Source organism: Chelonoidis abingdonii, chromosome 7, assembly GCF_003597395.2.
Source record: "Chelonoidis abingdonii isolate Lonesome George chromosome 7, CheloAbing_2.0, whole genome shotgun sequence".
NCBI classification, from domain to species: Eukaryota; Metazoa; Chordata; order Testudines; family Testudinidae; genus Chelonoidis; species Chelonoidis abingdonii.
The window spans coordinates 85,707,475-85,778,618 of NC_133775.1; the positions used below are offsets into that span (position 1 = coordinate 85,707,475).

At 41.3% G+C, this 71,144-nt stretch overlaps 3 protein-coding genes across 6 annotated transcripts; 1 reads left to right on the plus strand and 2 right to left on the minus strand.

The window, feature by feature from the left end:
• Nucleotides 1–8,641: 8,641 nt before the first annotated feature.
• On the minus strand, nt 8,642–34,798 carry HMMR (hyaluronan mediated motility receptor). Its single transcript, XM_032776039.2, has 18 exons — nt 34,698–34,798; nt 30,163–30,261; nt 29,247–29,335; nt 28,359–28,409; nt 27,287–27,475; nt 25,919–26,005; nt 22,949–23,049; nt 20,788–20,862; nt 19,383–19,561; nt 18,480–18,628; nt 18,000–18,214; nt 16,398–16,514; nt 14,356–14,514; nt 12,736–12,888; nt 12,550–12,649; nt 9,995–10,171; nt 9,254–9,416; nt 8,642–8,725 (listed from the first exon to the last, which is right to left on the minus strand). Exons 1-18 carry the CDS (start codon nt 34,741–34,743, stop codon nt 8,706–8,708), a joined length of 2,169 nt encoding a protein of 722 aa, XP_032631930.1. The 5' UTR covers nt 34,744–34,798; the 3' UTR covers nt 8,642–8,705.
• A 207-nt stretch (nt 34,799–35,005) lies between these two features.
• Nucleotides 35,006–44,185, plus strand: NUDCD2 (NudC domain containing 2). The gene is made up of 4 exons (XM_032776044.2): nt 35,006–35,242; nt 37,733–37,781; nt 41,925–42,076; nt 43,200–44,185. Exons 1-4 carry the CDS (start codon nt 35,054–35,056, stop codon nt 43,281–43,283), a joined length of 474 nt encoding a protein of 157 aa, XP_032631935.1. The 5' UTR covers nt 35,006–35,053; the 3' UTR covers nt 43,284–44,185.
• CCNG1 (cyclin G1) lies at nt 38,626–55,436 on the minus strand. Of its 4 annotated transcripts, none has more exons than XM_075068084.1 (7): nt 55,225–55,369; nt 53,857–54,120; nt 52,294–52,547; nt 51,156–51,234; nt 50,966–51,064; nt 49,773–49,964; nt 38,626–40,269 (listed from the first exon to the last, which is right to left on the minus strand). In XM_075068084.1, exons 2-6 carry the CDS (start codon nt 54,118–54,120, stop codon nt 49,776–49,778), a joined length of 885 nt encoding a protein of 294 aa, XP_074924185.1. In that variant the 5' UTR covers nt 55,225–55,369; the 3' UTR covers nt 38,626–40,269; nt 49,773–49,775. The 4 variants fall into 4 exon arrangements, with proteins under 4 accessions (XP_074924185.1, XP_074924182.1, XP_074924181.1 ...); XM_075068081.1 differs by lacking the exon at nt 38,626–40,269 and adding an exon at nt 46,474–48,241 and having other exon boundaries at nt 55,225–55,436; XM_075068080.1 differs by lacking the exon at nt 38,626–40,269 and adding an exon at nt 46,474–48,241 and having other exon boundaries at nt 49,773–49,985; nt 55,225–55,388.
• Between the last annotated feature and the right edge of the window lie 15,708 nt (nt 55,437–71,144).

Below are 71,144 nucleotides of genomic sequence, written 5' to 3' on the forward strand. Positions count from 1 at the left end.
CCCCCCACTTCAGCCAGACAGGGTGGGAGTTGAAGGAGGAAGGTTTGATTAGAGTAGAAGTTAGAGAAGAGTTTGATAAGAGAGAAATAGAAAGTTTGGAGGAATGCTACAGTGGATTGTGAAGTCCAGAAGAAACCCTAGGTAAGGGGCACCAGGCTTGTGTAGAAGGGAGGCAAGCCCTTCACAAGCTGAAGGGTAGGAGAGGGAAGTAACCCAGGGGAAGGAACCGCTAAGTCAAGTGGTTCACCACAACCCTCAGGGCTCCTGGGTTGGGACCTGGAGTAGAGGGTGGGCCCAGGTCCCTCCCTCTCCACTCCCCTCCTCCAAGGACACTAGTGGAGTAATTAAGAACTGGTTCAGAGGCAAGTAATAGCGCCCTGAACCTACCCCAGAGAAGAGAGAGCGCGAGACCCAGCAGAACAGTACTGGCAATTTGCCACACCAGACAGACATTTAAATTGTTTTATTTAACTAAAACAACAACAACAGTATATATTCTGGATTTTTTTCCTTCAACAAACACAATATTTTAATAAAACAAGCATATGAATGTTTGAATTTAGTTAAACATTCAAATTTTTTAAAATCAAGTTTGTTTTTGTTTGTTAATTCATTTTAATGAAAATGGTTAAATGAAGTATTTAAAAAACAAAAATTAAATCAACTGTCAGCCAGGTCAACATAAGAAACTTAAAATATTGGCTTCTGCAGCAAACTCAGTCATCTTCACCTTCATTTTCCTGTTTGTTCATAATCTGGAAAAGAAAAACCTGCTTTTTCAGGTCCCAAATGGTTTCTCAATTTGGAATGAAGTAGTCTAAAGGAAGAAAATATTCTTTCTACATTGGCAGAAGAAGCTACTGCTGTTAAGTGAGATTATTGCTTCAACAGTTTCTGAATCCAAGTGTTTAAGTAACTTCCACCAGTTCGCTGATGTGACTTTCTTTAAAATATCATCAGCAAACATATATTTCTTGAATGGTTCATGAAACACTGTCATTGGCAGATAACTCTGAAACTATAGAAAATGATGCTGATCTTGAAAGTGGATAGTCTTCAGAATCCTGTATGTTGAGGATGGATTCTCCTAAACAACATAAGTCAATGCAGTTATTTAATTATTATTACCATACTGCTCATTGCATTCACTGACACTCAGTACTAATTTAAAGGTGAAATTGTAAAAGGAAGATCTGCCTATTTCAGGTATTTTTTATCACAATGGCATCTAAAATGATAGTACCATAGAACAACTATATTTTTTGTTCAAACATGAGAATTCAAGGATAGTCCAGAAGGAAGACAGGCAGTCCTTAAGAAAGAAGTATGAAATCAAATTTTTTTACCAACCTGAAGATCCTGCATGTTCAGACTTGTTCCTTTCATCATCTTCAACACAGCTTCTTCCTGAGAAAGAACACTTCTCATGATGTTGCTTCATTCGGGCAACCAGGCCTTGTGTTTCTTTGTTGCACTGTTTGCATTTTGCACACATGCCTGTCTTACCCACAGGTAATATTCCAGACTGGGTCTCTCTTACAGCCTGCTGCCATTGTAGGTTTTCCCTTCTAGTGAGAGAATGGTATGGTAGATCTCAAATCAATGAAGGCTACACTCAAAAAGAACTCAAGACTTCTGGAATATGCTGCTCAAAGTTTCACTTTTGTTTCTACTGCCTGTCCCTCCCTTCTCACATTTATCTCCAGACTTCTTCTTGTCCAGATCTATTCTGCCTCTAACTATCTTCTGTTCATTGAACTTTTAGAAACTTTTAGAGAGAGGTAAGGGATTGATTCTGTGTACACAAATTTCAGAGAGACAATAGGGTTGTCTTTTTTTCTCACCTCTTATGTATTATTATTTATTTATAAACATTTTTGCTGTTAACAAGCATGTTTTCTCTGGAGACACAAGTCCACAGTTTGAGAACTGAAAAACTAAGCATCTCTGATGGTGTATTCTAGACTGAGCACTGAGTCTCAGTGGGTAAATAAAAAGATTAACCTAAATAATTTATACAGAAGCCCCTGAAACTGCATAAAATTGGGTCCCTGATCCATGAACTATTGGAACTCATTTACAAAATTTTTATTAAACATTACATGACTATATTGTCTTATGTTATAGAATTAGAATTTATAATCCCTATTCCATGATGAGATATTTTAGAGATGATGTTTCTTAATTAAAACCATCTTTAGATTGGATTTTTTAATAAAATTCTTTTTGAGGAAAAACCTATTTAAATAAAAAAATATTTTTTTTAAATCATTGATTTTAATCCACCCTGATTTAGTCACATTTTAGAGCTTTCATCAGCAACCAGAACGTCTAGAAACTAACTTTAAAAAATGTAAATGATTCACAGAAAAACAACTCTAGGAGTAGTGTTTTTCTTAAAACACAAAATATAATGAGACTCATATTAAAATTAAGAGATTTGGCACCATTTTAGAGACCCCATCTCTGTTGACTTTACAAGCAATAAATAAAAGTGACATTCCTAGTGACTGAGACTGAAAAGAAAATATCGGCTGAGGTTTAGCCACTCTGCTTTAGATGCAGTTCTGAAGTCTGACTCCAAAGGAATAGATGGGACGTGTAATGTTTGGAATTTGTTATTCTTGAATTACACTAAATAATCTTTCACTGCAAGCTAGACTCTAGCAAAGACAGGGCTTGAGTCTCTCCCAGGACAATGAATTTTAGTTAATTTTAAATGCGTGTTCCTGTTTGTTTTCCCAAAGGTTCCTGTTTATGACTTTCTAATGTAGTCAGAATTCTTTCTAGAATTCACTGGATGTCGTATTGTTGCCTTCACTTCACTTCTAGTTTATATCAGAAGCTGTTTGTATCCACAGTGGCTCCAACTGAAGAAATTAACTCTCCACAGGAAACAGCTGGCCAGTCTCTTCTTAGTACAAATGGGGGAGGGACACTCTCTATTCAGATAATACAAATAATCAGCCTCCAGACTCCGAACTAGATAAGGAACAGATTAGTTCTTTCCTGCTCATAAACAAAAGTAGATTTGATTGTAAAACAGCGTGATCACTCTTCTCAAGCAAATACAGCCTCATCAAACAAGGCTCCTGGTCTCTACTGAAACATAAGGACTAGGAGTAGAAAGTCAGATTCTACAGATGCTGAGCTCCTTCAATTCTCATTTCCAGTGCGAGTTGAGGGCGTCTGTAACCAACATCTTGAATATGGGCTCAACATACAGTGTTTCACAAATTCAGTTAAATAATGTGATCTTTGCACATATGCTACCATTCTGAAAATCAGCATCAGGATTAGTGTAACATTCCTACCAAACATGAGGGAAGGAGGGGGAGAATTACCTTTTTGGATTTATTTTACAAAAAACACACACATAATTAGGTTCCTTTTCTGTTCACTAGAGCTAGATAGGAAACTTTTCCCATCCCATGAGAAATTTAAAGATTGAAATTTTACCCAATCCAAATCAGGATGAAAAATTTGCAATTTCAAGGATATGCACAAACTATTAAGCAAAAAAGCATTAGGTCAACAGACATTTTGTTTGGATTATTTTGGAAAGTTTCATTTTGATTTTAACCTTTAAAAATTACATTTTTAGCGTAAAACATTTTAAAACAAGTCATTTTGAACCAGAAAATTAAACTTTTTATTTTGAAAATGTCAAAATGGAATTTTTTTTTGCAATTTCTAAACTTTTTTTTCCAAATATTTTTTCTACTTGGGAGGTTAATTGAAGCAGATACTTTCCCATAAACAATTTCAGTTTTGACGAAGTGACTTTTCCTGACAAAAAAATGTTTTGTTAGAAAATTCTTGACCAATTTTACTATTTACAGGCATGTACTCAGTTTTATGAATTTCTAGGTTTGGTTGTGTCATTTGCTTTTGCATAGTTAAGCAAAAACAAACTGATATTCACAGGGCCTTAGTATTTCTGAAAGCAAGGATTCAGTTGTATTGCCTCAACATTAACCAGCAAATACCAGGAATAATGGTTAATTATAACAAATGGACAATAAAAATGCTTTTTTGGCATATGGAAGTTTAAAACCTTATAGAATGGATGAAGATCAGTTGCTTTCTACTCCAAAATTTACAACCAAGAAAAACTTTTAATGAATTCTGTGATAAATAGTAAATAATGTTTATAGAAGTTGTGAAACTTGGATACTGATAATTTGGGGAAAAAATTATTGGTTATTTTTAATTATTTTTCTCATGTTATTTGTTACTGAGTAACTTTGATAAGAATGGTTAACCCAGTTTAGATCATAATTACCATATATACTTGTTCATTAGCCCATTTGTTTATAAGCCAGCCCCCAAGATGGTTAGGTAAAAATAGCAAAAACTGTATGACCCTTTTATAAGCTGACCCTGTATTTCAGGGTTTGGCAAACTTTGGCTCCCAGTCCATCAGGGTAAGCCACTGGCGGGTTGGGACATATTGTTTACTTGAAGTGCTTGCAGGCACGGAGCCCCTCAGCTCCCAGTGTCTGTGGTTTGCCATTCTGAGCCAATGGGAGCTGTAGGAAGTGGCACGTTAAGCGGGATGATGTTTTGTTGCCGATCAATTGGAGAACATGCCCGTTTAAAGTTGCGCAAAGCTCCCTTATAATATTGTTTAGCAGCCGCCTGCTTTGTCCACTGGTTGCAGAAAGAGCTGCCTTTGGACCTAGCTGGTGGGGGCTTGGGACCAGGGTGGACTGGCAGCCCCCCCTGCCCAAATCAGCTCCCTTAAGTTCCCTGTATGGCAGCTGCCCAGCAGGGTATCCATTGCAAGCAGTTCAGCTGTGTGCTGCTCCCGCCCTCTGCCTTGGAGCTGCTCCCAGGATCCTCCTGCCTGGGGAGGAAGAGGGGTGCTAATGTCAGGGTGTCCCCCTCCCCCCTGCTCCTTTACCCCATCTCCACAGAGCAGGGGAGGACATGACAGGGCTTAGGACAGAGGGAATTTGCTGGCAGCTGCTGCCTCCTGCTGCCTCAACTTGATCTACTTAAAAAGGCAGTGTACTGAGAGTGGGGTCAGCATACTTAAAGGGGCAATATGCAGCCTCTCACAAAACACAGTGTATTTCTGTGTCTTCCCACTCCCCTCCCTACCCCACCCATGTGGTGTGTGTCTCTCTCTACCATGTTGTCTCCTCTCCCTCCATTTGTGATGCCTTGTAGAGTGTGAGGCTACCTTAACAATGTATTAACCCTTGAGGGCTCAGTTAAGTGCTAGTTCATCATTTAACAGTAAGGTATTCCCTGGGAAATATCCCACTCTCTGACTCCACCACCTCAACCAAGCTTCAATCATCATTGCTGTGTACAGTATTAAGTTGTTTAAAACTTATACTTCATATACATAGAGAATGTCTTTCTCCTGTCAAAAAAAGTTTCCCTGGACCCTAACCCCTGTATTTACATTAGTTCTTATGGGAAATTGGATTTGCTTGAAGTAGCATTTTTCAAGAACATACCTACAACATTAAGCAAGGAATTACTGTATTGGAACACCTTTACCAGGCCTTGAAGTAGCTGAGAAGACAGGTACTGTACTTGTGTTTCTCCAGCCATGAGGTTACTGTTTTATTAAGAGTCAGCACAAGACAAGCTATATTTTCCATTGTTTCTGTTCCTTTGCTCCCCTTAGAATGTGAATACACACACACACACACACACACACACACCCCCCTTCTTCCCAGAAAGTAGTTAATGTCAAACAGCTCTCCTAAAAACAACTTCTAGTTACAGGGAATAAGAAATACTATTAAATCAAAGCCTTTATTTCAAAATGCTTTAACTATATGATTTTATGGTGATTGTTACAGTGGGAGTTGCCAACCATAACTTAACACAGAACTCCAGACCACATTGAACTGCTTATTATAGTTAAAAAGGGTTTATTAAATTTCTATTTCACTGTGGGTCTCAGAACACCTGAGGTGTGAGAGGAGGTAACACCCCCCACTAAGGTCTTAGATCTCTAGTCACCTCTCTCAGAGCAGGAGCTTGCCTCCTCTCCCTTCACACCAAGCATTTAGGCTGCAGTTCCCTCTCCAAGTGTAATCACTTTAGGAAGTCTGACGGTACTGACACATGGTCCTGTTATTGCCCAAGGGCTAATACGGTTTACCAGTAACCAGCCAGACTTCAGACTGAAATATACCTAAGACAAATGCATTACAAAGAATGAAAACTGTCTGCATGCACAGCTTATCAGATGTCACATCTTCTACATGAAGACCCTGGTAGGTCTGTCCAAAGTTTGTCAGTTCTTTGTTCTGAAAGAGCTTAAGCCCTGAATCTGTATTAGTCAATCTTCCTTCCTTTGGTCTCCTGAAAGTAGTAAACAAATCAGTTCCCCTTTTAGGGGTGTGGAAAGGATAGCTACAAAGCTTCAGGGGGCTGGGTATCTACTTACAGCAAGCCAGGAACATAAAAGATGTATACACATCTCTTATTAATTCAAGGGTCTATGAATATTCCTATATCCACAATGACATGCTTCAAAGATCTCACCTCTGTCACAAGCCACCCTTTTCAACATACCTTCAGTGTGATTGCTATTCCCACCCTTTCATCTACCACTAAGCTCAGAGTCAACATAACGAGTATACTAAAAAACAAATCCTTAGTTTCATTCATCTGCACAGTACAGTTATCTGAAATCCTATCTGCTGTTATAATTGACAGGTTCTGTCTCAGGGTACTTAAGAGCCAAGTTTCAGTTTTAAGTTTCCTCAACTGGGACAGCAAGTACTATGTGTCTTTAATGACGCTATTTGCCCAGATAGCACTGTAGACAGAATGAATCATACACAAGCCCGATAAAGGTAGGCTGTTTCAGACTTTTCCCCCTCCCCTCAGTCATGTACATGACTATCCATAAACTTTGTAATAACCACCAATGGACACTGTCCTTGAGGAGATAATACATGTAGAACACGTGATCTCTTATCAAAGCGCATGAGTGGCTATGTAATTTGCATCCTGACAGCTAGGATACCCTAGCCCAGTGGTCCCCAATCTTTTTGTGGCTAGTAGCACATTCATGTTTTCAGAAGAGTGTGGTGGGCACCAACAATTTTTCAAGGCTTATTTTGTATTTGTACATTAAATATATGAAAATCATATTTAATATACATTATGAATCCATAAGATGGTAATTTTATATGTAAAAAGTATTAATTTGGCAATTACTCTCACCATACCATGTGAATTTGCTCTTTTTTAATCTACCTGTAAGAAAAGTTAAGGAGTTTACAAAAAAAAAAAAAAAATAAATATCAAAACAGTTTTCATCTTTATTTAAAGAAAAGTTAATCGTTGAACTGCTAGTCCAAATATATTTGTTATTCTTACTTTAACATAGAATGAAGCCTGCAGGCCTGAAGTTCTGTCTCCGGCAGGTGCGGGGCCACAGTTTCTCTCCAGCTTAAGCCATGGCCCCACACCTGCCAGGGACCAAGAACACCAGCGCCCATAGCCTGCAGCTCCAGAGTTCTGTCCCCAGCAGGGGTGGGGCTGCGGCTTCTCTCTGGCTTCAAAGACACACCCCTCCCCCCTCAAGTCATGTCAGAAGAAGTGTTGCAGATTTTGCTTATGGTATTTAATTAGAGAAGAAGTGGGCAACTTAACAAGACTAAGATTTAGGACTTCAGACCGATTCATTAAAACCATTTTTATTCAACAAAAAAAACCAACCTTACACATTTAACAGTATAACATTTTAACAAAGCACATGGATTGTCTTCCCATACTGCCAGTGTCTAAGACTTATAGAACATCTTCCATCCAATGAAGACTGGCTTCCTTGTGTTTCCATGTGTTGACTTTGTGCAAAGAGCTAGATAAAGTGAAGTGTTAACTGTATAAGAGCCCAGTGAGTTTAGCATTCATTAAAGGTCACTGACATACCTGGAAATGGAAGCCCATCAGGATGTAGGAACACAGGCAGGTCACAAATTCTCAGTCTGTCTGTGCCAATCCTTACCTGAGACTTCTACAGCAAGATGTTTTAAGTCACTGACCTCCAAGACTGTCAGTTAGAATGTCAAGTGTGGTTTAGGTGGCATGGACTCTCCCAGGAACTGGCAAGAGATCAACTTTGCAACCAGGATTTCACATCTATTCTGTGGTTTAGGGAGCAACAAGTGAAGCCAGCCAACATAGATGACTGGTCTCACAAGATGCTGCTTTCATCAGTAAGTACATGTGAACAAACCAGTGAAAGAGTTTAGCCTAATGTACAAGAATCATGTGCAGTCAACCCAAGTAAACACACTATTTCTTGAATTAAAATTAAATACTTGTTACTTTATTGAACTTGTTACCCATTATACTAAATGGCCATAGAGATGGACAGATTTTAAATCTGTTTTTGGTATTCTGTTCTCTTCAATTGAGACAGTTTAGACACACTAGGAAGCGACATGCCAAATATTTCCCTGGATCCCAGTGTGAAGCAGGCTTTGACCAGAGAACCTTTCCCGTGCACAGTCATCCATTGCCTGCTGGGTAATAAGTTATAAAGCTAGCATTGTTCTTTAAATATTTAAGAAAGCCTTTCCCTTAAGGGCTCTTACTAGACACCCATCATTGTGCAACCTTAATCCTTGATTTTATAATGTACATATGGTCCCTTGAATCTTCAATGCAGCATTTAGCTTTTCCCAGCAAGTTAACAGGATCATCTTGAAACCAACAGCAGGTCAGCACTTGTTCCTGTTGCCTGCAATAGAAAAGCTGCTGTGAGCTTCTTGTAAATGTTTTTACTACTGTAGATAAAATAATAACTCAAAGTTCACATATTACCCAAGACATTAATTACTGCTACTAAGTTATGGTTCTGCATTTCCCCATATGGAATGGGGAGTTTATATAATGTGAAGTCTTGTTTTGACCATATTTGAGGGATAATTGCAGGCAAGTGTGGACGCTTACACATGATCTGAACCATTGATACTGAGACCTCAGTGATTCAGGAACCCAATTAGTGATCAGTGTTACCCAAACAAGCCACAGTAGTGTGAATTCATTGTTTCATTTACTTTTTTTATTTTTATATACACACACAACAGAATAAATAAAATTCTTACAGCAAAATGACATTTTATCAACTACAATAGGTTAACATAGTAAAAGCATCCTGATTGGTTAATAATTAAATCAGGGTTTTAATATGTGCTGAAAGAGCCACAGGAGATCCATGCAAGCCTCATTTTGAGAATCACTCATCTGATTTAACACCCATACTTACCTTCTTTTAAAGGAGTTTTGGGAGCACCATTTTCCTTGCTATCATATTGAAAAGCTTTAGAAGAATCAAAGCGCCTGATGCCCTGAATTTCATTCAGTTGCTCCTGAAGCTCTTTCTGTGCTTGTTTTTCCTTAGCCACCTGAGCACGCAGTTTTGAAACCTCCTGAAGCAGGAAACAAAAACTTTAGTATAATTCTGAGGTCATCACATTATGAAGGAAGCAGTCATGAGTCAGTTAAGTTAAACTATGTTAACGAACACTAGTCAAGAGAAGTCTGTAAAAACTTAAAAAAGACAAAAGATTTTTGGATGGCTGGAAACTTTATTACTTACACCTGACTCAAGAGCATGGCGTTCTAGAAGTACTAAAAAGGTCTATGGGTGATGCTATGAGACACTAATATCCCCTGCTTTCTTTGCAAGGCTCTGGCCAGTGTGGCAATATGGAACTTGGGATCCATTTCCATTAGGTCTAGTAAGTGGTCAAGCTTAGAGATTTGTCCTCTCACAGCTATTACCTGGTTTGTCAAACATTAAACACTAGCCCAGATGTAGATGCCTGGAACTGAAGTGGCTCATTCCAACTCCAGGCTAGAGAGAATTGTCCCAGATTATTTTAGTGTTAAACTCGGAATAAGTTCAGATGTTTACTGTCAGCATCTAGGTAGTTTATCTTAAACTAGGGTGATGTTGCTTAGTGGTTGGACATGATATATGTGTTAGACATGTCAGTTGACAAACCTGTTTGAGCTGGGCATTCTCATCTTTCAGCTTCATAACATGTTTGATTTTCTGCCTCTGATTCTGATGGCCTAGTAGCTTAGCATATGCATCACTTAATTTGTTCAGCTCTTCCTGGGCTGCACCATGTTCATTCAGGAGAGCATTCTTCTCTGCCTCAAATGCATCTAGTTGTTGCTGTAAGAGAGGTTGAGTAGGAGATAAGGGAACATGAACTATCACTGCCTATTCCTTTATGAATAATACCTGTGCCTCCAACACTTCCATTAAGTTTAGGTCTAAGAGGAACAAGAAATTGCTGATAACCAGCTAATATCCCTTCCCCAAATTGGGACACTGGAAGTCATATGCAAGAGGGAGGGGGGCGGGGGGGGGGAGGGGATTAGTGGCATAGGGTATGTCTATACTACAGGATGATTCCGATTTTACATAAACTGGTTTTGTAAAACAGATTGTATAAAGTTGAGTGCACGCGGCCACACTAAGCACATTAATTTGGCAGTGTGCGTCCATGTACCGAGGCTAGCGTCGATTTCCAGAGCATTGCACTGTGGGTAGCTATCCATCCTGTAGCTATCCCACAGTTCTCACAGTCTCCTCCGCCCATTGGAATTCTGGGTTGAGATCCCAATGCAAAAAACAGTGTCGTGGGTGATTCTGGGTAAATGTCGTCACTCAATCCTTCTTCTGTGAAAGCAGCGGTAGACAATCATTTTGCGCCCTTTCCCTGGATTGCCCTGGCAGATGCCATAGCATGGCAACCATGGAGCCTGTTTTGCCTTGTCACTGTCACCGTCACCGTAAGTGTACTGGATGCTGCTGACAGACGCGATACTGCAGTGCTACACAGCAGCATTCATTTGCCTTTGCAAGGTAGCAGAATGGTTACCATTCCCTATGCCACCATACTGCCATTGTAAATTGGCGATGCAGAGAGGTTATGAATCATTTTACCATCTGTGCTGTCATGAGTGCTCTCTGGCTGGCCTCGTGAGGCAGTCAGGGTCCCTGACATGGCAACGAGGAATCGATCCCGGGCGTCATTCCCTTCTTTATGTTTGTCTAAATAAGAGACACTCTGCTAGAATTATGGGGCAAGAGTACTAGAAACCAGTGATCAGAGAGGAACCAGACAGCACAGCTGCCCTCCGTGTCTAGATCCTGCAGAATTATTAGCTGCCGGCCATTCAGGGGGTGCCCCGTCAACAACCACCCATTGCTCTCCTCCCCAAACCCTGTCCTGCGGGCTACCGTGGCGTGTCCTCTTTGTGGAAGCTTAATAAAGAAATGACCAGGAATTACAGAAAACAGTTTTAGTGAGATAAAATTGAGGGAGGTACGGCAGCCTCCAGCTGCTTTGATGTCCAGCAAGTACAAGAAACTTTTCTTTAGACATAGGGGTAGGAGGGCAGGAGTGCTGATGAGAGCTCAGCCTCCAGTTGCTACTGAGAGCTAGTACAGCTGTTTATACCATCTCTGGGAACGACCAGGCATCATTCCCATTTTTTACTCCAGGCACCCTCGGCCTGACCTCACCGAGGCCAACAGGCAGCTCATAGGCTGATGAAGATGATATCAGTCATATTGGCACCATCTGCACGGAAGGGATGCTGGTATTCACGCGTGCCAGCACCCCGTTTACCAGCAGCATGCAGTAAGACATAGGGTAGACTCTTGAAAAAAGGTGAGAAATGATTTCCCCCCCCCCCTCCTTGTCTTGGTTGTGGGGTGGTTGTACAATTAATGATCATATACCCTGAAACACCCGGAAATGATTTTGACTCTTCAGGGCATCAGGACTCAGCCAAGAAATGCAAATGCTTTTTTGGAGACTGCAGATAGTTGGAGTACATGCAGTACCCGTCCATCCACGAGCGTCCAGTTGATTCTTTGGCTTTCCATTACACGTTGTCACACAGCACTGTGCGAGGACTCTGTATCATTAGCTGGAGATTTTTTCAAAGCTTTGTCATTTCGTCTCTGTACGGAAGCTCTGATAGAAGCAGATTTGCTCCTCATACAGCGATCAGCTCCAGGTATCTCTGTACAGTCCATCGTTGGAGCTCTTTTTGGATTTGGGACTGCATTGCCACCTTGTGCTGATCAGAGCTCCACACGTGGGCCAAACAGGAAATGAAGAATCAAAGTTCATGAATGCTTTTCTGTCTACCTGGCCAGTTGCATCTGAGTTCAACTGCTTTCCAGAGCGGTCACAATGGTGCACTGTGGGATACTGCCCGGAGGCCAATACCGTCGAATTGCGGCCACACTAACCCTAATTCGACATGGCAATACCGATTTCAGCGCTAGTCCCCTCGTCGGGGAGGAGTACAGAAATCAGTTTAAAGATCTCTTTATATCGATATAAAGGGTTTCGTTGTGTGGACAGGTACAGGGTTAAATCGGTTTAATGCTGCTAAAATTTGGTTTAAATGCCTAGTGTAGACCAGGCCCTAGTAATATCTTCCAAGTTAACTATTAAGAGTTGGAGTTGAGTATTGACCCACTGGTAATGAATCTTAAGTCTGTAGATGCTGCTTAGCACAGAGACTAACCTGAAAAGGCTTAGTTTTGTTGTGCAAGTCTTCATAGAGAGCACGCCAGGTTTGTATCTCTTCTTCAAAGCCAGCTGCCACCTTTTCATCTATAGTTTTCCTGAACATAAAAACATACAAGTAGTTTTGGTTATAGTCTAGTCTTAGAAGTATTCCTATTACTAAACCAGTCAGATGTGGAGTCACCTTGATCTTTCAACTTCAAGCTGTTTCTTGAAGTCTTCAGTTTGCTCTTCCAGTTTTGTCTGAAGTTTAGTTATCTGTGCAATGCAGGATTCCTTCGTTCTCCTTATTTCTGCTTCTTTTAGCGCTAGCTTTGTCTGAGCATCTAGAAGCATCCTAGGGAAGAGAAAAGTTTAAAAAAAAAACATTGTTACTTCCTCATGAAATATTTGGAGAGAGTTTCAGATTTAATCAGCAGCAAGCAAGGCTTGCAGCATTCCAGCCACTATACTTATAGAAAGAATGGTTAGACTGAAATAGCAAGGTTTGCGCAGGCAGAGTTGCATAAGGAAGCCAACAGAGATAGAAAGGGGCTATCATCAGATTAAGCCTACAATATTTGTAATGTTTCAGTAGTTCAGGCAGTATCTCTTTCTGTGCAAGGAAAGCATCTGTAAAGCCTGTTGACCTGTCCAATGGAGGACTGTTTTCACACATTAAATTAATTCAAGGTATTGTGTCTTATTCCAGTAGTTGTCTGAGACAAAAGAGCTAAGGACAACTTGGTGTATCTATTAATGGATTACCCGCTCAAGCTACTTGCAGAAGGATACATCTCATGCCGACAGACCTGCAAAGCTAAACTAAATAGGTGTAATTGAACAGTTAATGTAAGTAGTAGAAGCTTTGACTCCTGAATGAGAAGAGCCACTTAATAAATCCAGCAGGAATTGCACACTTGTCTCCTTAAGCATTTCAAGGAGGTGTGAACTTGAAAAGTGTTTTAATTAAGCTATTTGTAAGATTCTAAACTGAAGAGTTAGTGACTCCTGTAAGTTATTTATCCAAGCTACAACTTCACTGTACACAGAGCTGGGGGAAAAAAAAATAAAAATAAAAAAAATATTCAGTTTGGATGTCAAGAGGCCAACTGCTCTTTTATAATCTTACCAAAGGCTTTTAAAATGCTATGTCATTCACTGGTAAGCCTTTGGTTTAATTACACATATCCTGTTGTAGTCAAATACTGGAGATAAAGGTTAAATAAAGTGAACTTGTGACAGCTTTCAAGACAGTTAAATAAACCACTGTAGTGTATCTTGAGGTCCTAGATTAAAGAGCAAGAAAAAGTTGGGTAGCCCAGATTAGTCACAAATATTTGACCTGGATGGACTTTAAGTCAGGCATCTTGAGGAATGAACCACAAAACTGCAGAATTAGAGCTGAGAGATTTAATCACACAAGGCATTTGGAGAAGCAGTAAGCAGGGGTAGAGAGAAGACTGAAGTTCCCTTTTCACTGTAGCCAACAGCAAGAAGCTTTTGGGTGACAAGCATTTACATACAATGAAATAGATTGATAGTCCATTACCCAAGTTATATGAGAGAGAGTCAGTCACTGGGAGACTAGGTATTGTAGCTAGCTATCCAACTGAATTGAGTCACCTCCTAACCTGCATTGCATATACTAGTGGATTTTGCACAACAACCTTTCAGTGCCCTGCAGCTGAAGGTCTATGCCTCCAACAATGAGAAACAGTTCATAACACTAGTTGTACTGGAGAAATATTCCATATGGTCTGGCCATAGGCATGTCAAAGGTGCCCCCCCAACCACTTTAAGGAATAATCAGATGGTCCATTACCTTGCATATTCCTCTTTTGCTTTGTCTTTGGCATGTTCCAGCTCCTGGAGTTGCTGTTGCATATCCTGGCCTACTTTTCTCAGCTCAGCTACTTTCTCCTGTAGAGAAGAATTGTCCAGTCGGAGACATGCCATTTCTTCAGTCATGGATCCCTTGTAACTAGAAGGGAAAATTTTTTAGCATCTGTTACTTAAATGCTAATCTTCATTTTGCAGTGTTCAGTCCTTTTGAAGACAGTAATAATCCACCATAAGTTTGATGCAAGTTTTATTTGAGATCCTGTCACAGAATCATAGTAATAGAGAGCCAGGTGCTTCAAGTGGTCTAGTTAATTCTGCCTCAGTATGAGGAAATATTTCAAGACCATCCATGAAAAGTATGTGTCTAATCTGTTATTAGAGACCTCCAATGACAGGGACTCCGCAGCCTTCTGTTTCCAGTGCTTAACTATCCTTATGTAGTTATAACTTTTTCCTGTTATCTAACCTAAATCTCCCTTGCTCTAGATTAAGCAGATTGGTTTCTTGTCCTAACATCAGTGGACTGGAGAACAATTAGTCGCTTTTTTCTTTATGACAGCCCTTAACATATGAGATTGTTTATCAGGTACTTTCTCAGCCTTCTCTTCTAGGCTAGAGATTTTAAAACAAAAAACCAAGACATGCACACACAAAAACCCCATATTTTTCCTAATAGGTCAGGTGTTTTAAATCTTTTATCATTTGTTGTGGTCCTCTCCTATTTGTCCACATATTTCCTAATGTGTAGTGCACAGAATTGGAAACAGACTCCAGCTAAGGTCTCATCAGCACCAAGTAGAGTGGGACAGTTCTCCCACATCTTACATACAAGACTGTGAATACATCCCAGAATGACATTACCCATTTTTGCAACAGCATCACATTGTTGCCTCTTAATTAGTTTGTGATTCACTATAGCCCCAAATCTTTTTCTGCAGTATTATTTCCTAGCTGGTTTCCCCCCCACCCCCCCCAATCTTTGTTGTGCATTGATTTTTCCTTTCCAAATGTAGTACTTTGCCCTTATCTTTATTGGATTGCATCTTGTTGAATTCAGAGCAATTCTCAATTTGTCAAGGTTGTTTTGAATTCTAATCTTGTCCTCCAAAGCGTCTGCAACCCCTCCCAGCGTGGTACCATCTGCAAGTTTTATAACCATACTCCAAGTCATTCATGGCACATCAAATATATTATACAAATACTTAGAGTGCTCAAATTATAAGCAGTGTCTACAATCCTGTTGAAATTGTACCAAAGCTTCAATTAGTACAGATGACCAAATAACACCTCTCTCCATTTCTGTCAGAAGTCACCAAGGGGTCAGACCTAACTCTCCGAATGCCCTTTTGCATAGCAAACAGTTACATAAAAATCAGATTTTAAAAAATGAGTAATTACAACAAAGAGGTTAGGAAAATACTGGCAGATAAGCAAAGTGGTTTTGCTATTTCTGTATCCTCTGCCAGTTTTGAGAGAGAGTTTAGAAGTACAAGATTACCAGTTCAGTTTTAAAATACTTTGCATCATCATGTGTAGTTTCCAGCAATTAAACCAACAGTATCCCTAAATCAGAGAACAGCCTGTGATCAGACATTTAACTCTCATAATATTCATCTGGATCTTGACAGAAAGTTAAGCTGCACTTGCCAATGCACACAGTCTTAATGTAGTTTTGGTTTCAGGAATGGAAGTATGATTTGGAAAGAGTGTTCCACTAACATTGATAGTGTTGGATTACAAGTGTATGGCACATATTACGTACACAAGAAGTTGAAAGATTTAAATGCTGACTCCACGGGTGCTCCAAGGCTAGAATATCCATGGGGGGGGCCGCGCAGGGGAAGAGAGAGAGGTAAAACCAGGTGCTCAGTACCCATCGGTCACCCACCAATCATTTGTTTGGCAGCAGGTAGGAGACACAGGGTGGGGGAGCATGTGGAGCACCTACCTGGAAAAAGGGAAAGTCTGAGCCTGTGAAATCCCACTCTATCTCCCTCTAGCAGCTAGAGTTAATTTGAATACCTTTCAAATTCAGCAACACTTTCTCCAAGTTTACGCAGTGTGTTGCTGTGCTCTTCTTGCAGCTGAACAATGGCTTTACTGTGTGTTTCATTGGTTCTCTCCAACTCAACATTCTTCCTGAAAATAGATTTTAATATTCCATTCTTTAGTCCAAATCTTGACATTGGTCTAGGACAAACAGCAGTGGTTGTACTGGCCATGACAGACTTGCTCTATCAGCTTCCTGTTACCTCTGATCCAATGAGTATATTTCTTTCCTCAATACCACTTTCAAGAGTCTGCCTAGCAGTTTTGATTTTACATTTTCTTTCCCCAGCGCTTTAAATTCAGTTGTGTCTGTAGGATGGATTTTTACCATGGAAGTAGAAGGAATTTAGTTCAATTAATCTCAACTCTGAGATTAAACTGTTTTTCTTCCCTGGTCCTCACAGCAGATCTCCTTGGGCTAGTTTAATTTCTCCAGAATCCCAAAGTCAATGTTATCCAGTTGGGCTAGAGATGTCTAGATTTTATCTTCATATGGAAGAGAAATAACTCTTCAGAGCTAGCAAGTCCAATAAGAGCTTAAATAGAGTACATTTGTGCACAGCATCTTGCTTTATGTACTTTTTCATTATCCTGAATCAGTAAACTGTCTAGCAGAGCAGTTCATAAATTACATCGATTAAATTCTGATATTAGACAGCCTAATGTTGGATACAAAAGTGAAAATAGAAAAGATGTTAAATCAATTCTACAAAGTTATTTTAAAAACACTGGTTGAACAACAGAAACACTTCAGTCCTTTAGTTGCTGAGCAACTTGGTGTCCTTATAACTAAGGCCTTACCAAATTTATGGTCCATTTTGGTCAATGTCAGAGTCATAGGATTTTACAAGTAGTAAATAGCTGAATCCATGAAATTTTAAATCTAAAATTTCAGTGTTGTAATTGTAGAGGTCCTGACCCAAAAAGGAGTTGTGGGAGGTGGTAGTGGGGCAGGGGAGGGGGGGGTACTGCTACCATCTACCCTTACTGCTGCAGGCAGCGGTGATGCCTTCAGAGCTGGCCAACAGGAGAGCAGTGGCTGTTGGTTGGGAAACTAGCTCTGAAGGGTGAGTTGCTGCCAGCAACAGCACAAACCTCTGCCTGCAGAGCTGGCCCCTCAGTCAGCAGCTACCACTCTCCAGCTGCCCAGCTCTGAAGGCAGCACAGAAGTAAGGGTGGCAATACCATGATTATCAACCCTTGTGACACCCTGCAACTCCCTTTTGGGTCAGGACACCAATTTGAGAAACGCTGGTATCCCCTGAATCTGTATAGTATAGGGTAAAAGCGTGCACATGCGCACACAAGATTTCACAGTCCATGACAGATTTTTCATGGCTGTGAATTTGGTAGGGCCCATATTTATAAACAGATAGGATTGAGTTGCTAAAATTAAGAGCTGCTTTTTGAAGATATTGGATTAGATCTAACTGCTATAGGAAAAAAAGAGCAGGTGGCCACAGGTCAGTTTAGTCCTGTGTATTCTAGCTGAGAATTTTTTTTAACTGAACCTGGGATTGCCATTTGTATTTCCAAATTCATTAAAAGCAACAGTTAGTTACTCTTTTCACAAACCCTTTCAGCTTTGCTTCCATCTGTGCTAGCTCTTCAGCTCTGGTCTTGTTCTCTTGTTCCAAGTGCTTTACCAACTTATCAGCCTTTTCTTCCTTAATATGCAGTTTATCTAACTCATCCATTGCTTCTTCTAGTTCTTCCTCCAAAAGGAGCCTCTCATTTGTCATCTCTTCTTGAAACTCTAGCAGTTTTTGATGTATGGAAGTGGAAAGTTCCTGCAGGTACAGACAGCAGAAATACATAACTATTAGTACAAAGGAGTTTTGAGTATACACAGTAAATCTTAATTTTCATGAAGAGTAAGGGCTTATCTACATTAGGTTGACTAGCTAATAGTCAGTCTACTATAGCTATGCCACTCAGTTTTCTCTGTGTAAACAAGCCCTTATTTATCATCAATACATCCACAATGGGTTTGATCTAAACCAGAGCAAGAATTCAACATTTGCTAAGAGTACATCAAATCCATATTTTGCTTACCTTCTCTTGTTGCAGCTGAGAATAGATCTCCTCCTGTTTCTGCTGAAGTTTTTGGTGTTCTTGCTCCTCTAGGAGGAGTCTCTTTTTCAAGCTTTCTATTTCAGCATTCATATTTTGCTCTTTTTCTCTGTTCTCAGTTAAGAGTTTCTCTATAGAAGAGAAAGATGCCAGTATAAGAACGCTTTGAGGACAGAATGATTAAGAGCTTTGCCCTACAGTATACTGTGGTGCTCTTGCTCTCTCTTTTTTAAAGCAGACTTTCCCACAACTTGGTGAGCTGCTGAGTTTATCATATGAACATTCTTGGATCCTAGGTGACAAGGGATCCTAGGTGACAAGAGCAATCATTAAGAGGCTCTCTCTCTCTCAGCATTAAAGAAAATGGGGGAGGAGGAAGCACGACTGTCTCCCAGAACAACTGCTGGGATTATAGAGGGGTGTGCAGAAATGAGTCACTTAGTGGAGTCTAGAGCCAGAAGATACTATGGTATGCAGCACTGAATTGTGACAATGCAATGCTGCACTGCTGCCTGGAGAACAGCTCACACCTCAGTCACTATATCAGAATAGTGAACTAGAACCAAGTGTGATTTTTCAAGTGGAATCATACTTACTCTGGAAATTCCAGAATGTAAACTAACTGGTTCAGACAGCTCCCCATTCCCACCTCTGCCACCCCTCCATCTGCTGCTGGGTGAAGTTTTTAGTACTGGTTAGTAGCCTTACTTCTGACTATAATCTGGGCTAATAATAGGTAAAGAAGCAGCTCAGTATAACGACATACCACAGTTTTGACTTGGGACACGCTAACCTACATTTCAACAGAATCATGTTACATAAGGTCTAAATGAAATCAGTTTGGACATGAGTCCAGAGACTCATCCCACAGGCTTTAACAATTACCTTTTTCTTGTTCAAGCAACTGACACCTTTCATTAAGCTCTTTGATTAGTTTAGATTGTTCTTCCTCTTTTGTTGTAAAAAAATCTTTCAAGGCCATGATGTCCTGGTCCTTTTGTGCCAGTATCTTCTCCATATGGAGAAGATCTAGTTTGTACTTCTCTATCTGTTCTGCAGCTCCACTAAGGGGGAAAAAAAATCCAGATACCTGTCAGCATTACATTTTGCTTAACTTTACATTTGTTGTCGTCACAATTTGTACCAACATAATCCTGTGTTATACTGAGGTCCCAAGTATCTAAACAGGACTTGGGAAAGATTCATATCTAGATGAAAGAGCTCAGGGCAAGATCTATATTAATGTGCAATGATGGAGATCAGGTCTTTATAGTTCACCTTCAACGCAGCTTCCACTTTGAGAGTTCACTAAGACACAGATCATTCCTCCTATGGAAAAAATATTCATGAAGAATCCTATGAAGTTCTCTCCATTGAGTGCCCCCTGCCGCCCCCCCCCCCCCAACTCCAGCCAATTGGACTGGTTGGGGGCTTACCCCTTCTCCAGAGACACGTGGAAACCAGTCTCAGATGTATGCAGGAACTGCACAGATCCAAAGTTACAATGTCTGATTCACTGCATGAAGATACAAGGCTCTGCTTAAGGGTCCCTCCATCTCTCTAACAGTACGTCTTTGCATCTCTCTCCACCGTTTTAAGGGGCAGGGTGGATCCCCAACAAAGAAAGTGCTACAGAATGTACTGCAGCCCAATTCCACACCAGTTGTGCACATGCCTTCTCTATATTGGGATCTGCAATACACGTAGTTGTCCTATTGATCTTGGAAGGCATCTGTATTGCACCATCTGTATACACAGCCAGTAAAGCACTGTCGTGGCAGCACTTTAAAATGGCTGTGCAGTTGCGCTATAATAAAAACTCCTGCAAGGGGAATAGCTCCCAATGCTGTAGCACTGTTTACACTGCCACTTTACAGCACTGAAATTTGCACTGCTTGCAGGAGGGGAGGGAAGTATTTTTCCACTCCCCTGAGCGAAGAAAGTTTCAGCACTGTAAGTGGCAGTGTAGACAAGGCCTAAGAAGGAAAAATCCAGCATAAAAACTGTGCATAAGTAGTGTTGACCAGACATTTTGTATATGGAAGTATCTTTCTATGCCACTATGGAGAGGTGAAGCCTTGCTCAATTACCAAGAGTCAAGCTAGTTTGAAGGTTTTAAATCTAAGAAATGGACTAGAGATTCCCTCTCTCCCATATAAAGGAAAGAAAGTTATAATACTGATGTTTGTACAATTCAAATTAGAAATACCACTAAAAGCTTGATCAATCCCCTACAACTGAAGCTTAAGTGACACTTGATTTGTCAAAATCTGAAATGGAAACTTGTTACCTGAGTTCTGTAATATATTCCAAGAGTTTCTCCGTGTCAGACTTTTCTTCAACCATGTCTCTCTCAGTAGCAGTTCTAAAAATAAGAAATTTAGATGCTGCACTTAAAATGACAGTTCTAAAACCAGATACTCAAGAAGAGCTGCACAGAGCCAGAGGTTAATAAGTAGCTGCCTGAAGACAGCTAACAGAAATTCTGCATTCATGTGCTAGTATTAAGGCATCTAATCATGAACCAGAATACACCTAGACGACAAGTAATTCAGTACCACACAATATGAAATTAAGACAAGTTTCTTCATGAATCTGTTAAGAGTTGCATTTCAGTATATTTTGCATTGTCAGTTTCAAATACTGAATGTTCAGCCATTCACATGCATGTGGGAAGCAACAAACTTTAAGGAGAGCTCATGCTAACTCACAGAATAAATTAAGTCACTCTTCCATACCTAGCCTAGGGGCTCTCTGTCCTACAGTCTGGGAAGGAGGTGGCATGAGATCCTGCCCAGTCAGTAACTGCTACTTCTGGTAGCAGTGAGAAGATGGTATTAGGGATCTGAAAAAAAAATCAAGTAGATTTTTCTGCCTACCTATGATCTTCATGATTAGGGACATCAGTTGGGAAATGCTACATCTAGCTGCCAGTTGTACAAACATGCTAATGTCTCCCATGACCAATTCCATTCCCCAGGAACTGTTAGCTCTAAGTTTACCAGCAGAATCATTACCACTAGTTTCATGAATTTTACTTTTATTATCAAACTCAAAGTGCAATGTCAGCTCAGGCATTTGACTCCTGAGACATTGAAAAGACTACAAAACATTTTCATGTAATGAGGATTCCATTCTACTTCACACATGTTTGAGCACAGGGTGGTATGGGCAGTGGCATAGCCAGGTGGAGGGAACGGGGAGCAGTAAAAGAAAGTGCTGCAATGGATGGCGCGTTTACTCACCCAGCGGCGTTCTGGGTCTTCAGTGGTGAACCCTTCACTCACTCCGGATTTCTTTGGCAGCACTGAAGGTCCCACTGCCAAAATGCCTCCGAAGACCAGGAGTGAGTGAAAGTCCCACCGCCAAAGACCCAGAGCGCCGCCGGGTAAGTAAAATAAAAACAGTGCTTTTTTTTTTTAAAAAAAATCGCTCCCCCTGGGTGAGTACAAAGACACCAGGAAATTGACAAGGCGCCACTTGTGCTCAGTGGGGGAAGCAGTCGCTTCCCCCCCCTCCCCCACCGCTCCCCTAGCTATGCTACTGGGTATGGGTCACACTTGAGATCCATTGTGAAATGTGCAGTGATGTAGAAAAGCAGTGGCCTGCACAGTGAAGTGAAGTACACTGGCTGTTGATTGGCTTCAGGGTAGAATTTGAGGAGATGGATGGGGCCTGCCTCTATAATATATAAAGGTTGCAAATCAAGTGCCTCAGCTTGAGGTGGTGTAAGAAAGAGTTGGCTTCTAGAAAGACATTCTCCACAATGGGTATTAGAGCAAGTTGGAGAGGAATAGCTAGACCTTCAGGTCAAAAATTCTCACAACACCCTTGTGAGGGAGACAATTGTTGTTCCCCATTTTGTAGAATGGAGGCATAACCTTCACTGAAGAGTCTACGTCTGAGCGAGGAACTGAATCCAGCTAGCTTGAGTCCTAGTCCAGTGCTTTAATCCTCTAAACTATCCTTATCATATTATACAAGCTAGTTCACCTGAACAATATTAATGTTGGTCAACTGGTTACCTACAGTACACCAATAGCTTGAGTTGATACAAAATAAAATTGAAACCTTGCAGGATAAAATACCTTCTTTCTGCTGTGGAATGGAAGTTACCCAAGGTTGACAGATTTCTATTCTAGTCACAACTGCAATATTAGAGGAGCTATTTTGTCTTGCTACAAAATAGACACTAAGGGGCAGTGTCCTATACAAGGCACCTCTTACAATCCTATACAACAGGGCCTAAACCTGATTTACAGATCACTTTCTATTAGTTTTCTGCTACACCAGATTCCAATCCACTGGCAAGCTCCTGTCAACTCCCCGTTTTCAGTACTTTTCTTCTCCTTAGCATCTGCTGACACTCATTTAATTTGCCATATGTTACAGTTAAGTATAAGCAACGAGAGTTGGAAATTTATACCAGAGGTAATTCCTCTGTTACTTACAGTTTTTCTTCCAGCTGTGCTACTTTTCCTTTGGAATGCACTAGATTCCTCTGGACTGCCTGCAGCTTCATTTCCATGTCTTCTTGTTTAGCAAGGACATTCTTTAAAGAGGAAAAAAAACAAACAAAAAAAAAACGAACAAAAGGTAGTTAATAGCTATAGACTTTTTACAAGCATAAAATATAGCCAACAAGTTATATTCCTATTAGACATTGTGACAGGCTTATTTATCCAGGAAAGTTTGCCACCATAAATCAGAGTTTACTATTGGCACAGCCCAGTGCAGTTGGAGTCAAATTATGACTTTGGAATTCAAGATGAATATGAAGTGAGAAAGTATATCAGGAAGCTATATTTATGGTAGTGATTTTTACAGAATTAAATGATGCTATTTTGTTTGCTTTCTAGAGGCAGTGGGGTCTAAACACATACTTGGATTATGATGCTGTATGATTGAAGATGACCATTTGTATTGCTGTTATACAATTGCAACATCTTATACAAAGTGTATCATGTAAAGTGTCAATGGAAAAAGTTTGAATTTGTCAGCTATGATTATCCTGGTTAAATCTATGCATCATTGTATCTGATGTTACAAACATTGGATATAGATCTGTATCTCAAACATGTATTGTATGCCTGGGTGACACCTCAGAGCTAGATTTATATCAGGGCTAGCCAACTCTGTGTTGGTGGCCCATTAAGGACACTCCACTCTCACAATGGGCCATTGAAGAGGCAGGCTTTTCTTGTGGATGCAGGGGTAGGCAAACTCTTTGGCCCGAGGGCCATATCTTGGAATAAAAATTGTATGACGGGCCATGAATGCTCACAAAATTGAGGTTGGCATGCAGGGGTGTGGGGTGGCCTGTGGTTGCGGCTGCAGCCAGAAGTGAGGAGTTCATGATGTGGGATGGGGCTCTGGGGATGAGGGGTTTGGGGTGCAGGAAGGTGCTCTGTGACCAAGGGGGGCGTTCAGAGGTTGGGAGGGGAAATGGCTCCAGTTGAGGCTGCAGGCTCTGGGGTAGAGCCAGGGATGAGAGGTGCTCTGGTTGGAGATTGAGGGGTTTGGAGGGCAGGAGGAGGGAGAGAGAAAAATCAGGGCTGGGGCAGGGGATTTGGGTATGGGGGAGGCTCAGGGGTGCAGGCTCCAGGCACTGCTTAACTCAAACAGCTCCCGGAAGCAGCGGCATGTCCCTTCTCCAGCTCCTACAAAGAGGCACAGCCAGGTAGCTCTGCACACTGCCCTGTCTGCAGGGAACACCCATGTAGCTCCCATTGGCCATGGTTCCTGACCAATGGGAGCTGTGGGGGTGGCACTCGGACCAGGGACAGCATGCAAAGCCAAGCCCCCTGGCTTGCCCTACGCACAGGAGCTAGAGGAGGGCCATGGTGCTGCTTCCGGGAGCTGCAAGGAGCAGCCCCTGACCCTGCTCCCCAGCTGGAGTAGGGCAAGACCCAGACCCCGCTCCCCAGAGGAAGCTTGAGAACTGGATTAAAAATGGCTGGCAGGAGGCATCTGGCCTGCAGTTTGCCGACCCCTGTGTGGATGCCTCAGACAGCCAGGAGCCAATGCCAATCCCTGTGATTTTGCAAACCATATAAGGACATGTGATGAAGAGGTGCTCCTCCCCCAACCCGAGAGCTGCTGCAGCAGGAAGAGGCTCCCCCCACTATCTCAGGTACTGCTATGGAAAGAGAGCTGGAGGGTGTGTGCGCGCGCGCATGCGCGCTCTTCCTGCCATAGCCCAGGGCAACCTGCACTCCCAACCCCTCATCCCCAGCCCTACTCCAGAGCCCACACCCTGAGCCGGAGCCCTCCCCGCCTGCACCCTAATCCTTTGTCCCAGTCCTGAGCCCCTCATCCCTAGCCCCACCCCAGAGCCTGCACTCCAACCCTCTGCCCCACCCTTGCCACATGAATTTTGTTATGTGCACCAATATGGAGGTGCTGTGTCACATCTCCTCCATATCGGTGCACATAACAAAATTCATTCTACACATGCATGGGAAAAATTAGAGGGAACACTGCCAGAGCCATCTCCATTTTGCCTCATTCCTGCTCCAGTTCCCTGGATTATGGGTTTACAACTAAAATGAGTATTCTTAGTTATGGACTGAGGCCCTTCCAATCTTTTGGAAGCCTACAGTCTATTCCATCACTGTTATGATCCTGATCTGTGAACGCTGAAAGTCACTTGTATGTATATGATTCTTTAGCCATTCAATAACTCTTCTTAATAAAAATCGTCAGCCAATCTTTAGTAAGCTGACAGTTTTATATGTGGGTAAGATCTGAGATACTTACACATTGACCTGGGGTCTGATCCTTTGGGATTAGCAGAACCTCGTATATAATGAATTGCGTTTTTCCAGTAACCTCTCACTATACTAGACTTGTTTGTCTGGCCATTTAGGGAACTGTGATAAAAATCTGTCTGTGGATTGGTCCTGCTTTGAGCAGGGAGTTGGACTAGATGACCTCCTGAGTGCCCTTCCAACCCTGATATTCTGATTCTATGGATAAGAACCAATGACTGGAATGCCTAAGAGGAACTGTGTTTGGCTTCTTGGTAGCCAGTGCAGTGCTACGGAAGTTCTTTTGATACTGATCTGGAGAATATCTGCCTTGTCTCTTGCAGTCTCTCTCAGTGTGGTCCATCCCAGGCACATGGATATTGTGACATCAAAGGATTTCTAGAAGCCTAATTATCTGGGTTCTGGCTCTTGTCTCTGCTGTAGACTTGCAGTGCAAACTTGAAATCATTTGAGCCCTTTGGCTCACTTCCCATTTAACAGTGGAAAAGCTACTTCTGACAGTGAAGTTGGAAGAACCCATTATTTGCAAGTTGATTTGTCATTAAAGGCATTTCAATTGCAAGCTACCATGTAGAAATGCTAGTACCCTGCTTCTAATTCTGGAACAGATCCAAGTTCTTGTCATTGAGCAATTTCAGTACAGTAACTTACCTTACTCTTTGTCTCCATCTTGTTCCTGAGTTTCATTAACTCCATGCATAGACTGCTCATTTTTTTCTGTGTGCCATCTTCAGAAAACTTGGAGACAAAAAACAAACTTTCTGGTTAACACAGGATTAGCCCTACACAGAAGAGCAGTTCACATTCACTTAAGGGCATTCCCTGACCCTTATTAATTCCCTCCCTCCCTTCCCCCACTTAATCCTGTCTCCAAAAGATATCTGCATTTCTTACTGATTTAGGGGGAAAGAGTACTTGTAAACTGACTTTGAATAAACTGCAGAGTGCACAAGCCAAGGCAAATGTACATTAAAAGGCATATTTGTGACTTTATATTCTTAAATTATAAAGTTCTACAGTATCTACCACTGAAGTGTTGCAGTGTAGCTTGAGAGAAGTGTTGTAAAAGTTTTACTTTATTTACCTGAATCAGTTTTACGTATTTAACACGGTATAATAGGTCCCATTGCTGGTGAGGGCAGGAACCTGAAGGGATGAAGCTAGAGCCCTAGAAACATACTATACTGAAAATGTTCCTACACAAGTCACTAATCTTCACTGAAAGTTTACTATTTGCCTATGCATAAATTCTAGTTGCGCCTTAGGATTAACAGCAGATTTCAACTTGCCACATGTCAAGTCTAACAAATTTGATCAGAAGAACTCAGCAACACAAGTACACACTTGATATGGGACTTTATTCTGAGGGTAGGATGCGCCTCAATTGTTTAGGTCAAGATAATCAAAGCTAGTAGGTAAAATCCTGGCCTCACTGAAGTCAGTGGCAAAGTTTCCATAGACTCCAATGGAGACATAATTTCACCCATTATCTTTAATCTTCTTCCACCTTTTTCACCTAAGAGCTCTTTGTCAGTGTCCTCCAAAGCAAAGCTTTCCTTGCACAGCATCTTGCTAGTTTAGCAGGAAATTTACCTCTCTTATGCACTATCTTGGTACAGCCCACATTAGGTATAAGATGAGGATGTTTTGCAGACAGTAACACCAAGCATCACTGTCTACCCCGTAGTATTACTTCAACTTTGTTATAACATAGTTTGATCCAAAATTACAGTGAGCAAGTGGGAAAGACAACAGTGCAATTAAAGTTTAAGTTGCCATATAATTTACAAGTACAGCCTAGTACTCTATTGACACAAGCCTGAGCATTAGCCCTACTGGTCAACCTACCAACCCCAATCTAAGGGATCAGGTCCAGTCTTTTCTTAACTGTAGAAGACTAAAAACCATTAACTTTGTTGCTTGTGAACAAGCTTGAGGATGTCACCTGCATAGAAAGTGACAAAAACCATAGCAAGTCACTGCTAACTTGATTACGTGGATCCAGGTCCAGATAAATACCTTTGATTTTAGAAATTCATTAGTTCTTGTTAATTCAAGAAGCTGTTTTTCCAGGGAAGCAACATTCGCTGAGAGTGATGTTTTCTCCCTGACTGCTGCAGTTAGTTTTGCTTCAGACTTCATGAAATCCTCCTCTAGAGCCCGGAGTCTTCTATCCTGCTCTCCACGTTCTCTCACTAATGCACGAATCTAGAGGAAACAAGTTGTTTGAATATTTATTACACTTCTCTAATTTCTAAAAAACCAAAAAACCAAGTTCAGTTTGAGTGATGTCCATTGTTCTCCTGTGAAGACAGATTATCCTTCGTTATAACAACTTTTAACTGTTAGAAAAAGGGAAAGGACATTGTGAGTGTTACTAGAGAAGATCTTTACCCATCATTAAGCTTAGTGGCTTTTGTATCCTTAGCATTTCATCTGGCTACTTTGCCCTATTCAGTTTATTTCAACCAGGGTGCAAGTCAAAATAATCTCCTGGTTTCTCTAATTTGCCATCTGGGCAAAACTAGCCTTCTGGATTGAGGGGTGGAAAGACACTTATGTCAACACCACACCCTTAACATCTGATAGATTTTTACATGAAGCCAAAATATACAGTTTTAGTGGTGAAAGAGAGAAGTTTAACATCCACACACTTGAAGTTTGTATCTTAATTCCAAAGCTACAGCTTCAGCAGGTGATTACATAGAACAATATCCCACCATTTGACGAGAAAAAGCAGTTTCTCTCATATTCATTTTGAGATTTTTGCCCCAGAATTTATTGCCAGCCTAGAAGATTCAGATGAATTCATTGATGGAATGAGCTAAGATATTATGAGCATGTTATAAGAACCTTTACAGAACAGGCAACACTTAAATCAAAGTGTCAAGATTTTGTACCACTGACAAACCCAGTAATTAGTACATAGTTATTTTGATAAAGTTTTGCTTTGGTCATTTTACAGACCTATTCATAAGCTTAATCAATGTGTCAGGTTACATATTTGTTAGCTAGCAATTTTAATTCCTTCCACGTGAAGCCAATAGTGGTCACTTTTTTTTAATAAAGCCAAAAAGAAATCTGTTCATACCTCTTTCTCAAGCATCTTTTGTTTTTTCAGCTCTTTCATGATGGTTGTATCCTTTAGATAGGAGAAAAAGCATGTAAGGGTTACATATTCTCATACCCGAGAGCACAAAAACTAAGTACTAACAGGTATTCAGTTAAGGTTGATTACTTCATTGCAGGGTTTCTTGAAAATTACTGACAAAATAAACTGCCACTATGAGAACCATGATATCGGGCTATTTGAACTAGTGTGCTAATCATAAGAATTTTATATTGATTTACATAATATAATACTGAAAACCTGACACTGAAGTTGTGTTAGCAAGACTTCCTACCACTTCACAAACACTTACAAAAAAACCTATAGGCTAGTAAGTTAATTTAAAAAACTAACAAACCCCACAACCCACCATTGAACCCCCTCTTCCCTCAAAACTACAAAATATTTAATTGACTTTCACACACTAAATGGTTCAACTTCTTCTCTTCTGCTTTTCACTTTATTCTATAGGAAAGGCAGCAGAGGCTCAATAGCTACTTAGCTCCCCTCTCTCTCTCCCCCCTCTCCCAGACTCTAAACAGAAAGAGCAGCACTTGAACTGTCTACTCCTTACCTCTCCCTTCTCAGGAAGAAGCCATCACCTCTCCAGCCACAGGCAGAGTTTCTATTGACCCTGAACAAGTGGATTATTCCAGGTCTGGCTAAGCTACATTCCATTTAAAAGAAAAGAAAGGACTTTTCTTAGTCCCTACAGGATGGGCTTTGAAAGAAACCCAATTATCCTATCAAACGATTCAAAATTTGGAGAATGCATTGTTTTAAACACCCAAATTCAGAGTAGACTAAAACTATAGGTTTGCCAAGAATTAACAGTATGAATATAGCTATACCAGAGACAAAAAGTCTTACTGTTGATCCCAGAGATTTAAGTCTTCTTGCAGTTTTGGGCAAGCAGTCATTCATTTCACTATTCAAATTCTGTTGATTTTCCATTTCCCCTGTGGAGACAAAGTTTCACCATATTAAAGGGTCAAGATTGAGTGACTGTTTTTGTGGAAAGACTACATTTGATAGAGTCTTGATCTTTGTTAGAATGCCCACCCAAATCTGAAGGTTTGATAAAAATATGACTGTTCTATACCTGGTACTGTACAAGAGTTAGATGGACACCATCTATTCAGTTTCCATTGAATTTACCATCCATCCTGAGATATACCCTCAGGAAATGAAATATTGCCACTTTACAGCTTACTGTAGCTCCTCAATTGCAGTGTGGAGGAGAAACTGACTATGTAGGTAGGTGGATGGAATGCACGAAGTGAAAAAAAGTCCCTAATGTTTCAATGAAAATAATGCAGTATTACTGGAGGAGGGAAATTCAGATAAGCATACTTTTCAAATTGCTGGAAGCCTTTTAAAATAGAAGCAGGTGGATAATGAACCAAACATGAAGCAAAAGCAAAGTACAGACCATAATCTCAAGCATTGAGAAAGCAAACCGAAGTAGCAGCGTATCAGCACCAAGGCCATGTTTACACTACAGCGGCACAAGAGATACAGCTGTGCTGATGGAAGAAGTTCTCTGTGTATGTAGTTAATCCACCTCTTCAAGAGGTGGAAGCTAGGTCAACAGAAAAATTATTCTGCATCTACACAGGATTAGATTGATCTTATTATGATGCTTAGGATGCAAAATTTTTCAGCAGCCCTGAACAATGCAGCTAGGTTGATCTAATTTTTAAGTATAGACCAGATGATAGTTTCAGCATCACAAGCCCTTTGAAACTTTGTAATTGCACGTTTGTCAAGCTGTAGGACTACTTACCTTTCTGCTTTCTAAAGCGTTGGGATTTGTCAAAAGACATAGGTCCCTTCAATGCCTCTGAAGATTTGACTTCATAGGACCCCGGTGATGGGGCATAAGCTAGAAATGGGGGAAATGAGATGTTCAGCACAGGAGAGAACACTAGTTATGAGAATCTGAAAGAGGAGAGAGTTATATTTATGGATTGATTGCCACCAGGCAGTTCAGACCTATACCACATTTCCCAGTTTTTAATCTGCACAAGAGATATCCAAATAAAAGCACAGAAGACAGACAGACATTGCTTGTCCAAGCATTCTGCAGATCATACCAGCAGTAAAGTTATGCCCATAGCAGAGCATTCTTACCTGTTTGTGTATGGAACACCACCATAAACTAGATTTGTGGTCTATACTCAATACCGCAGAAAGACTTAAAAATTAGTGCATTAAAGTCTATTCTAGTAGTTATTGGAAACCCATGAGCAATTAGAAGACAATCTTGTTCCTTTAAGACTGGATCAGCCCTATTTCAGCACTTTGAATGGCACAAACTTTTAAAAGGTAGTCTCTTCCACTTTAATAGGGAGGCTCATTTGAGCTCTGCCATTTTTCCAACTGCATAATTTTAAAATACTGCTTGCAAAAAACTGTCTTTGAAGGGAAACTGGAAAGATAGGAGAACACACTGGCATGGATTCATCATTGCTCTTACACTTACAGCTGGCAATACCCTGTCCTTGGTGGTCTCAGAATATGGCAAGCTACTTCAAGCGAGTCTGTCAACTTGTTTCAGTTTCCAAGGCTGATTTACTGACACTGAGGTCGGGGATTGACTAGATATGAACTGCCACCCTCTGACCTCTCCAAGTATATGTTGGTGGGACTGTATATAGATGCAGTCCATCACTAATACCTATTAGGAGAGACAGTTCTTAGATAGTCAGTTTCTTAAAGCTCTGTATTAAACTGTCACCAGTTAGGATTTTGTGGATATAATCTTTGGTTTTTTATATCTTGTATTAAAGCTTTAACAAACAATCTAACTAGGTGCCCCTTTATTAGTGAGGTGGTGGCCTGTATCTGTAGTTCCATTTCAAGAAGAAATGAGATTCTACACTAAGAAGAAGATTGGACAGTTAGTGACCTTTGGTTGAATGGAAAAATTGTAGTCAGTGTAACAACACATTACTGCTTCATGACATCAAGTACTAAAAAGCAGAGATGGAGGGAGTGCTGTCCTTGGATGGGGTATGATCTAAAAAACAAGTTCTTAAATTATTTCAATAGTTTGGACCACCTTCTCAACCATGTTATAACATTTCTGACAACTGTAACAGCTGCCTACAGGAGATGGTGGCTTTTTTTAAAGCTGCCAAAATGCTCTTCCACCATGTGACTTGGCAGCTGATTCAAGGAACATAGTTTGGGAACCACAGATATACATGAAGCACACATGGAGTATCTTGACACTGAAAAAGGATGCAGCTGAGTTGGTGGAAACATCAGAATAAAGTTTTCACAAGATGCTAGTGCCACTGTAGAACTCTATGAATCCTACACACAAGGCTAGTTGTATCAGCCAGTTAGAGGAATACTCAGGTTATGTCCTAAAATTTTGGTTTTATTAGTCTGTTTCATAGAGATTAAGGCCAGAAGGGACCATAGATCATCTGTCTAACCTCTTGTTTATCTCAAGACATAACATTTCAGATACCCTTATACTAAGTCTAATGACTTTAGTTAGACCAAAGCAAGTTAGTCCTCAGGAGACAAAACAGTTGTGTGCCACATGGAGAACAAGAGAGACAGATACACTAATGCCTGGAAATTGATTAGGAGAGGCATGCTCAGATGATCCCAGCTGCCAATCCATGCTCTGAAGTGCAGAGGAAGCCATCTAGACCAAAACATTCCTACCTACCTGACTTGGGAGAAGATTCTTTCTTGACTGATCTCCTGATCAGTTAGACCCTGAGCATATGAGCAAGACATACCAGCCAGGCATCTAAGAATTCTCTGTATTGTCTCAGAGTACCAGTTTACTCTGGCCACAGAACACTGGACAAATCGATGATGCCTCAGGGGAAAGGGAAAAAAAAAAAAAAAAAAGCGCACACCACACACAACAAGCACCACACACACACACACACCACTAAAACGCCCTGTTGCCAGTTATACAGTTGGGAAAAATTTTCTCCTGATCCCTGCAGACAACTGTCTGAAGCATGAGAGTTGATTAGTAGAGCTACAAGTGTTAGGAGCCTACTGAGGACAAGGGAAGAAATCCTGTTTTCGCCATGAGGTGGATGAAAAGGGATTCACAGATTTAGATTTCAAGGCCAAGAAAGGACCATTAAGGCCATTCAGCAATGCCGCCTCCGCCACCCCTCCCAACATACAAGCCATAGAACAGTGGTCCCCAACCTTTTTGTGGCCAGTAGCACATTCATGATTCAGAAGAGAGTGTGGCAGGCGCCAACAATTACTCACATACAGGGCCGGCTCCAGACACCAGTAGAGCAAGCACATGCCTGGGGCAGCACACTGTCAATTCTGCAGAGTCAGAACGTTTTGGGGGTTTTTTTGGTGCCAGTTTTGGGCAGTGCAGAGAGAAGCCAGGAGGCAGCACTCTGTCCCCTGCAGGCGCAAGGCTGTGGCTTCTCTCCAGCTTAAGCAGCAGACCCGTGCCTGCCAGGGACAGAGAACACCGGCGTCCTCATCCTGCAGCCCCAGAGTTCTCTGTCCCCAATAGGCATAGGGCCGTGGCTTCTCCCCTCTGCTGGGCACTAGGCAGGCACACAAATGCCCTAGTGGGCACCATGTTGGGGACCACTGCCATAGAATTTATCCCAGAAACAAGATTTAAAGCATATGTTTAGAAAGATCACAAGCAAAGCTCAATAGAAGAAGCATCTTTTCAGAGTTTCACAAATGTCTGGAAGCCACAGACAAGGAAGATGAAGCTTTTGGTGCATCAAGTGACAGTGACCCACAGAATATTTACAGTGCAACTACAGAAGTCCCTGTCAAGCATGGTTGTGACATACAAGGCTTTAGAGCTGTACTCCAGCTCCACGCAAAAACCTGCAGCTCCACTGCTCCGCGCTCCAGCTCCAGGCTCCACTCCAAAGCCCTGGTGACATACTCCTCTATCTGAGTACTCTGTACCAGGCATAAATAGGCCATTTATATTCTAGTGAAGACAACAGAGCAGCCCTAGAAAGTTGAGCAGTTAGGCCAGGTTCCAATGCATGCAATTTCATCGCTCACAGTCTACAGAGGATGTGGGTAAGGAGGTGCCCCTTAATCCATAAGCATGAGCTTGCTACCTTATTGAAATAAGTCTGATGGTATTTGTGGTGACAAAAATTCAAGTCTGTCCACATATTTACACCAGCAACACCATCACAGGACCTAACCAGATCAGCCTCAACATCTCTGATTCATTCACCTGCACGTCCACTAATGTAATACACACCATCATATGCCAGCAATGCCCCTCTGCTATATACATGGGCCAATCCCTGCATAAAAGGATAAGTGAACACAAGTCACATATTAGGAATAGCAATATACAAAAACCTGCAGAACACTTCAACCTCCCTGGACACACAACAGTAGATTTAAAGGTAGCCATCCTGCAGCAAAAAAACTTCAGGACCAGACTCCAAAGAGAAAAACTGCTGAACTTCGGTTCATTTGCAAGTTTGACACCATCAGCTCAGGATTAAACAAAGACTGTGACTGGCTAGCCAACTACAAAAGCAATTTCTCTTCCCTTGGTGTTCACACCTCAACTGCGAGAAGAGGGCCTCATCTTCCCTCGTTGAGCTAACCTTGTTATCTCTAGACTAATTCTTGCCTGCATATATTTATACCTGCCTCTGGAAATTTTCACCACACGCGTCTGACAAAGTGGGTCTTCACCCATGAAAGCTCATGCTCCAAAACATCTGTTAGTCTATAAGGTATCACAGAACTCTTTGTCACTTTTTACAGATCCAGACAAACACGGCTACCCCTCTGATACTTGAGAATAGCATTGTTGACCTGAGACCCCTTTGAACAGACGCTTGAGCATGCACACAGTCAGAACAACCTTTGATCAAGGGCTAGAGGCCATGGACAGCTGCCCGCCTGGATGCGTAGTACCCCATTTCTTCCAGCGCTGCACCAAGACCAGCCTTCAGGAGTTAGCAGTAGGCTAGTTAATCAAGGCACAAAGGGAGGCAAGCCTGGGAGCCTACGGGCGCCTCAAAGACGAGAGAAACCTTAACTCAGCATCACTCAGCCGGCTGCTATGACCGGTGAGCACCAGCCCAGCCAAGCAGCTGTACCAGGGCCTAAGGGGAGGCTTCAAGGACATCATCAAGGCCAGTCGCCCGGCCCCCCAATCGCCTCCCCTGCAAGGCCACAGAGCACTCTTAACCCTCCAGCTCTCACGAGGGCTGTACGGACGCTCCCCCGCAAGAGCCACTAAACGCCCAGGGCTAGCGACAGCACGGCCAGGTCCGCCCTCAAGCTACCCAGGGCGCGGGCCCCACGCACACTCACCAGTGGCCTCGTTAAAGCGCTTGAGGGGGGCCTTGGGGAAGGCCATGGCTGCACAGCGCTCAGCCCCAATAACCACTCACGCTTGCCAGGATCAGCTTCAGATTCAAGCTCCCAACCGCCTTCTTAACACCCCCCGACAGCCAATCACAGAACACTGCCTGCGAGCCCGTAGAGCTACCCAGCCAATCACCGCCTCTGCGTAGAGTATGCGCACCAGATCCCACGGGAAACAAGCGCTGCCAGCGCATGCACGGAAAAGAGAGGCTGCAGGGCGCGTGCGCAAAACTGCCGAGCCCGCGACTGAGCGGGAGGAAGACGTGTACTGTGAGCTGAGCGGTGTGGGGCTCGTGAGTCCAATGTCGGGCCCCTTTGAGGAGCGGAGCGGGGCGGTGCCCTGCGCGACTCCATGGGGCTGCTGGTACCAGACTCTGGAGGAGGTGTTCATCGAGGTGCAGGTCCCGCCGGGCACCCGGGCGAAGGACATCCAGTGCAACCTGCAGAGCCGGCACCTGGCGCTGGCCGTTCGCGGGCAGGAGGTGCTCAAGGTAGCGCTGGGAAGGGGGAGGCTGGCCGAGTAGGCTGCCAGTGGGGCAGGGCCCGGCCTAGGCCGCAGAGCTGAGGGGGAGGCCCCAGCAGTTGTTGCAGACAGTCAAGACCGGCGGGGTCCGTTTGCTCTGGCGCTGGCTCACTGCCACTTGGTCCTTACTGCATCAGGGAACATGTAATCTCTTGCTGCCCTTGCTCGCACTGCTGGGGAGCCTCGAGGGAGACGCTGCTTCTAGCGCCGTGGTATTAGACGGGGGTAGCGGTTGAGGGCCCATGTGTCCTTGACGTGGCCCTCTGAGTGGTGTCTCCTTTGGCTATAGAGTCTCTGGTGGTTGGGGTGTAGCTCCTGCAGATTTAAAAACTGTTTGTTGTAAAATTCAATACAGTAATTTCTCACTTAACGTTGTACTTATGTTCCTCAAAAATGCAACTTTAAGTGAAACAATGTTAAATAAATCAAATTTTCCCATAAGATGTAATGTAAATGCAGTAGGGTTGGGGGTTTCCAAGGAAAATTTTTGGAGGCAGACAGCAGGCATTGTATACTGTAGTGTGGTGGGGAGGTGCCCCTGGCTTAGCCCTGGGGCTTAGGACTGGGGGTGCAGGGTCTAGAAGGGAGTTAGGGTGGGGATGCAGGAGGAGGCTCAGGGCTGGGGCAGGCAGGAGGTGCAGAGCACTTACCTGTTTGGTGTAGGGGGTGTGCAGGTTGCGCCAAGCAGCGCAGCATTGCCCCCATGGCTGTGATTCTGGGAGCTGCCACCCCACCCCTGGCAGGCAAGGCCACTCAGAACGCAGAGGCTTTAGGGGCTGCAGGGCCCTGGCCTGCAGCTCTAAAACTGCTTTGGGAATGTGAGCACCAGCCAGAGGACTCAGGAGGAGCAGGGACAGCAGGAGCTGGAGAGAAGCAGCGCTTTCCTCGTCTAAGCCAGCTAGAGGGAAATGGCTCTTTGAAGAGGAAATCGCCTCTGCAGTTGCACCGCTCCTTCTGAGTCCTCCGCGGGGCCGTGCTCGCAGGACAGCATTCTGAAAGGGGCTTTAGAGCTGCAGGCCAGGGCCCGAGAGCTCTGTCCACAGCTCTTCTGGTCTAGGCCCGTGTAAGCTCGCAAGTTTGTCTTTTCACTAGCAGAAATTGTTCCCTTAAAAGATATTATCTCACCCTCCTTGTTTCTCTATGTTCTGGGACTGACACAGCCACAGCAACATTGTAAACAATTCAGAATATTGCCTCATTTCTCAATCCATGAGGTTGATTATTTTCCATTTAAGAGAGAAAGTAAGTACCTTTATGCCCAGGGTCTTAATTTTTTTTTCTTTTTTACAAAACCTGCTAGTGCAACAGGTTGGGTTTTTTTTGTCTTTTTTTTACGAAACCTGCTAGCATGTTTCTTGTTTGGTTTTGCTATTTTTGAATAAAACAAAAAAGTTAAAACAGTTTTGAGGGAATTATAATACTTCCTTGCAGTGCTTGAAATGAAAACTGTAATATTCTACTAGTACGAGAGAACGTAAGTAGAACTGAGTCTCTAAGGTGCCACAAGTACTCCTCCTCCTTTTGGAGTAGAAATAGAAGCACCTGGGTCCACTCCTTCACTCCTCAAATTAGCATAATTGACTTCATTTGATTTAAGCATTTAAAGATGGAGACCTGAGATTTCCCTTTCAGTACAAGACGCTGTACAAATAAATAATAAAAATCATGTATTGGTAACATAGGTAATGGCTTTTAAAATTTTTTGTCTTGGCACTGTCCCTTTAATATTTTTACTTACTGTGTCTAATTACAAACAGTGTATTACAAATTTTCTCTTGAATGTATTTCATTAGCAAACAGTAAAACACATTTAATGATGATGCATTATAGAGTATCCATATGAATGAAAGAATCAGCTTTCCAATTAAAAAATATTAGAAATTAGAAAGTTTTCAAAGTTGTTGCTGTGCAAATTCTATGGTATATGTCTAAAAGTTTTTGTTTCAGTAGTTAAAAGCAAGACAAATCCTACAGTGTATGTATCTTAGTACTTCAAAACTTTCTGACTTTATTTCCTTTCTCATTGGAAAGCCCATTTGCTTTCCCATTGGTGCTGGTAATTAGCAATTCTTTGCATCATTATAATTTATTTATATTGTGCCATAGGTGTGCATGGCACTTTACAGACATACTGGAACCTTGATGGGAAGTCACATTAAAATGGGAATCCCCCTATCCCCCCACTGAGAAAGACAGTCCCTTTCATTGAATGGAGATACTGAAACAGTGACAGGTATTTTTATTGTATTAAGCAATTATTTTTAATAACTATTTTTACTTACTTTCTTAGGTATAATAATCATTGGAGCTTTTCAGTACCAGGTTGCCCATAATTACTTTTTAAACCACAGGAAGTTTTCAAACTTCTGTATAAACTGGGAGTAATGTTTTGAGATTCAATATCAATCAGATTTTGAGAAACTTCCATTTTACATAACCTTGTAAATGTCTTTTTCAGGGTAAACTCTTTGACTGTACAATAGCTGATGAAGGGACATGGACGTTAGGTAACTATCTGTTTCTTTTAAATGAAATTTTGAAAGACAGTTAAATGTCTGTGTGTGTTCAAATATCTCTCCACATTAGATTTCATTTCTTTTTAAGAACCAGAGTGTACTATAATTGTGTCATGATCTGCTTTTTTCAAACATACAGTTCTTAGATCACATTACAAAAACAGCCTAATGATGTCTTTGGTTTTTTTAGAGAGAATTATAGAAATTAGAGATGAAAGGAAAATACTGTGTTAAGTCATCTAGTACATTCCCTGTGAGTGCAGGATTGTTCCATTAGTATACTTCGGAGTGCTGGTTCCATTCAGCTAGTTGTAAAAGTCGTGCGCAATCAGGTCTCACTGAGAGACTGTTGTCCAGTTTTTTTTTCCCCCTTGACATTCAGCCTAAATTTTCCTTTTCTTAATTTCATCCCATTACTTTTATATCTCAGTATGCTGTCCAAAGTAATTCCTTGTCCTTGTTAGTGTTGAGCATTTTGAAAGTTGTTACCATGACCTCAGCGTCATTGTTTTCCCTTAGCCAAGATGCACATACAGTAACTCCTCACTTAATATTCTAGTTATGTTCCTGAAAAATGCGACTTTAAGCAAATCCAATTTCCTCATAAGAATTAATGTAAATAGGGCGGCATTAGGTTCCAGGGAAATTTTTTTTGCCAGACAAAAGACATCTATACACATACAGTATAAATTTTAAACTATTTTAAACAAGCAATTTAATACTATACTTAGCAATAATGATTGTGAAGCTTGGTTGAGGTGGTCGAGTAAGAGGGTGGATCATCTGGCTGCTGTTCTTGCTGAACTTTCCCAACTCGTAAAAACACATTTAGAGATTGTTGTTTTGCTCTTTTTTTTTTTTTTGGTAATTTTCTTTATAGCAAGTCATTACTAATCACTTTGGAGCTGCGTTCCCTGTCAGGATCATCATCACTAAGGATTTGCGAGCCAGCTTCAATCATTTGGAAAGCTTCAGAAGGGTATTTGGCAGTCAAATTTCTTGGCCCTCTTCTTCCATTGCTCTCATCACATCTAGTTGCATTAGATCTTCATTGTTTAGCTCCTCTCTATGTGAGCAGAAGTTGGCTTCTTCCACCTCATCAAAACCTGCTTTCTTGGCCAAGCTGAGGATAGTGGGGACAACATCTTTAAATCCTTTTAAGTCATTGAAACATTCAGGCCGCAACTTCCCCCACACACCATTTGTGCATGCCTGAATAACTTAGACCCAGGACTCACCAATGTTGTTGAAGCACTTGAGGACGTTGTAGTCACGCCAAAATTCCTGACTTGTAGGTTTGCCTTCCCCATCAGTGCCTCTGATGAGCTGGTTGAAACTACGGCCTAAGTCATACGCCTTAAATGCAGTGATGGCTCCTTGGTCTATGAGTTTGGATGCGTGATGTGGTGTTAGGTGGCAGAAAGACAACTTTGATGTTTTCGCACAGGTCATCCAGATTGATTGGATGAGTTGGTGCATTATCAATAAGCAATAAAATCTTGAAATCAAGATTTTCCTTGGCACAATATTCCTTCTATGCAGGGACAGCATAGAGAATCAGCCATTCTGAAAAAATAGCTTCAGTTATCCATGCCGCCTTATTGGATTTCCAAATGACTGAAAGGTGTTCCTTTGCGAGCTCGTGGTGTTTCGGATTGATATACTGTCAGCAGTTTCATGTTCATATCTATGGCAGCATTACCACCTAAAAGCAAGGTTATGCGGTCTTTAGCTGCTTTAAATCCAGGTGCTGTCTTCTCTCGGGAAATGTAAGTCAGCTTAGGCATTCTCTTCCAGTAGAGGCCTGTTTGATCAACATTGAAGACTTGCTTAGGGGAATAGCCGCCTTCCTCAATTATTTTCTTGAGATAGTCCAGGAATTTTTTAGCTGCTGTAGCATCGGCACTAGCTGCCTCACCAGCCATTGTGATGTTATGCAGGTGGAAGCGTCTCTTGAACCAAACTATCCTCGGTTTGCCATGCACATCTCTGTCTGTGATCCTTCACCTTGGTCTCTCTTCAAATTGTCATACAAACTTTTTGCCTTTGCTTGTATTACTAGCAAACTTAGGTTTGGTCCTCTGTCCACACTGAGAGAAGACACTCCATTATTTTCCAGAAAACTACTTCTTGATCGACTTATTGTAGTAGCACTAAGTGGTGTTACACACCGAGCACTAGCCCTGATCTTGTCGGCATTACTCCGTATTGTTCTCACAGTGGTCGGAGTTAAGACCTAGAACGATGTCAATGTCTATCACATGCTCGCTTGCATCAAAATGCCTTAAAATGTCTAATTTAGTACCCAGACTAATGGTTTTCTTGGTTTGCTTACTGCTGATGGTATTGCTAGGTAGTCCACTATCACTTGCTGGACATTTTTGACTCATGATGCTGGGTGATACTCCTCTGGACGGTGCATGCAAGTTCCCTTGTTCCCTTCAGCCTGGAGAGGTTGGGGTCATGCAGCATCAATCAACTATTGAAAGAGAGAGAATTTGGAAAACCCATGTCATTCTCCATGGTAATCTGCTCCCCTACTGGAAGCCCTGTAGGTTTAGGCTAGGACTATTTATGGAGTCAGTTTCATTGCACGTTCTTACTTTCATAGGAGCCCTGCTGGAGGAACAAAGGCCTTCTTCCAGGGTGCTCTGGAAAAACTGGCCTTGCTGTACCTCCTATAGTAACCAGGCACTCAGCATCAGGGCAGCACTGCAGCCAGTATAGCTGTGACTGTTGTAGGAGGAGGAAAATAACATCTGCTGTAGGGCTGTCCCCCTCCCTGCTGTGTGCATGCAGGCGCAGAGAGATGCAGTTGGCATTGAAATGAATGGCAAATCTCCCATGGATTTCACAGACTTTCATGGGAGTAGGGCCAGGCTCTGTGCATCCCTAGGCACCCTCTCCCCTTTGCTAGAGTGAAGCAGGGACTGGAACGCTATTAGCTTGCTTTGGGCCAGCTCTCACCCTGTGTTCTTACCCTCTTCCTGCAAAAGGGAGGGGGCAGAGAGCGAATGGAATGTTGTGTATTCAGGCGCAAGACAGCAAGGCAGCGTTTGCAGGTGGCTGGTGGCCTCTGGGGGAGCTTCTGTAAGCACTTGGCTTGACACACTGTTCCCAAGCAGGAAGGAGAGCAGTGAGTGGGCTATAAAGCAATGATGAATCGCTGGAGGGTAGTGTGTACGTAGAGTGTGTTTACAAACATACAGTAGTTGGGAGGGGCCCCAGCCTTACCAACACAGGCACAGCCCTCTGCAGACAATGAGGTGGACAAGGAGGCTGAAGGTGCCACCTTAGGTTAGGAAGCGCCTTGAGTAGCAGCAGCGACAGCTTCCCCCTTTGCTAGTCAGGTACAAGCACAGGTACCGACTTTGCCCGGGGGTGCTCAACCCCGGCTCTGCCCCCTGGCCTACCCTCACTCCACACCTTCCCCCAAGGTCCCACCCGCCTCTGCCTGCTCCCGCTACACCCCCTCCCATGAGCACGCTATGTCCTTGCTCCTCCCCATTTTCTCTCAGTCTCCTGCAAGACAGCTGATTGCAGGGGGCAGGAGATGCGGGGAAGGGAGAGAGGGGAGGCACCGGTGAGGTGGAAGGGAGCTGATGGGAGGCGGGGGGGGGGAAGCGTTCCAACCCACCATGGTTCCGAGCTCCCATGAGGACCAGCTGCTCTGCCAGAGAGTCCTACAAGCGGTAGACAAAGCAGGTGGCCAAATGTTATAAGGGAACATTGCACACCTTTAAACAAGTGTGTTCTCTAATAGAACAGTGAGGTAACAATGAAATGTTAACCTGGAGGATGTTAAGTGAGGAGTTACTATATTAATTTAATTCATCTTTCCTCATCAGTCAGTCCCTCTAGAAAGGTTCCACTTAGTTTGGAGGGAGGAAATATGTATGTACAGTGTTTTAAACGTATGAATAAAGGGATCTTCTTTTCCTTAGTTTTCAGGTTTTCTTGTTGCACATTGGTCTGGACGTCTGAGTTTGTCTTCATTTTCAGTGAATGAAATATCTTTTTGCATAGCCTCTAAGAATGAAGTTTCACCAGAAAGTTCACTAAAATATTAATGTTGAATTTGACTGAAAGAGTATAGCACTAAGTTCAATGGTTATTTCTATTTTTCTTATGAAGAAGACAGAAAATTGATACGTATTGTTCTAATGAAGACAAATAGAGATGCTGGAAATTGTTGGACCTCTCTGTTAGAAAATGAGTATGCTGCTGATCCTTGGGTACAGGACCAGATGCAGAGGAAACTTACACTGGAGAGATTCCAAAGAGAGGCAAGTCAGAGGACACTAATTACTGTTTGTGTCCTATTTATACATACTATGCACAGGTTATGGCCATGAAGCTGAGAAAAATTCTTTTACATTCATCAGAGATACACAAAGTTAACCCATTTGTACTGTTTTATTTTAACCCATTCTGGTTGATTTGTCACTTAATGGGTTGAATCTTCACTAGGATACCAAACTTTGCCTGTAGGATGCCATTCTGTAATTTGAGAGAACCTAAAACTCTTCTTTTAGAATTTAAAGAAAGCATTCGCTTTGGAAAGTAATGCATAGTTCATTTAGAATCTTGGCATTTGACTTCAGTGAAAGTTGCAGGTACCCAACAGCAGGAGAATTGAGCCTTAAGAGGACCTGTATATGGCAGTCTCTCTCTTAATGATTACATAGCTGTATTTAAAGTTTACTTTTCAAAATCAAGTCTCCTTGAGTATATTTATACAGAACACACAGTCAAAACTTTGTTTTGAAGACAAAGGAGAATAAACTCACTGGGCAAATTATTCCTTCCTCTATTTTGAGTAGATTTCATGCAAAACTTGTTTCCCAGTGCTGTGACGACTACTACTTATAGCACTTCACCGTCTTTGTGTGTTAGTATTATTCCCTCAGCTCTGCTGAATTACTAGAGTTTAACGGTTAGCAAGTGCTGAATCAACACAATTTGTTTAGCAAAAAACAGCAGCATTTTTATAAAAACGAGCTGTCCAGTACTGCAGGACCTTCTCCTTTCAGATAACAATTTAAAAGGACATTGTAGAAGTCAACAGCTGTAATATTTAACCCTGCTCCCTAATAACATTTAAAAGATTTTCTTGATATGGAAATCTAGCTGCCTCCTAAACTTGGGATGGCAAGAGCCTGCAAACTCACTTTTGTAGCTGGGCAAGCCACCAACCATAATCTCAATCTCTCTGTGTGTGTAACTGCTGATGTGTGTGTGCAAAAAATTTTCACTCTCCCTGGAGAATTTCAACTATGCCAATTCCCAGGAACATAACAAGCAGAAGGTTGTGTGCTTTTATCAGTTTAGGAGAATGTTAACAAACTTTGATATATATAGTGATATATTGAATACTAACCTTTATATGAATCTTTTATCTCTGTACAGAATCCTGGCTTTGACTTCAGTGGGGCAGAAATTTCTGGGAACTACAGCAAAGGGGGACCCGACTTTTCCAAACTTGAAAAATAAACTTTTCAGCTGTGTTCCAAAGAACCAGAGAGAAATTCTGTGTTAAACTGAAGGAGTGGAATATGTCATTGCTAAAGACTTCACCTGTCTACAGAATGAATATCAAATACTGTCTATGTGGATAGTTTACAGAGGATTCCTTTCAGTAGGATCAAGGCAAACAGCAAAGCTAAAGGTTCATTTTTAAATGTGTGCTAACTTGGATATTAATGAAAAATATGCATCCATGATAAATGTACTTTAAAGGTGTCATGACTGTTTTAAAGCAGTATGGATTTGTGGAAATATTCCACAGTGAAGTGAAAGAGGCACAGTTATAGAATGCTACATAAATGTCAGCACTCATCATCTTGTGGAGAATTAATCCTACAGGCAAGCCACTTACCATTATCCTTAAATTTGAAAGACCTATATTTTTCTAAATTTTAAAGATGTACTTTTGTAGCTCTCATTTGGTTAGCACCCCTCTGATGTGTGTTAGTAAATTCAATCTTAAAACCCCAGTGGCAGACACAGGAATATTACTCTTAGATACATAAAATAAGTTTTGACATTTTAGTGTTGTGCCAAATGTTGCTGAAGGACAGACAGCATAGTAGCAGAAAGTCAAAAAGGTTTAGGCTGAAGCCTGTGTTCGAGTACTCATAGGTCTACTTACAGTATAATAACTTCATATTCTTTGTGGGAGGAGAAGAGGTTTTGATTTCGGAAAGGGTGGAATACTTTGCCTGTAGGATGCTGTATACTTAGAACTTAAAACTTTTCTTTTAGAATTTAAAAAATTTCCCGTGTGAGAGCTACCATATTGTACCTCTTCCTGACTAACACACTGAACAAAATGTTGACTTACATACCATTGTGCAAGAAAATAAATGTGCAGTTATGCATTTCTATTGTCCCTACTTAGTGTAAACAGTTTTAATTTAAGAAAATATAAATTTTAATTACAGGTTTTGGCTGGTGCTTGACTACTTCATATTATGTGCTTTATATGGAAGTTACATATTCTAAGACTTTCCTATTTTAATTCCTAATGTAGCCAGCAAAGACTGAGTATATGTCCAACATATTTTATTACAAAAGCCAAATCATCTCCCTATCTAAAAGAGTAAGAAGCCTGCATCATGCTTTGCACTGTTATGCATGTTTACAGATAGACCAGTTCCAGCTGTGAATTCCAGAATAGAGGTCTCCTTTGACAATGATTTGCCAGCAGCCACCAATCCATTAAAATCTCAGGCATAATTAAGAGTGTCAGCTGATCAACAGCTATGGGAGTACAGAGGAAGGAGTGAGTGTAGGGTGCAAGAACCTAATCCATTTGTAAACTACTCTCAATCCCTTCCATTACACCTAGGAGCAAATATAGTAAAGCTACTTTCTTGTAACACTCCCTGAAACCATATCAAACCTCCCTACACATAGGTCAGCTGTTACCTGATCCACTGGGCTGGGATAGCATATAATTTCTGTAGAATCTAACTTTTTCATTTTATAGAAGAGGTTGAGACCTCTGAGCCATTATGACAGGGAAGAGGGTAGATATCTCACATTACCACTAATTTCACTAGTGCATTAGTCCAAAGGCTGAGACTAAAAATGTCCCGCTAACTAGTTCTTATTTCTGACAAATAGCATGAGAATTGAGTATGGCTGTAAGGACAAATCCAGGGCAAAGAGAGGATGGAAAAAAGAAAACTGAAGGGCAAGTATCTGGTCTGTGAGGTGAACATTTTGTGCCAGCAAATGACAGTGAATGCCACAAGGGGGTACTGTACAAATAAGTTAACTGAAAGTTTAGTTAATATGTAAAGAGTTTGTGCAAACTGCCTATTTATAGCAGTAGTACTAAGTAGGATTCTTAGACCATCATTAAAAATGGAATTCTGTATTCTCCATAACCTGTGTTTGACAACTTGTCCCTTTACAGCAGACATTCCTATGCAGTCAAGGCTCTGAAGCCCTGTGATGCTTTGGGAGAGTTCTACAAAGACAGGCCAAGATGAGCATGTTACTGCAGTATAAATGGGAGATAGCAAAACTTTCACCAAACCTACATCTAAGCTGCAACTGGTTAGCATTGTACCAAACACAGGAGGAAAAAGCCAGTTAGCTGTGATTATGTATCTTGAAATTAGGGGACAAGACTTTTCTTTAAAATAGTGGAAGGAGATCCTGTTACCATCCACTTCCAGTTATTGCCTAAAAGTAGTTTCTGTTATAGTCAGCCCAGTACAAGACACTGTCTAGGGTTCATGAGGAAGAGATAGAGTGGCATATGTAGGATATGATTTCACTTGAGTTCAAATCCCTTTTGCTCTCTCCAGATGCCTCAGACATAAACCCAAGAGATAATGTGAGCTTTCTGGATAGGAGCATAGTTATCCAACAGCTTCATTTAGGCTTTCATGTACAGCTCCAGTCAAGAAATTACCCCTACAGCTGAGGGAGAAGTAAGTGCTTAGTCAACCCTTCAAAATCAATTGTAAAAGCATTAGCAAAGGTATGTAATGGACACTTAGTCCTTTCTCAAGAACTGCTTATGGAAGAAGGCCACTATAATGCTCTGTTTAGGGCTGCAATAGAGCTTTCCTCACAGCTGTTCTGAAGCCCTCCTACACTAATTTTATTAGCTATGGAAACAGGTGCCAATACCAAACTCGCAGTTCTTGGGGAGGATAGTTTAAGCCTTGTGTTCAAAATCTGGAGTATCCCAACAGAAGGTATCTAAGGTTTTTTTTTTTTTTTTAAACTAGGAAGATGTAGCCTACTAGTATAGTGTGGTGTTGCAACTACTGTGGACTTTACCATACCCTTCATTTCAGATGGAGCAATCATTTAGAAAAATAGGCTAGTCTATTTCAGACATTTGGCTCCTACTTTGACATTTAAAGTCAAATTAGAGAGAGGGTTGGTTTTCACTTCCCATCATCTGTACATTAAACAAACATATCAAGATTTGGTCTTAGGTGTCACAGGTAAAAAAAAAAAAAATCTTTCCTTACACCAGGAGTTGACAGCTGTTTTAAAATAGATGACTATCTCTACAATAGCTCTTCGCACCTACAGTTTAAGTTTACTTTCATAAGAGCATTTATGTGGGAAGTTTAATTACTGGTCACAGAATAGTAATATACAGTTTTGTAATAGGTATTGAGAAGAGGGTCAAAAGGACAGTTACTCAGATATCTGCATTACAATAAGTTTATTGAAAGGTACATTCTTTAATGAAATTGAAACAATGTTACTTCTGCTAAAACTAGTTCAGTGCATCTTCAGCAGTTGCATTCAACTTGCATAGCATGTACTGTCCTTTACATCCCTTGCCCCTTTCACCAGTTAGGTATGCTGTATGTAGTTACCACTGCTATCTGCATGGTCAAGGCTAGCAACAACATTCATCTAAGTTTATAGTAAAAAATTTTTCCTCCTCAAGCTGTTCACTTTAGCAGTAGTTTAAAGTGTTTTGTAGGAAGCTTGACTATGCTTTTACTACATTAGAAGGAAGGTGAGGAGTTTCCCCAAAAATCAGTGTTAGACTTTGGAAAGTAGATATTGGTGTACCAGCCCCATGTTTTATTTAACTATTCACAGTTCTTTTCTCCCATTGCCCAGATAAGTTTAACTCTTGCATGCACTCTAATGATTGACTGATAAGAGGTTCTCATGCAATGCAGTGCAGAGCATTCAGAGCTCACTGCCTACATCCCAGCTTCAGACATTTGTTTCCTGACATACAACACTGCAGCTTTACTTGCGCTTAGGCATCCCATTTATGAACATCTTTAGAATGTACTCTCTCATATGTTTGACCTTGCTCTATTGCTGAAGAGCTAGCATTGACACATAGGTTTAGATCTTTTAGTGACAAACCAGGAAGGAAGCTGTATTTGTTTGAAGTAGCAGAGCTGATTCAGAACTCAAACTATTAAAGGAATAGATACAATTTCCTATTTGGGCAACAGCTGATGTCATCTTACATTATGGTGGTACTGGTACAATTTCTATTGAGGGCATGCAAACTACACCTGCATAATAATCAGAATTTGCCCCATTGTCTAGAATGGAATCTAGGGAGAAAGGTTGTCAGGCTCTGCAATGACTTTAAACAGCAAAGTAGCTGTTTTACTGACATTGCAAACTGATATAGGGTGCAGTTTGCTTATGAAAGCCATGCTTTCAATCTCAACCATTCAAAGTTCCCAAAATTACACTTTTCACAAAATGAGGGTAGAAGGATAGCTAAGTTCATTAATGATGCAGAGTAACAACTGCAGGCTTGCCCCAGCACAGTGTCTGTCTGATTTGTATTTTATCATCATCTTAGCCAGAGTTGTCAACTCTGCACTGGAGGTGGACTGGACTGGACTGCACTGCATCAAAGGACCACTGCCTTGTGCACAATGACATGGCTACTCAAAAAGAAAACACAATAATACAGAACATTTGACTTAGTCTCTGGGATGCTGTTATCTATCCAGTGCAGTAACAGTGAGATTTGTCAGACTATTTGGTAGCTTCAGGAGTCCTGAAGCACATTATGCCTCCTATGTTTCAAGTACAAGTTTTAGGAGGTGGAGAATCAAATTGCATGAAGTTAAGTAATCCAGCTAAACAGCCACAGTTGCAGTAACCAAGGTTAAACTACATTAGCTGTTCTCTCATTTAACTGAGTTGTCTGAGGCTATTCTCTACTATAAACAGTATGATGCTTTACTGTTACATTTTCATATTTCAATATTCAGACAGGTTTTAGTCATTCATCCTTCAGGAACTGTTTACTACTCTTGTAGTCAGCACCAGTACAACTGCATTTGCTGGAAAGGTCTACTAAAGAAACCTGGATGTTTTAGTTTTCCCAAGAGTTGAACAGTCAGGTTTTAGGCTTCAGTTTTCAATTCCACAGCTGAATTCTGTAAGCCAGCCTTCAGGATAGTCATCTTTCTATTTTAAGATTCCTGTGCAGACAGTATAAGAGACATTAAGTCAACTAAACAGCTGTAGCTGTACTACATCTGTAGTAAGACAATTTCTGCCCCCAAAAGTAGGAAGAGGATGGGGACAGGGAAGGATACTCTAGGGAAGAGACAGTTAATGGCAGTCATTTAAAAAAATGAAATGAAAGTAGCAACTCAGCAGTGAAAGTTAGTTGGGTAATAAGATAATTACTGTTTTAGCCTATGTCCAGCTTAGATTCCCCACCCCTCAAGTTTATTTCAGGCCTTTAAAGTTTGTTTCAGCAAGACTGGTTTATTATACATTGGTTAGATACAAGCAGCGTTCCAATAAAGTGTTGGAAAACAGCTTGTCTAGTCAATGCACAGGACAAAGTTAGAGGCTAATTTTGCCAGATGAAGTTTAACCATGGTTAAACTATGTAGATACAGTAGAACCTCAGAGTTACAACCTCCATTCCTGAGGTTGTTTGTAACTGAACAAAATGTTACCGTTCTTTCAAGAGTTCACAACTGAACATTAACTTAATACAGCTTTGAAACTTTATATAGAAGAAAAATGCTTTTAACCATCTTAAAAAGTGATAAGCACAGAAACGGTTCTTACTGTGTCAATTTTTACACTGACTTTAATTTTTAGCCGTTTACATTTAACGCAATTCTATACTGTACAGTATTTGCTTCCCCACCCCACAAATCTCTGCCTGACTGCGTACTTTCAGGTCCAAATGAAGTGTGTGGTTGACTGGTCCGTTTTTAACTCTGGTGTTTGTAACTGAATTTCTACTGTAGAGCTTTGGAAGTGAGAGAGGAAGCAGTGTCTTAATGCATCACATACTACTTCAGTTGACAGGGTATTTTTGTAGGAAAATCATTGTTGTCTGACATCGGCTTTGTGGACTTTTCTATGACAATTATCTCAGAATCTTTATTGTATGTTCAGGACTTGTTCCTAATATGCATACAGGAGTCCTAGGACAACCAGAAAGTTGTTACAGGCAAGCCAATTTCAGTAACTCGGTGTCTGGAGGATGGGCTAACCAACCTTCACTACAACTTTTGGTGCACTGATTAATACATTGACCTGCTGCTCAAGTATAGACACTTCTTCCTTTCTTCTTCCTCAGAATGTGAAGCAGGTTAACCACCTGGCATTTTTGTCACATCCCACTGCTTGCTGTGCTCATCTAGCTGTGCTCCAGACTTCAGTGAGATTCAAGTGATGGACACCACAGTATGGGAAAACTGGTACTCCGCCACAGGAGACATTGGGAGGGTTGCCAGTTTATATTTTCAGGTATTAGAGTTGGACACCTACTGCTGACCTTTAGGTGCATCAAGGATTGACAGGCCACTTGGAATGTGTTGATTAAACTGAAGAGTTGCTTTGTTTGACAGCTAAGTTGAATATCTAGGCTGTGCCTAGGGGGCTGAAGAAACCTCCTCCAGTCTAGTAAGCATGAAGAAAGTTTTATTTGTTTAAAGATTCCTATTTGTGCACAAATTGAAGTTGAAAGCAGCTAAAGAAAGTTACCTGTTATGAGCCAGTCTCTGGGATTGTGGGGAGGTGTGAGATTCTGTAGTAGCTATGCTTCAGCTGCCGTGCTGTACGTCCTGACACAATCCACTTCAGCTTCTGAACATTTGGTTTTGAACACTTGTTTGATGAATATTCTGCAAGGCACTTTAATACCAGCTCCTTCCAGAAAGTTAGGTCTCTATTTGTCTGAATGAAGAAAAGTTGAAGCTAGAATGAAGCATTCATTTTCCAGTGGTTTTAATCTACCCTCACCACCTACAAGCAAGCTACATTAAGAAAAGCCTTGTACCACATGCCAATTGGGGGAAGGTGTGAAGGGGACAAGCTTCGGTGCCAATGTACGCTGAAGGCCCTTAGTTCTTAAGAACACGCAAGAGCTTGGACAAAATACTTCACATTATTTTTGTGATTACTGAGCTCCAACAGAAAGGAGTAGTTGTTCCCTTGTGAACAAGTTTCACAATAGTTTCACACGACACCATATAAGTTGTAGATGATAGTAATAGTCAAGTTGAGCCAAAACTTGACTTGTTGGTTTTCCTTGGCGGTTTTATTTACATCAGGGATTGGCAATCTTTAGCATGTGGCCCGTGAGGGAAATCCGCTGATAGGCCAGGCCAGTTTGTTTACCTGCAATATCTGAAGGTTCGGCCAATTGCAGCTCCCACTGGCCATGGTCCACTGTTCCAGGCCAATGGGGGCTGCAGGAAGCAGCATGGGCTGAGGGATGTGCTGGCCGCTGCTTCCCGCAGCCCCCATTGGCCTGGAACAGCGAACTGCTGCCAGTGGGAGCTGCGATTGGCCGAACCTGCAGACACTACAGGTAAACAAACCGGCCTAACCGCGTATTTCCCCGACTAGCTGCATGCCAAAGGATGCAGAATCCTGATTTACATCATGATACTGTAAAGGACTGTTGTGCCTTTTCGTCACCTATGAGCCAGTCACATGAATCCTGCATAAAAGTTACATGCAAGTTTTTCAAAATCTCTCCATATTGGGAGAAAAAACTCAACTCCAATTTGTCCAAGCAAGTAAAGAATTATTTCATTTTTAACAGTAGCAAACTAGAATCTGTCTTGAAGGTTTCTCAAAAAAAAAGCCGAATTATGTTCAACAACCTAACGTTAAACCTGTTCAGAGGCTCTACCCTTCACTGTTGTTAAGGTCCCCCCCCCCCAACATACCTTGGAATGTATCTGAAGGCATTCTATCCCTTCTTTCAACTCTAACAGTTTCTTTTCTTCGATCTCTAGTGCCAATATAGATAATGCCAAAACAGAAGGCTAAGGGAAACAAAGTAAATGTTAACACTGACAGCTGAGACTGTTAAGCTTCAGTAAACTCAGTGTGCTTATGGTATTAGAAACCATGTACCTTTGCTTTAGAGAACATGATTCTGCAGTGACATGCCTTAAGCTGGGCTTCAAATCTCTCAAAATTAAGATGCTTTCTCCTGTAAGAGAATGGCATTAAGAGTTTAGTTAGTTGTAGAGAGCATGTAATTTTCTTTTTAGGCATATAAATCAGATCAAGACTCCAAAAGCCGTAGAAATTTGCTGAGCATTTAATAAAAAATTACTCAGACATTCTATTTGATACCGTTTAAGGGTTCCATCAGTTCCAGAAATGTTTGTGAAAGAATGACAGGCTTCTTTTAAGTTCAGAGGTGTTGGGTATATCTACACTGAAACTACTACAGCAATGCTGCTTCCACAATTCAGCTTATACAGTAACCTATGTCAGTGGCAGGGGTTTTCCTGTCAGCATACGTAATCCATTTCCCCACTTCTGCTGGGGACCTAGTACTGTCTACACCAGGTGTTAGGTTGGCATAGCTACAGTCAGGGTGTAGATTTTTCATACCTGAGAGCTGTAGGTATGCCTATGTAAGTTCCCATTGTAGACTAGCTCTAGGACTCAGATTCTGTACTATAAAATTAAGTGTTGCAGCTTAATGTGCTATTGCTTTGTTTTTTGCATAGATATTTTTCTATATATATTTGCAAGACTGGCAACATGGTAAAGTAAAAACAGTTTTGGTTTTATATCCCCAGTTGTTCTGACTCAGCTAAGGGGTTTTGCAGGTTTGATGTGCTTACAGTATTTGTTGACCAAGCAAGTTTTGATCTTGAAATAACTAAGGATATTCATAAACCAGCTTTTCAGAGAAAAGATTTTGAAAGACTGCCAGACACTGCTGCTTGATCAGCAGTACATTAACCTGCACCTGTTCAGCAAGGCTGTTTCCCTGATCTAAAACTATGCCCTGGGTCATTTTTATTTTAGCTGTAATCATCATTGTCCCTGAAGTAGGAGAAAGCTCTGTTCATTACAGCACAGTATCAATCCACAGGGATTCATATCAGCCACTGTTTACCTGTTTGTAAACGTTTGCATTCTCACTTTTGATTTAAATTGTATACATTAAAGTAGATTACTTGAGTGATTTTCTTCACCAGCCCTTTCCAGTGGGCAGTGAAGCTTCAAAGTCACGGTGTAATAGTTGTTTTACCTTTCACAAGGTAAATTCTCATGGATGAGCAAGCGATAGAGTTGTAGAAACTGAAAGGCAGTTGTAGCTTTGACTCTCCAGTATAGCTTCTCTAACACAATTTTCTCCATTCTCATCATGTCCGATACAGTGAACCTGTACTGGCTTATTCGAATTAAGTCAGTGGCTAAGGGAATGTTTCTTTCTTCTTCTGTTGCTTTCACAGCCAGGTAGAAGCAGCTCAGTCCAACACAGCCTAAGTGTTTAGGCTGCACCTAAAAGACAGGTCAAATTTATTATAATGAAAGCATTTTATAGCAAGTCAGAAAAATAAACGTGTTCAGCTATAATAGATGTTGGGTTCTCTTTTTAAGCCAAGCTCTGCAGGTAGCAATTTTGCATACTATAACTCGACCATCCACATCTATACACGATGATGTCAGACACCCAAAATTACTTCTCACTCTGCCTTCTACAAGTAGGGGCATTTGGGAGATTCCCTCTTATACTGAGCTTTCCTTATTGTTTTAGAAATCTAGACATTTCTATACCAGGTTAGATCAGGGTCACTAATCCAATATCCTACTGGAGAGTTAGTGAGAAGTTCCTTGGAGGAGAATTAATGAATAATCTAACTAGTGGACATTTCTTCCAAAACACTGAAAGAAACTGGCATATGCTCAGAAGCGAGTGTGTGTCTAGTCCTTTTTTAATCTGATGGGGGTGGCTTTAAAATTTTCTAAAGGATATTTTTTGGATTCAGTAATCTTTCTACTCCCACCCCACCACCCCATTTAGGAATATGCATGGTCTCTGACTGTGGTATGCTTAAATTGCCTTAAGACTGAGTTGGAAGATTTTGAATTGCTTACTTTTATTATAAAAGTATCTTTGAGAACTTATTTCTGATAGCATACACTATGGCATAATGAGATCCTCTGGTCACTCTGTGTAATTATAGGAGTACGCTTCAGTCCCCAAATCCTCCTTCCCAAAAACTACTGAAGTACTCAGTACTGACCAACATCTGAAGTCTGTTGATCACTTGGGATTTTGGACAAGAACCTTACAGATCTAGAGTAGTAAAATAAAAAGTAGCTTACAGAATGTACACATACATTTTGTATTGAAAGGAGTAAGAGCATGTGTACAAGAGAAGTTTGCTGTTTAAGACTAACTGGAGATGTTAAACTCTGACAACCCACAGTTGAACTGACCTAACCCTGGTTTAGACAGCACTAGGTCAATAGAATTCTTAAATCAACCTAGCTACTACATCTGGGGGCTGTCTATTACCTATACAGATGAGAGACCCTCAGCTGTTAAGCAAGCATAGGTATGTTTACAATGAAGTGCTATAGCAGCACAGCTGTGCCATTATAGCAGTCTAAGTGTAGACAAGCCCATAGGCTGTATCTTCACTTGGAATAAAGGTCCTCTTAACTAGAGTTAAAATCTTATTGAAGACAAACACTATATAGTTTTCACATAAGTTAGGAGGCTATGAAGCATAGCTAACTTTTTTTCCTTAAGTGAAGGCAAGGCCATAGAAAGTGTATAAAAGCTTGTGTTTCCAAAACATACCTTCATTTTTGACAGAAACCTGTCTAAGAAATTCACAGCTAAAGAAAATGTTTCTGTACTGAAGCCAAAGAATTGAGTTAAGCTGAGGAGATCTTTTACTTCAAAGTCTCGCAACCTTGCAGTCATTCGGAGGCCATTGTCATGAGCAGTTTCAATTAGTCTCAGGCCAGAAGCCTTTGGCTGATATCTTAACTCTTGTTCCAACAGAGTATTGAGCTGATCTAGCAATTCCTGAGCTTCAGTTGTTACAAGCATTTCAATCATCTGTAATGAAACAAATACTTAATGCAAGAAGCTACTAAAAGGCATTTTGGGACACTATGATATGCTGGGGAGTTACATTTGCCCCATCATCATCATCATCATCATCAATCAGTGGCAAAGGGAAAGCTCTTCAATTTTCCCCAAGAGGACAGAATTACATCATAATATTAGAGAGCTCTACTTAGATTTATAAAGACTCCCTCTCTATTGTTTTAGACCAGGAGTTCTCAAATTGGGGGTCAGAACCACTCAGGGGGTCACAAGGTTACTACAGGGGAGTCATGGGCTGCCAGCCTCCACCCCAAACGCTGCTTTGCTTCAAGTATTTATAATGGTGTTAAATATATTAAGAAGTGTTTTTAATTTATAAGGAGAGTGTCCACACTTAGAGGCTTGCCATGTGAAAGGGGTCACAAGTACAAAAGTTGGAGAACCACTGTTCTAGTCAGACATTTCTGCTGTTATATATCTGAACTTAAACTTGATTTTCTAGTACACATTTTACAGAAGATTTTATTATTTATGGATTTGGGTGGCCTTCAGTTGGTGTGTTATAGCCAGCAAGCAGCCTTCCCCTTTAGTATACACCCCAAAACGCCCACATTATACAGGAATCGGTGCTCGTGTTTCATGTATGCAAGGAACCCAAACTCAAGTTCGGAAGTATTCCTTCAAGAGAGAGGTCAGCACTTTGCAGACAGCGGAGCTGTAGCGCTGACTGAAGAGCAGAGACATCGCACACGTGAGCCGCCCGAGCCCTCCAATCACTCAGCACCTCCCCCTCCACAGTGACATGCCTGGGCTTGTCCGCCCAGCTCGGGAGAGAAGGGATTTGGGCTCATAGACCCCGAGACACAATCTTAATGCCGGGTGGGGGGCTTCAAATCCTCCTCCTCTTCCTCCCCCTCCCAGTAATTCCAGCTTGACCCATGACAGCCCCAGGCTGTAACAGCACAGGCCGGCTGGGTCGTGAGGCAGAGAACCGACCGCCCAGCCTAGAGCCTCTGCTCCCCCAAACCCTCACGCGACCTGCCTAAGGCTGGACCGTTCCCGCCGGCCCCAGCCCAAACCCGCGAACGCTCCATCCCCCCGCCGACCCCTTACCGCGTGATCGGGGGCAGGCGCCGGGTCCTGCTCGGGGCCGCGGGCACCTCGCAGATAAATACTTATAAAACGTTTCTTTAAGCCCCGCCACGTTTAAAAATAAGTAGCCCCCGCCCGAGTACCCCACTCTGCCGGCAGCACCTACCACCCTTAGCCCCCTCCCCAGCCCTTATGTAGAGAGGGGAGGGCGGCTGCCGCCCATACTCGCCTTTGGTTGGCTGCTCCTGATCTGATCGACCAGCCAGTCGGCCAATCAAGACGCTGACTGAGAGGGAGGCCGTGGCTGGCGTCTACGGGCCTCAGATGTAGCGTCGGAGGTCGGGTAGGGGAGGAGTCGGTGATCTGAAGCGCTGCTTGCTTTAGTCACCAGGGGGCAGAGACTTCTCCTTAAACCATGGAAGGGTCAGGCTCGTGCAGTCACCAATGGCGGCTTGCTTCCCTCCTGCCCAGAGTCCCTGGCTTCTGGGCATGTTTCTGCTAGGGCTGTGCCATGGGTCAAATGGCTCACGAGCCATCATGGGCCCTGCAGGGCTAGAATCCTGACACCACCACATAACTCTGCACCATGCCTACTTATGCTGGCTGCTCTTTGCGTGTTTTTAAGTCCCATAACCTTTCCCCAATCTAGATACCATTTGACAGAGGGATTATTTCGGCTGGCACCTTTTACATGTAGCTCCAGTTAGGCAACAGGTCTTGCTTCATTCATATAGCAGGGGCCTGATGTTTCTGCCTTCTTTTCTAGACGACTTTAAATTGTTGAGCTCACACTATTTTGTTTTAAATTTATAAATTTATACATTTATTTTCCTTGCTTTTGAAGGCATTTAGACAGCTGTCTATAACTTTGGTGGATTTCCAGCTTGCACATCTCTATGTCAAGGTAGAAATAACATCCGAGTTGAAGCTTACTTTATCTTTTAATGAAATGTGAGTTTCTCACCTAATTATATAACTCTAGAAGCTGGGACTTTAAGAAAAACATAAAATAATGAGAGATTCAGGCTGAAATCACTAATGTGAGCAACACAGCAACCTCACCTTGCTACATCTAAGCAATATTATATTAGAGTAGGCTTGTCAGAATACATTTTAAAAAAATAAAAGGATAATACTGATATTTATTTTTAATTTTTTTAGATTTTTATCTATTTAAATTTTCGTATTTGTGTAAAGTCATGAGTGTTTTAAGCATTTTTTTTCTACTTTTATCAATTTACATTTTCACAGTTGTGGGAAATTATGGGGGGGATCAGACAGTTATTTAATGACAGTGGAAACTGAGATTCAAAAGTTAAAGCTTTATAGACCATTAACACACAAATTGTCAATAACACATCAAAATATACAAAGTAAATATCCTTAAATCAACAAATCATACTTATTTTTACTATTTATTTGCTATTTCATTGGTAACAAGCCTAATCTGAAAGTCTAAATCACTTGATTTTGACTCACAAATTCTCAAGCTGCATTTTTCTTACTTTATCTATCTGTACATTTCTGTTATTATTGATGGAAAATTTTTTCATTGGTCTGTGTGCATATTATGCAATCAATGTTTACCAATATTTATCAACAAAGATCTAATTTTTCAAAGCCTAGGTATGAAGCAGCCTGGCCTGGCTATGTCTAAACAGCACTATGTTATGAGGTGCGCACTATGGTACTTGAAAGTTGGGAGGTAGGGGGGGTTTGCTGACAGTGCAAGAAATATGGAATTGATGTCAGGAAGACAAAAAGGATAAAAATAAGTAAATTTAGCAGTGACAAGGTAGGTAGCACCTTTATCTTGATGGTCAAGTGGTGAGTAGTTTCCCTTTTTAGGATGTCTAATAACGTCAGATGGAGGATAGAAAAAAAAATCAGAGCGAGACCCCTTGCTAAAGATGTATTCAACAATTTTCAAGGACCTCTGTGTTGTCAAAAGTGAAAATTACACAGCGGCACTAGATTGCTGAAATGCAACATACGATCAACACTTGTACGGATATGAGAGCTGGGCACTTAAAAAAGACACTGAGAGATGACTCTGAGCATTGAACTTTTGGTGTTATGGAAGAATATTAAAAAAATTGCTGGATAATCAAAACTCTGAACAATGAAGTGATGAGAAGGATAAGTTTAAAAAGATCACAATTACATGAGACCCTTGGTAAGAGAACAACATCTTTCTGCGGACATATTGTTTGCTGATCACAGAGTGACTCAATTCCGGTACTCAGGCTATATCAGGTCAAGATTGCGGGCAAACCAGGAAGAGGAAGAAAGAGATCCAGCTATGTCAGAAATATCACCAGATGGACTGGTATCCAAAGGAGAATGGAAGTTTTGCAACTCAGTCAAGACTGCAAAAGATGGAAGGTGGTGGTTGACAGCCTCCTTACTGGAGATGTTGCTTGTGGAAGAAGAGTATTTCGTAATAGTGAAAAACCTTGAATCCACGGTATACTTTCCAGGACTGTAAAAATGATATAGCAAAGACCTAATTTAAAAAAAAAAAAGTGCACCCTGTCTTTGCACATACACATATGCACCTGCCCTTACACGTGGACTTTATTGCATGCAATGAGCAAAGCAGTGGGTTTGCACTTGCACCAAGCCAGGCCCCAGGAACATACAAACAGAATATGCAACTAGAAGAAGGGTCAACCTATCCAGCCTCTCTGCCTCCAGACCCTACCTGGGGCAGGAACCCAATCACCACCTCCAGGTTTGGTTTCCTGACACCCAAGGGACCCAAACAGTGAGTGTAGTGGGAGCATGAGAAACAATAAAGGAACAGCAGAGAGCAGGCCTTAATTTAAACTAAGCCACAAGGGTGAAATAGGTGCATGCTTGCCACAAGCTTACCATTCATGTCCTTCCTGGAGTATCATGAAGAACAATGGAAAAGAGGATTGACCTAAACAACCTCTTACAAATCATATTGCAGAGGGCTTAAGAGATGCCTGAGGATACAGTCTCCAGCCAGGAGATCTGATAGTGAGTTAGGGAGCGGGGATTCATTCTCTAGGCATATATTGCAATTTTCCTTAGCTCTGGGAGCTACAGGTCATTCTGGGATAAAAGGCCCAAGAGCTGAAAGTTGAATCACATTGTTGATCCAATAATTGTGAATATATATATATATAAAAGTACGGCTGGGTGGGAAAAACTAGAGGCCTATTCACAGGGTGGAAAGATCCAAGCTAAGAGGGAATAAAGCCAAGCTTTTGCCTTTTAACATTCTGAGAAACCAACATGCTAAGGGTTCAATTCTGTAACCATTACTTATGCTAGGAGGCCTTACTTATATGTAAGGTGGGAAACTTAAGCACAAATCCACCCCATTTCTGATTAATCAATTTTTCAGACAGAGTCGTTGTCAATTATGTATAGTTTTTGACCATATACATATAATAAATAAGACAAAACTGGTACGGGACCAAGTTACCAAATTCTGAGGTACCAGGAAGATCTCCACTTCATGGTGGTAGTCTCAGTCTCTGGACCAGTGTTCTCTAAGTTTGGCCTGTGTTCACTTGTTTTTTTATACGTTATTTTGTCCCTGTATGCCATCTAACATTACACATACCCAGTTATACATTTACTCAAACTTTCATAATTTGTTTTTCATTCTCCATTCTGTTATTATTAATTATTAACATTAACTTTACATCAGCTATCCTTTTACCATTCAACGCACCTTATCATAAAGTCTTAACATTAAACTAACCAGTCAGCAATTTTTGTAATATTTTAATCGTTCAGTGCATGTGTATCTTCCTAAATTATTCATTAATGTAACTTTTATTTTTCTTATTTGAATAGCAAAATTATGCAGAACAACATGTCCTAATGCCTGTGCATTCTTATCTTTTCCAAACATGGATTTTCAAGTGAATTTTGCACATGCTTTCACACCATGCTTGTAAATCATAAAAAGCTCTGTCGGCAATTTTGCCTATTGAATTTTGAGGTACTTATTCAGTTTAGGGCTGTGGTGTTTCAATGTTCCCCAACACTCCTTCCTTTGGCACCCTTGGAAATACTATATTTTTGAAGGTGTCACTTATTTTACATGGTGGAGTATGGTGATGTGTTCCAATGCCTGTTTTCTTTCCTGCCTTTTTTTTTTTTACAGTCTTTTAATATAAACTGTATTTAACAAAACATTATAAGCATTCCTATAATTATTAACACTTGTATCCATAACAATATCTTAAAACTGAATGCTGCAACCATATGTTCCCAACTGTATTTATTAGATCCCACCAGCTCTATTTGATTATTTAGTGTACTCAGTTTTTTTTCACATAGGAAAGAAATGATTTATATTTCATTTTAACAAAGATTTTAGGTATACGTTTAACTTAGCAATAGCCTAGAGTACTATATAGTTAGGTAGAAACTGCATTGGCTTAGAACCAAGGCTTGGTTGACTTCGTATTACCAATGGTTCAACAAATTTGGGTATAGGAATGATTTTGACTAATATAATTGTAATTTTGAATTTAGGGATAAAACACTAATTGGACTAATTAATTGGGCATACTTTCTCTTTCTCTCCCTCCCTCCACATTTCTTACATATATTGCTCATGTTTGATGTTTATTTGAGGCACACAGACGTACTGGGCAATTGAGGTGAGCCTTTTCAGGGTCCTGTTTCATTACTAAGGCATTACATCAGCAGATCCATCTGGCTCACACTTGTTCAATGAGACTACTTGCATGTTTTGGAGAACAAGTAGTACCCCTGAAATTTCCTTTGTTGGAAACCTTTGCAGGAATAAATAAACACATTTCTCTTGTGAAGTTTCACTGCTGAGCCCTTTTAAAGTTACCTGCACAAGGAAAAAAAGGTCACAAAAATATTTGTTAATTCATTCAGTGATCTTTCCTTACCAGTTATACTGAAGAGTATACAAGAACAACCCTGTGAACAGGTTTATGAGTGACAGCGGAGATAGAGTGAATTCAGAAACCTATTCACCCCAGGGCCAAATGTTATTTATATTACAGCAATTAATTTTAGTTAATTATTTAGCTGTCATTCAAAGAGCTGCAACTGAAAGTTCTTACCACACTAGGTCATTACACTCGCAAATTATGAACTTGTAAACTGCAAAGTATATATAGTGTAATATCATTTTAAAACCTAGTATTTATATTGACACTAATTTTTATGTCCCGACTCTGCCCTAAGACACAGTTAAAGCTGTTTGGCAAACAGATTGATCTACCATGAAAAGAGGTTCCATAGTGAAGTTATAACCTTCAGGATTTATTTAATTTGTTAACCAGTGTTTACACACTGCCTTTTAGAATATTTAAAAAGTGACTACAACTTGCTGTTAGACACACAGCAGACAAACCAACTCACATGCAGTATAAACAAATAACAAACAATTCCTTGCTGACCTTCTCCTTCAGAAGAAAACTGGCAGCTATATTTTTGTAGTGTATTTTCTTTTATGTCCATTGTTTGTAAAACTGCCCTAGAAAACAAAATGTCTCTTCCTACAGTTTGTTCTTTTATATTTGGCAAACACTACTTTTGTGTACAATATTTCTTAGTGGTTTAATAATATTTATCTGCCTCAAAGGATTGTTTATTTAGATTGATTAATTTGTTGAGAAGTATTGTGAGATCTTTGGGTGACAAGCACTATAAGTGCAAATTATTATTATTTATTATTACTAACATTAACAAAATTGGAACAGAAACCAAGCTGATTCCAATTTATGTTACTTATGACTTTCTTTCACTAATAACAATATTTTTCATTTATACAGGACAGCTGTAACAATTCTTCTAATGAAATAATTTTTTATAGTTATCCATTGCCCCATCTATGATGTGCTATTTAAAAGTCTGTATTAGAGCATATCCTTCTCCTATTCCCCTCCTTCTTTTTGTCCAGTCAGCTGTCTGTTTGGCTCCTGCAGTCCCTCCATTCCCCTAGATATAATTCTTAGACTCATGTACGTTTATGGCACTGTTCCACTATGGGCGTATCATATTGAAGGACCGCAAATTATTTTACAAACTATGGGCCAAATTTTGAAGTTCCTAATTGTGTAAAAGTCCTATTGACTTCAACAGGAATTTAACACAATTGAGAGCTGCAGAATTTGGCTCCATATGCATTATGCTAATAAATATGCTTCATAAATTATTTGGATAATGGCATAGAACGTACACTTATAAAGTTTATGGATGATACCAAGATGGGAGTGATTGAAGGCGCTTTGGAGGAGAGGCTTAGAATTCAAAATGATCTTGACAAACTAGAGAAATGATCTGAAATAAATAGGATGAAATTCAATAAGGACAAATATAAAGTATTAATTTAGGAAGGAATAATCAATTGCACAGATATAAAATGGGAAATGACTACCTAAGAAGGAATACTGCAGAAAAGAATCTGGGGGTCATAGTGGATCATAAACTGATAAATTGTTTTCCTTAACTACAAAGGAACTAAAATGTGCATTAGGAAGTGTTCACCCAAATTATGTGTGCAAATACAGTCCTTTAATGTATCTTCACCTTTTCCAAAGAAAACTTTGGGTTTTGTTAGGGTTCCCAGAAGTTTGGCTCTAAACTTTGTCTCTCTACATTTTATCTAAAGAGCTTGTGTCAGGAAAAAGCAGTCTAGTCTTCTTACAGTGACAAGCACACATACAGGAAACATTGACCTTAATAAAGCTTAATTTGAAAAAAATGAAAATCAACATATAGTATGAATCGAGCTGTAGTATCTGATTATCACATGCGGTGCCTTTGCAGACAGCAGATAATAACCATGTCATAAAAAACTGAAGATAGATACACAGATATCAGAGTAATTGACCGTATTAAATCATTTGCAAATGGAGAAAGGGTTAGAGCCTGTACTTTAAGATCCATTGAGGTGCTGTTTGCCTCCTGAAAGGGGTTGGACACCTCTAACCTCCACTGAAATCAAGAGGAATGTAAGGTACTCAAGACCTTGCAGGATCCCTGAGGGAACTTCCAGACAATATTTATCATAGAATTGTAGGACTGGAAGGGACCTTGAGAGGTCGTCTAGTCCAATCCCCTGACATGTGTGTTGTCAGTAGCTACCGGTGTGGTGCTCTGCTCTTGTTCGATGATGATAACAATTGACTGCGTGCATGTTCCCTCTGTGTGCTGCCCAAGTTCTGTGCAGATAGCTGACACAGCAAAACCCAAGAGAACTCCCAAAGACCACAGACTCTAGTAAGATATGAAGGAACCTGAGCCAAGTTTATTGTCAAATGAAACACAGTAATAGTTTCCCATAAACTCTACAAGATATACCAAAAAATTTTGCCCCCTGGCAATGGATCGGCTCAGTCAGTGGCAGGACTTTCCATTGCCCCGTAGGCCAAACAATGATGTGCACTCTGGGACCTAGTTTTATGCAGTTACAGGACAGATTACTCATCCCTACGCAGGGGCAGCTCTATATTTTTTGCGGCCCCAAGCATGGCAGTCAGGTAGCCTTCGGTGGCATTTCTGCGAGAGGTCCGCTGGTCATGCAGATTTGGCGGCCATTCTGTGGGTGATCTGCCGATCCTGTGCTTTCGGCATACCCACTGCCGAATTACTACCAAAGCTGTGGGACTAGAGGACCTCCCACAGAAGTGCCACTGAAGGCTGGCTCACTACCGCCCTCATGGTGACTGGCATGCTGCTCCCTGTGGCTTGCCACCCCAGGCACGCACTTGCTGCACTGGTGCCTGGAGCTGGCCCTGTCCCTACTGATGTAAGGAAGTACAGGCCCTTGACTCACTGGCGGCTGTCTCCCTCTTTGATCATGTTGTTTCAAACAAATCTATCCATCATGTTGTCCTTTTGACCCTGTCTTTAATATGCACCTTCCTGTTCCTTGTTATCTCTGTCGAGTGTTCTGATGCTATCTGGGCACAAGTTCCTCTTATTAGCACTTATGTATGGATGCACCTGCTTCTAGCAGCCCTCTTCTTGCCAACTTCTATGAGTGGGGCCTGGCTCTGGCTCACAGCCCAGCTTTTTGTTAGTGATGCCTGGAAGTACTTTGGTTCAAGCTTCAGGCCTCAGACTGGGCCTTTGATCCAAGAGTTTATATTTCAGGGCTTCATCTTACTAAAAGGTGTTTGTCTAACCCAGGGGTAGGCAACCTATGCCATGCGTGCTAAATGCGGCACACCAGCTGATTTTCAGTGGCACTCACACTGCCCAGGTCCTGGCCACCAGTTGTGAGGGGGTTGGGGGCGGCCTCTGCATTTTAATTTAATTTTAAATGAAGCTTCTTAAATATTTTAAAAACCTTATTTACTTTACATACAACAATAGTTTAGTTATATATTATAGACTTATAGAAAGAGAACTCTATAACATAAATGTTTACTGGCAGTGGAACCTTAATATGTAGTGAATAAATAAAGACTCGGCACACAACTTTCTGAAAGGTGCTGACCCCTGCGTCTAACCGTTCTTTAAAAATCTCGAGTGAATGGGATCCAACCTCCTAGGGATTAGTAGTTTGACAGTGTTAACGTTAGAAGTTTTCCCTATGTCACCTAAACTGCCCTGCTGCCAATTTAGAGCATTGCTTCTTTCCTGACCTAGAGGCTAAGAGAACAAATTTTTCCCCGTCCTCCTGTAACAAACTTTTATACAGTTGAAAACTGTTATCATGTCCTTCTCAGTCTTCTTTTCTCTGTTAAGCACTGCATTTTTTTTCAGTCTTCCTCAAGGTCATGTTTTCTTAGACATTTCATCTTTTTTTTGCTCTCTCTTGACTTTCTCAATTGTCCAATTTCTTTGCTGAATAGTGGTGCCAGAATCTGGACACTAATATCCAGATGGGCTGTTCAGTACGGACTAGAGTGGACAGAATTACTTCTCGTGTCTGCTTCAACTCCTGCTATTATGACAGACAAAACGTGTTTGTATTTTTGCAAATGTGTTACATAGTGACTCAAGACCTATTTGGTTGTGATACCACTTGACCCCAGATGCTTTCTGCAATACTTCTTCTAGGGAGTCAGTTCCATTTTGATTGTTTCTTCTTAGGTGGATACTTTGCACTTGTCCTTTGTTGAATTTCATCCTATTTACTGATTAGACCATTTCTCCAGTTTGTCCAGATCATTCTGATATTTAATCCTACTCAACACTTGCAACCTCCCGCTTGGTATCATTACAACTTTATAAGTTATCTTATGACCATATTTGAATAACTGAATGAAGCTTTGAACGAATTAGACCAGAACTGACCCTAGGAACCCCACTTGATATGCCAGAAACTATCCCTGCGGAACCCACTGAATAATTACCTTCCTTGGAACGGTTTTCCAATCAGTTTTGACCCACGCTTATAGTAGCCCTCCTCTATGGGTTGTAATTTCCCTAATTTATTTATGCAGACGGTTCATGTGAGACTGTTCCAAAGCTTTACTAAGTCAAAATTATATCCAAATCTCCTTCTCCCTACACAGACTTGTTTTACCCTGTCAAAGGAAGCTTATAAGGTATAGGTTTGACTGGAGTTTGTCTTGCACAATCCATGCTGACTGTTACTTATCTTATTATCTCTAGTGTTTGCAAATTGGTTGCTTAATTTTGTGCTGCATTATCTTTCTGTTATGAAGTTAGTCTGTAATTTCCACTGTGTGTCCTTATTTCTCTTTTATAACGATTGGGCTATATTTTCTCTTTTCCTAGTTCCTAGACTCTCTTCTGTCTTCTCGACTTTTCAAAGATAATTGCTAATGCTTAATATCAACTTCAGTCGCTCCTCGGTATTCTTAGGGCAGTGGGCCTCCAACTTTTTTGATGTGCCACTTCTCCGTAACATATCGAGACGCCCCCCCGCGCGCCACAGGGCTGCTCTACCATTTTGCCACCTCCAGCCCAACTGCTGAAGCAAAAAAAAAGTGCTCAGACTCCTGCCCGACTGCGAAGCAAAAATAATAATAAGCCACCTTAAAATGCAAAGCGGCACTGCCCGGTGCGCTCCTCCTGTAGCGCACCCGAGGATCCTCTTGTGCACCCTTGGGGTGCATGCACTCCTGTCCTAAACAGATAGTCAAGGGTTTAATGTCTTTTTTACTTGTAAAGGGTTAAGAGGCTCAGTCAACTGCGATGACACCTGACCAGCGGACCAATAGGGACAAGATACTTCAAATCTTGTGGAGGAAAGTCTTTGTTTGTGCTCTTTGGTTTCAGTGTTGTCGCTCTTGGACTAAGAAAGTCCAGACGTACATCCAGTCTCCAAATCTTTCTGATCAGTCTTGCATGTTTCAAAATTGTAAGTAATAGCCAGCAAGGCGGATGTCTTATGTTGTTTTCTCAACTTGTGAATGTTTCTTTTTGCTGGAAGATTTTACCTCTGTTTGCTGTAACTTTGAATCTAGCTGGGGGTCGGGGCATCCCTCTGGTCTATTGAATTCTGAGTACCTGTAAAGCATTTTCCTCTGATTTTTAACAGAGATTTTTTACCTTTTCTTTCTTTAATTAAAAGCTTTCTTTTAGAATCTGATTGATTTTCTTGTTTTAAGATCAAGGGGATTGGGCCTGAACTCACCAGGGATTGGTGGGGGAAAGGAGGAGGATGGTTTAATTCCTCCTTGTTTTAAGAGTCCAAGGGTTAAAATCTGTGTCACCCAGGGAACTGGTGAAGTCCCTCAAGGCAGCCCAGGGAGGGGAAAGTTTTGGGGGGGACAGGTAGTGCCCCAGACACTGAAATTTCTGGGTGGTGGCAGTGTTACCAGATTTAAGCTAGTAATTAAGCTTAGAAGTGTTCATGCAGGTCCCCACATTTGTACTCTAAAGTTCAAAGTGGGGGAAAAAACCTTGACAACTCCACTTTGGAGACCACTGTTTTGGGGCATATTTTTATCAGGACCCGGTGACTTGAAAACATCTAACCTTTCTAAGTAATTTTTAACTTGTTCTTTCTCTATTATAGCCTCTGATCCTACTTCATTTTCACTGGCATTCACTGTTATCACAAGCTGAATGGAAGATGCGCTAGTCAACAGAGAAAATGTTGTTTCTGTGGGAGAAAATTGTTCCCTGTGGCTCAACCCATTGTTCCCTCAGTCAACCCATTTTATTCACCAAGAGGAGACTGCTCCCTTCCTGGAAGCTTAAGCAATATCATAGGGGAAGAAAAGTTTTGCTTCCTTTATTCCAGAGAAGGATTTTTATTCTCCTATTGTGTTGTTTAAGGATTATAGACCCCGCACACACTAGTGCAATCCCCTTTGGGGCACACAGTTGTTCAAGTGAGAGGGAAATTCATATTGTAGTGTTTTTTTAAGATCTTTCTGCTGCAAATTCTGCTGCCACTAGCTCACTGGCCTCTTCTTTCATTGATTCAGCATCTTTCCAAGCTATGTGAGAAAGTGGGACTTACTTTTTTAAGCAAGAGACAGAAAATAGCCAAAGAGAAGAAGAGAAGGAAAGGAAGATGAAGGGGACAGAAGGAGGAAGGGAAGAGAAAGGAGAGGAAACAGAGAATAGAAACAAAGATAAGAGAGGGAATTGGAAAAGGGAAATTAAAAAAGAGAACAAGAGGAGAAGGGAAACAAATATGGAAATCAGAGGTGCTGGAACAAATTGTATAGTGGAGGGTGCTGAGACTCATTAAACCAAACTGTAAACCCTGTATATAATAGAAACCACTTGAAGCCATGGGGTGCAGCAGCACTGCCAGCACCCCTAGTTCCAGCACCTATGATGGAAAGAGAGGGAAAGGGAAGAAGGGAGAGAGGAAAAAATTAGGAAGGCCTTTTTTCCCCCTTAATTTTATGAAGGGAAACATTTTTGTATGTAAGTGCTATAGTGTGATCTATTCATAACTTGGAAACACATTGATATACATGCAAAACCAGAACAAAACTAAACAAATGTAATTACATTTCTATTGCTTTACTTAAGAAAGCATAATTAGTGGTGACACTCCTAAAACAGCCCATACTACAATAACATTTTCTTTGGTGAGTTCCTAGAACCAACTGTTTGTAGCACAGTGTTGCCTTTTTTAGAGGATCTTATTCCTCCTCCTCCCCCCAGCATGCCTTATGTTGGGAGTGGGGTGGGAGGGCTAACTTTAAACTTGGTAGAGTCAAGCAGCTTTCATCACAAAAGCTCATTTTACAGCTAGCAGTTGCTGATTATGTTTCTTTCTCTCTTTTTTCCAGCTGGTAAGTAATTTTTTTATATTTTCTCTTCCTTAATGGCTGAGATTGAACACTCTTTAAAAATATTTTAGAATTTTTTAGAGTTAAGATAAACATCATGCATATATTAAGATTCTGTCTAGGACTAGATTATAAAAGGCTATAAAATGGCACTTGTAAAATTAATGTCAAGTAGTGTGGCAAATGATGATTGTGCCCTATATACTATAGTTGATGGTAACCTGCCTTTATTTCTGAACTTCTCTGAGTTTGTGTATCTTACCTTTTAGTTTTGGCAGATGAATATAAATCTTAAATTGTTTTTAAAATTTTGACTTACACAAGTAACTAATAACTATACTGTAGATGAACTCTCTCACCTAATGAAAGTACAAGACTTTTGTTCAGTTATTTGCTTATTTTTCAGTTAGGCAATTCTCCTTGGTTAAGTGGGGCTGATTTTCATAATAACTATAGTTATTAATAATTGCTCAAAATGCAGATACTTTTACAGGCAGTCCTTGACTTTACGACATTTGAGTTGCGACGAACGACACGACGCTTCTACATTGACACCCTGATTCGACTTACGACTATAGGTTTTGGGTTTGCAATGCTCAGTCCTGCAATTGAGTAGATTGAGGTTCCGAGTTCCAACGCAATTGTAAGGAACCAATTGTTGTGATAAGTACGAGGACTGCCTTTAGTCTGCAGTTAGCCTATCAGAACACAGTGATTTGGATGACAACAGTTACTTAAATATGAATTTGAGGGTGCTCCCTGTTTTTCAGTAAACAAACTCCACTGCTAAAGGTCAAGGTTTTTATAGGACATAAATTCTAAGGCTGAAACCCTAATACTTAGTCCAGGATATAGTTATTACTAAATTAATGGGGTACAACCTCTAATTTGAGATTATGCTTCCATATATAGAAGAGCATAACATACTTTCAGTCTAAACACTTTTATTCTTAGATTAAATTTTCCCAGGAAGGTTCAGAATTGGGTCAAAGAGGCACTCCCAGCTAGGAGCCGATTAAGTGCAACTGAGCCTAATTAGGCACAGTGCCTTAAAGAGGGGATGATTGACTTTCACTTGAGAGAGATGAATGGGTGTGGGTTACTACTCAGAAGCCTGGACAGGAACTTGGGGAGTTATAAGGACTGCTCTATTTGTATATTTTGTATTGGAGTTTCCTGACAAGCTATATGGAAGGACCAAAGCCAGAGAGTCTTGCCAAATTTGTGATGTTTTGGTAAAACCAGAACTCTTGAAACAGTCTCAAAATCCCACAGATGAGTTTTGCACTTTTTCTTAATTATGTGTGTCTAGCTGATCAGATCCAGCCTGGTGGCATTGTTCCTTAGACAAAAGTATCAGGTATTGACTGTTTTTAGAAGTTTGTTGGTCAGGTATGACTTTATTTCTTGCTTCTGTCTGCTCTGAGTACCTATTTCAAATGTCTTTTTTAACACTTTGTTATTCCTTGTTCTAGAAAATCCAGCACATGGATGTCTTTCTGCCTTAAAAAATTGATAGGCATTCCCATGTCTAATCAGACCATACTTCAGAGGAAAGTGTAAGTTTTCCCCATCAGGTGCTGATGGTCTCCCAAAGAAGCCATCTATTCCATCTTGGTAGGAGATGTGTGGTAGTCTTATGGAACCTAGTACAAATGAGTCTTTATAAAGAATATTTTTAAAGCACAAAGCCTCACAGGCAATTTTTGAAATTGTTACTTATTTCATGTAAATCTTTTGAGGAGGTGGAATTGATTTAATGCAGAGAATGATTTGTGCATACTCAAACTATAATCAAAAGCTTTCCTTTTCTATGCATTCCATTAAATGTCCTGTCTGCTTTTAAACTAAAATCTAGCTCTGAAGAAGCTTTAAGAGACAGATACTTTCTACTTAATAGCAGTACAATGAATGTCACATCTTTCAAATTCATAGAGTTGCTTAAGTCTGGACAGAATTATTTGTTGTTCTGAGTTCAGCTGAACACCTTTAAGCTGCTTCAAAGTAACAGTCATTGAATGAATGGTGAAAGGTTTAAAAGTAATGATGTCAAAAATGTTATGTCAAAATACCCTTAATGAGTGAATTGATGCTATCTGGAATCCAGGAAACTTCTTTTAGAAACACAAATGATTTCACTGATATTGGACCTTTAATTTCTTAAGAATATTTACATTGAGACTGAATCCTGTTCTTTCCCTCACTGGCTTATCTAAGTGCATAGGTATTGGGAAAACATGCATTAGTGATAACTGCTTGTATAATTGAAGAACCAGTGCTGACATGAGAGTTTACTTCATTGTCTGCTTCTGTTCTGGAGTTTTCCAGAAACATAACAGAAAAATTACTGCTCTAGAATAATATGCTTTTCACTTTAGGAAGTCTTATTTGGAAAGCCATAATTTTAACTTCACAATAGATCTGTGTGACTCTAAGGTAATTAGGTATTTGGACTGTAAACTCTTCAGGGCAGGGATTGTCTCTTTGTATACGTACAAGGCCTAGGACTGCCAACTTTCTAATCTCACAATACCGAACGCCCCTTTTCCAAGGCCCCGCCTTACTCGCTCTATGCCCCCTCCCTTCAGTGCTCACTCTGCCCCACCCTCAGTCACTTTCACTGGGCTGGGGCAGGGGGCTGGAGTGTGGGAGGGGGGTGCAGACTCCAGATGGGGTCAGAAATGAGGGGCTCAGTGTACGAGAAGGAGGTCTGGGCTGGGGCAGAGAGTTGGGAGGCAGGGATGGTGGGGCGGTGAAGACTCTGGCTGGGGGTGCAGGATCTGGGATGGAGCTAGGGATGAGGGGTTTGGGGTGCAGGAGGGCTCACCGGGCTGGAGCTGGGGATTGGGATGAGGAGGGGGTGAGGGCTCCAGCTGGGGGTGTGAGCTCTGGAGTTGGGCTAGGGATGACAGGTTTGGGGTGCAGGATGGGACTCCAGGTTGGGGTAAGAGGTTGGGGTGTGGGGTCCCAGCGGCGCTTATTGTGGCTCCCACAAAGTGTCCTCAAGGTCCCTGAAGTCACTAGGCACATGGGAAGCTGGAATGCTTGCTGCTGCTGGTGTGAGCCCCCCAACTAGACCCCCAGGCCATCCTGGACCCAGAGCTGTCCCTTCCATAGGATGGACCAGGGCAATTGCCCCAGCCCTGCGCTTTGGGGGCCCCACGCTTCACAATAGTGGGGGGTTAGCGGAGGGCCTGGCACTGGCAGCAGTGAGCAACCCGGCCCCAGCCCTCACCTGCTCTGCCTCCTCCCCACTCCAGTTCCACCCCTTCCCCCAAGTCCATGCCCCACCTCTTTCTGGCTTCTGCCCCCTCCCTCGAGCTGTCAGCACCACGCCCTCACTAATGCCCCCAGGCCACCCTGGATCTCACATTCCCCTGAAGCATAGGGCCCCCAAAGCACAATAAGCCTAAACATTGGTGGAGCTGGACCCACATTCCTAAATGTTGGTGGATCATGTGCACTACGAGCCCATATAACTAGCCACCAAATTCCTAACCAACAGCCAGACCACATTTATTCTTGCATCACCACATTTTAAAATCTCCTTCACTGGAATCAGTGCACTGAAAGAATTGCCAATAAATCTCTCAAATTCCTGAACACTTTGAAAATCCTATCTATTTTTAGATTAAGCCCATAACTATGTGCATTATACGTTCAAGGAATGACCATCGTTTTCAGCATCTTAAAGTCTCACACTAATGCATATGCCTTGGAATTCTTAAAGCAAAG

What these genes read in the sequence shown, in the direction of transcription:
- HMMR (XM_032776039.2), bottom strand. Translation starts at nt 34,743, where the DNA reads ATGGCCTTCCCCAAGGCCCCCCTCAAGCGCTTTAACGAGGCCACTG. An exon ending in CTCAGCTGCAACAAGAGAAG is followed by an intron (nt 18,215 to 18,479) that starts GTAAGCAAAATA and finishes CTGTACCTGCAG; the next exon opens with GAACTTTCCACTTCCATACA. An exon ending in ACAAAACTAAGCCTTTTCAG is followed by an intron (nt 10,172 to 12,549) that starts GTTAGTCTCTGT and finishes CCTCTCTTACAG; the next exon opens with CAACAACTAGATGCATTTGA.
- NUDCD2 (XM_032776044.2), top strand. Translation starts at nt 35,054, where the DNA reads ATGTCGGGCCCCTTTGAGGAGCGGAGCGGGGCGGTGCCCTGCGCGACT. An exon ending in GCGGGCAGGAGGTGCTCAAG is followed by an intron (nt 35,243 to 37,732) that starts GTAGCGCTGGGA and finishes TGTCTTTTTCAG; the next exon opens with GGTAAACTCTTTGACTGTAC. An exon ending in TGGAGAGATTCCAAAGAGAG is followed by an intron (nt 42,077 to 43,199) that starts GCAAGTCAGAGG and finishes ATCTCTGTACAG; the next exon opens with AATCCTGGCTTTGACTTCAG.
- CCNG1 (XM_075068080.1), bottom strand. Translation starts at nt 54,120, where the DNA reads ATGATTGAAATGCTTGTAACAACTGAAGCTCAGGAATTGCTAGATCAG. An exon ending in GGTTTCTGTCAAAAATGAAG is followed by an intron (nt 52,548 to 53,856) that starts GTATGTTTTGGA and finishes CCTGTCTTTTAG; the next exon opens with GTGCAGCCTAAACACTTAGG. An exon ending in TCATGTTCTCTAAAGCAAAG is followed by an intron (nt 51,065 to 51,155) that starts GTACATGGTTTC and finishes TGTTTCCCTTAG; the next exon opens with CCTTCTGTTTTGGCATTATC.